Source organism: Cygnus atratus, chromosome 22 (genome assembly GCF_013377495.2).
Source record: "Cygnus atratus isolate AKBS03 ecotype Queensland, Australia chromosome 22, CAtr_DNAZoo_HiC_assembly, whole genome shotgun sequence".
Classification (NCBI taxonomy): Eukaryota; Metazoa; Chordata; class Aves; order Anseriformes; family Anatidae; genus Cygnus; species Cygnus atratus.
In genome coordinates this window covers 2,107,832-2,176,852 of record NC_066383.1, presented here as the reverse complement: position 1 = coordinate 2,176,852, position 69,021 = coordinate 2,107,832, and the positions used below count along the sequence as shown (strand labels likewise).

The window sequence follows — 69,021 nt, the reverse complement described above, 5'->3', positions numbered from 1 at the left end:
GCCCTCCCGAGTGCGTTCCCATGCCCATATAACCCGCTCCCACATCCGTGTAACCCCCTTTACAGCAAAACACCTTTCGGGCAGTCAGAGGAGGCAGGTGGAGGCAGCAGGAAGGGAAACTTCCCCCTGGTCACTGCTCCTGTAATCATTTCTGGCTCCATTTTACCTGGTGGTTCTCATCAAGACCCAGCTGACACGCTGTGGTTTTGCCCTTGGGGGAACCTCAGGTATTCTCCTGTTTCCAAGGAGTGCATTAAACTAGAAGGCCTTACTGGGAATGACATGGCCAAAGCAAGAAACCCAGCCTCGCTTCTTTGTTTCCTGAATGATTTTCATCCCAGCTCATGCTATCGGACTGGCTTTTTTTGTTGTTTTATGAATGAGTGTAATCCGTTTGCAGGAAGGGAGGTGGCAGCTTAGATGCTTTGGTCCTCACGTTTCAGTGGTCATTAATAACACCTCCAGCGCTTTCTGTAAGTGTGAGCCAAGGGTTTGGGATGTAACAGCTTCCTAGTGGAAAAAGTGAGTTTCTTCCAAATCAAAAAGTTTTGCAAAAACAACACCTGGTTTCTGATATCTCCTTTTCACTTCATTTCAAATACTTTGCTCTGCACTTGTAAAAAAAATAACGTGAGTGTAAAGTATTGCTGCTCGTCATGTGCCTTCGCCTAGCTTTAGGTGAGAGTTTATGTTCAGATGTGTGCTGGTAACGGAGATGCCTGCTTTTACCAGGTCATTAGACCCTGAGAGGAAATAGTTCTGCCTAGTTAACGGGGAACAACTGGATGCTTCCCAAGCGGGGCACCGCAGCGATTCATAGCTGAACCAGGGGATGCTGTGAAGTCCCACGGGAGCCAGGCTGTGCCCAAGCAGGGGGAGCACACCTGGGGATTTGCCTCGTCCCCCTCGGCAGGATTTGGGGGTACCCGGGCAGGGCTGGGGGTGGCTGAGGAGGAGGAGCTGAGTTGTGCATTGTGCGCTCGGGAGCAACGCTCCTGCCCCTGAACTTACTGCAGCTGCGTGTCTCTACCTTGTGATGGATCCCAGATGATTTCTCAGCCCGAGCAGTGCAGTCACTCATGTTAGATTATAAACTGGAACTTTTACAGGCTGTATGTGGGGTTTGTGGCTTCCTTTCCCTCGCTCTGTCTCCGAAGTCCATGTTTCTTAATAAATCATCCTCTAGCCTGAGCTGAGGCTTGCTGTTTTAAGTTTAACTAGCTTATTTTTTTGCTGATAAGCTGGACTTTGAATTCTTCCCAAGATCAGGGGTTGGGGCCGGTAATATCACGAAGGAGAGATTGTTAATCATGATACATCACATGCCAATGGGAGCAGCACGGCTCGCTGCGAGCCGCTCGTTTCCCCTGTATCAGCAGTTACAGTCAGAGCACTTGTGTCTCACAGAGGTGGTGGGAGGGAAGTCAGGTCTCCCACCAAATATAAATTATGGTTATCATCAGAGCCAACTCAACAAAATCCCAGGCCAGAGCTCTAAGTGCAAAGGGTAAGGGGAAAATAGACACCAGTGGCAGGAAAGTATTGTAGCATGCACCTATTTCTTACACTGCACCAGTGCAAAGGACTTTGTAAGGCTTTGATCCTGACTTCACTCCAAATTTCTTCTCTTGCACCATCCTCAGTCCAAAGAGACCCAAATCCACCCAAGGTTGGGAACGGAGGGCGGAACAAAGACAGTACATCTGCTACACCCTCCTGCTCTCTCTTATTCTTCTCTGCCACCACCCTGTCAGCAAATAAATTTCTTTTCCTTGACAGCTCCAAGCAAACACATTACATTTGCAGATCCGTCACCATCTGATCCTCGTTCTCCCCACCAGTGTCTGAGCTCCTGTCTCAGTATCACCATCGACCTTGGCCAACTGCTCCCGTGGCCATGCTGCTACACGGATGTGTCTGCCCAGCCCTTCTCCTTGGAGCCCAGAGCAACTCCTGTCACATCCCACAGTCACAAAGGGCTCAAAGCCAAGTTCCTGTAGGATTCATCCTTCAAGGACCAGTGTAGCACATAGCATGGGTCATCCTTATCAGAGGAGGCACCAGCCCAGCCCTAGGTAGAGCAGCTCCCTGGGGGTTTGCACCCAGCTGCCTTCACTGGTATGAAGTGGGAGGTGGAGGAACCCTCCAAAAACAACATCCCTTCGGTCCCAGCATCTCCCAGAGAAGCCCTTTGGTGCCCCCGTGCCGGGCGGTGATGGCACAGCTCTTATCTGGCTCCTGCTCCCTCGCAATGAGGGTGGGTGAGGGAGGGAGCCAGCTTGGGGCTCGCTCCCCCCATGGTGGGAGAATCTTGCTCTGCGCCCCCCCTGCTCCTCCACAGGGATTTTGTCCCATCGGAAAATTCTTCCTGCTCGCCCAGCTGGGGTCTGGAGACCAGCCAGGGTCCCTCCGTGGGAAGGCAAGACATGGAGACGTGGTGAAGATGCACTCATTTGCTCTCTTCATGGGAATCTGTCTCACTTTCCTTTTCCATTTTCTTTTGTCATTTGGGGGATATTTTGAACCAAAAGGATGCTGGCTTTGCTTGTCTACGTTTCAGAAAGGACTGTGGCTGTGAGCCGACAGCATTTTTTTGCAAAAGCCACCAGTGCCAGAGGCATGAACACCCTCCCCTTGTTGGCTTTTGCAGGGTGGGATCACTTTGGCAGGCAAACACCAGGACCCCTCAGGGTGGGCTTTGCATCCCCAACATAAATCATGTTGGCAGTGATGCTGGCAGCATCCTCGGTGGCTGAGGGGGATTTGCAGGGCTGAGGGGCTGGTCGGCGGGTCCTATCCTGCCTTGCTACAGCCTTCACTTTGCACTTGAACTCCCAGGGTGAATCCCTCGAAGAGGGGAGAGCTTCGTCGTGTATCTGCTGATGGATGGATGGGTATTTACCTTGGCTTTCCCCACCTTGTGCCTGTGGATAGCTATCTGAGTGATGAATTCATCCACGCAGAAAGCCTTGAATTGTGGGGGCAAAGGGGACGCATCTATTACAGCAGCTTGGCGCAGGGGAGAAGGAATAACAGAGAGGAGCCGGGTGGTGGTTGCACATCAAAGCCCACTTCCTAGCCTATCTCCTAGATTTCATCTGGCCATGGCAAAACTGCAGGCGCAAGCCAGCGGTCTTGCGCATTCAAGGTTTGTGTCTGTCTGTGGGGGGAGAAAGGAATTTCTTAATTCCCCTTCTTCTGGATGTGCTGCTTTCCTCCTTGCCTACCCTGCCAGGGATGCATTTTTCCAGGGTGAAGAGCCCCGCTGCAATCCCTGAACATGCTCCAGCTCCAGGCCACAGCCCTGCTGCCGGGAAAGGCACTGGGACACGTGGGCATCGCCGCCAGGGCTGCCGCGGGCCTCGGATCCCCTGCAGCACCCAGGAGGGAGCAGCCCTGGTGCCAGGGGATGATTTACATCTTCCCCCATTTGTGGGGTGAACCAGGCTTCGTTCTCTTCATGGCAAGGGAACTCGGACCCTGCTCTCTGAAGGTGTGGCCTGCGCACCCCTGGTGGGAGCGGGGACCCCAGGAGGGGCAGGGAAGGTGGCAGGGGTGAGCCACAGCGCTGTGTTTGCACTGAAAGGGAAAGGCTTCCTTGCAATGCACACCAGGTTAGCCAAGCTCAGGCTGTTCTCCCACTAAACCTGCCTGGCAATTAACACAATTCGCACTAATGAACCCTCCAGCAGAGCCCAGAATCAGCCTGAACTGGGTTCCAGGGCTGCCCCTGCTCCAGAGCGCGAGGTTCAGCTTGGTGTGAAAGCAGGGCCAGCGCTGCTGGAAGGGGACAGGGACAGCTAGCACAGCCCGAGCCAGCTCCTGCCATCCCTCTGGCTGCACAGCACCAGTCAGCAAATCCAGCTTGACCTGCTGGAGGCCATCTAGGTAGGAAAACAGCTGGAAAAGGGGTCGCATTCCTCCTTCCCCACATCCTCAAAGCTTTCAACGTGTTCTCCATGAAAGGGGGACCTTTTGCCAGCATTGTGCAATGCTGGCTCATGTTTTCCTTGAACTTTAGTCATCCTTTAATCTATGCCATGGTAGTCTCCAGGGGAAGGCGTTGCTGGTTCCCGCAAACCGCTATCAAAACCTTTCAGCCCTGTCCCAGGCCATTGTTCTGCGTCCTGTCACCCACCTTGTCCCCAGGGCGAGGGCACCAGGCGGTGGCCCTGCATCTGGGGCAGCGCTCACGTCCCTCTCCTCGTGGCCTCCCGGCTGCCAGCAAAGCTATCTGGCAGATGGGCTGTGAAATGAGCATTGTCCCAATCACTTATAGCCACAAAAAAAAAAAAAAAAAAAAAAAAAAAAAAAAAAAAAAAACATGCTGAGCTTTCACATATTTGTTTGTTTGCTTATTTTGGCAAGAGGAAAAAGGGCAAATTCACGTTTGGGTAAATGTATCCTGCATCCTTCATCTCTCATTGTGGCTACAACTGGAAAAGCTTCTTCCTTCTCTTATCAGCTAACGAGGTGGGTAATGTGGGAAAGGCAGCTGGACGGCAAAAGGCACGGTCCGCGTGTTCAGCATTACTGCTGTTATTAATAGCCTAGTTGTTGGGCAATGTTTCTGGGCAATGCTGGGTCCAGGAACTGCATTTTTTGGGATTACATATTTGCTCGTTGGGCTCATCCCAGCCCCATGGAGCTTGGGGCAGGGGGCACAGGGTCTGCTCCCGGGGGGCTCTCGGTGCCAGCAGCTCGCCGCCTGTCTGTTACTTCGTAGGTGGTGCCCATCTCAGGCAGAATAAGACAGGGACAAGAGAGAGGTGGTTTTCCAAGAGGCTGGGGGTGTCATGGGGACCAGGGCTCAATTCAGAACCTGGGCATCAGGAGCTGAACCATGGCGGCAGGCGGGGTGGGAGCTTTGGGGAATTGGGAGCGGGTTGGGAGCCTTGGGGATTTGGGAGCAGGGTGGGAGCTTTGCACCTCTCCGGAGGGTTGGGAGCAGGAGGAGAAAGCAGAGGGGTTTCACACGGGCAAGGGGAGTCAGCACATATCTGATGGCAGCCTGCCTGACACCCCTCTTTCCAGGAAAGCCATCTCTCACCCCAGCCTTCCCAGGGCCCTTTTCGCTGGAAATGACTGCGCGTGATGCTCTCAGCTGGCTGTTTCCTGGAAGAGCCTTCACCGTCCCTCCCCACCCCGCAGCTCCTTCCAGCGGCTCCCCAGCCCCGCCAGCTTGTCCAAGACCTCAGGAAAATCTGTTCCACACAAGGCCGTTGCTCGGAGCCCGGCATCCATCCCAGCTGGAGCAGGACGGGGTTTTAGCAGCAGAGGATGTGGCAGCAGGCACTGGGGCCGGTTGATTTTTTTTTTTTTTTTGTCCTCTAGCTCTTTTTGCTCAGATCCAGATTTATTAACCCCATAGCATCAAGGCATCTGCACATGCTCATGGGTGTCAGTTGCTTGGAAGGGGACGAGGAGGTGACACATTAGGGACCTTCATTTAGCTGCTGGGTGCAGTTCTGGGGACGGATACAGGATCCCTGTGCTGAGAGCAGCCTCGGGGGAGTAAGGCATTTTCTGCTTTGTCTCCAAAGCTTGGTCTGGTAGCGGCTGGCACCCAAAAGCTTTAAAATGCTTTAAGGGTTCTGCAGATGAGGCAAAGCCATCTAAATTAGGTGAAACCATCTAAATTAGACAAAGCTGTCTAAATCAGAGAGGCGCCCTTCCCAAACTTGCTCCTGGTTGGAGAAACCCTGATTCTTATCACTGGTCTTGAATCCTATAGGAACTCTTGAAGAAACTGGGAAAGTAATCCAGTAAGTCTATAAGTACTCGGTTTTGGTGGATTTACTTACCCAAATTCTGCATGTTACACATTAAACCATGATGTTTGTGTTCCTCAGACTTGACTAGAAAAGAGGGAAATTCCCCGCCAGCCTGGAGGAACCAAACACAAATAAGAGTGGGAACCACCAGACCCCTACGAACCCCCTCGGGTGTGAATTAACGCGTGCATCCCCTCCCTCCCTGCCCCAGGAGCGACCACACTGCCTCCCTTGTCCACAGTGCATGGCCATCCTCACTGAGCGGTCCTGGTGCCACCACCTCGCCCGAGGCCGGGTGCTCGTTGTGGTCGGGACAATGGGCACGAGCATGAATGGAAAATGATCTCCTTTGTGGGGGCTGACAGCAGAGCTCTGTTCCCCAGCAAGTTGTCCTTGGGCTCCTGGGCAAGGGGAGCGCTCCCAGCCCAGGCAGTCATCGCTTTGATCCTCCTGCTGGCTGCGCTGTGTTTTCTTACTGCCCCTCGGTAATGCAGTGCATTAAAAAAAAGTAGAGGAGAGGGAAAATAGTCCTTTTCAGCTTTATTTACTGGTTGAATCTTGCTTATAGAAGCCCAGCAAGGAAACAGAGAGGGGAAAGCTCTCCGGTATCGCCAGGCTGTTGGCCAAAGCTCGCACAAGACCTGAAACCATCTCAGCCACTTCTCACGGAGGACAGAGCACAAATTCACTGTGAATCTTTAGGACACAGGGTTTCATCATTTTCACATGCCACCTTTGCATGTTGTCAAGAAGAAGGAGATTATCTGGGAAATACAAATGGACGTGGGAGTCCACAATGGGATTTTTCCTGGCTGATGCGATCCCAAGCTCGCTGCACACCCTCCCCTCCTTGCCCAGCCTGCGAACCCCTTATCCCAGCCTGCCTCAGCACATCGCATCCCGCAGGGCACAGAGCAGGGAATAACCGTGGGAGAGGAGCTGTAAAGAAAATAATCTGGCCTGTTTCTCTGCAGAAGTGCCAGGAGGAAGGGGCTGGGATGGAGATCTCAGCCTCTCCCACCCGGCCCCTCCACATCCGCGCAGCTCACTGGCTGCGAGTGCCCATCCCCTTTATGGGGTGCTCTGAAATCTGCTAAAAACAGCAGCGTGAGCCAGGTGCTTTCATTAGCTCCTGTCCTCTTCTTCTTCAGCAGTCCAGCTGGGCAGAGCAAGGGGCAGCGAGCTTTGGGGAAAGTGGAGGAAAGACAGGATTTTTGTATGACAAAATATGTGAATCACCAGGGCCCTTTTCTCAGCTTTTCTACTCTTTTTTTTGAATGCAGTTTTGAGGAACGTCCAAACATAGAAAACTTTAGCCCAAAAGGAATTTTATCCAAAAAATTTATGAGCAACTTAAAAAGAGAAGGCAGTGAGAAGAAACTGAAAGCCAGATGTAACTATAACTTTAGATGGTTTTTAGTTTAATTTCAGATTTTGTAGGGGCTCTAACCGGGAACCTTAGGGTTTCTGCAATATCCGTAATAGGGCATTGAGGCAACCATGAACTTTTGATCACTTGGTTCCTGGTCTTCTGCCCATCTCCAGAAGGGAGTTTCTGACCATCTTGTTAAACTTTTGCCATTAGTTGCTGGTATGAGGAAGAGGGCAGCAGGAGCTGGCAGCAATGCTGTGAAATCCTGGGCGCAGGGGCAGTGAAACACCCAAAGCAGCTCAGAAAGCAGCTCCTCCCGAGGGCACATCCCAGGGTCCGGCTCCAGCAGAGCCAGTTCAGGGTGAACAGGTAAGCAATGCCTCAAGTGTTACACCTCGGTGCATACCCACACGTGGCATGAAGCCATCAGGAAGCACAAGGTTTCGCCTTCCTAAGGGAGGAACAACAAGATAGCTGCAGCTCAGGGAGGAAAGGTGCAATACTCACAGCGCGGGCAAGGAGCTTTTGAGGAGGGGGACAAAGCAGAAAAGCACCCAGAGGTGACTGGAGTGGGTTCTTGCAGCACAAGGGAGCTGTGAGGTGCTCCTCTGGGGAGGACATCCTTGGCTAAACCTCTGTTTGCTGTCTCTGGTTATTACCATGAAGGATTTGCCCACTCCCTCTGTATGTTAAAAACGGGATTCCCAGCATTGTGTGCCATTTCCCCAGAACCCAGCTGCTAGGACATGGTGCACCAGGAGGTGTAAGCAGTCTGCAGCAAAAACTTTCCTGAGATGTAGCTCAGTGCTCACTGTCCTGCTGGGCTGGCAGAGGAGCTGCAACCAGGACAGAGGTGAGGAATTAGCCTGAGAGATGCTCAAGGTGTGAGATCTCCACTTGCAAATAAGGGCTCAGATCTTAAATCAGTGCCATTTCTGTCCCTGCAGCTGCTGGAAAAATAAGTAACAGCACTACAGAGGAGTGCTGTACAACTTCCCTTGGAAATGATAAGTGATAATTAGGACAGGACAAGACATTAGCACCTATTTGATTTAATATCTTCTGCTTTTCTTTCCAAAGGACTGTGACACCCTGGCAGTGTCACTGGCCAAAGCTGGGGGTGTCCCCACACAGGCTGGGGGACAGCAGCCTCCATCTCTCCCCCCTGCCCTGTACCCCAAGCAGCATCGAGGCCTGGTGCTCTCCAGTGTGTTTAGCTTTGCTCTGTGTTTTGCCAGAGACTGTTATTAAGAAATAAGGCTCTGCCTTTTTATCATTCCTCTGAGCGTCTGTCTGATGTCATTCTGTCTGGCAACCAAGCGATCAAAAGCAGCTCCCCTGGGAGAAATTTCTCTAACAAACAGCCAGCAAGAAAAAAAATAATACCCCATTAAATATAATAAAATACAAGAAACCACAGCGTCTCCCTGATAAATGAAAAGGTGGTGTAACCCGGACTCCAAACACACCAACTCCCCTCGCCGAGGGCCAGGTCTCCCAGAGCAGGGATGCGGCATGCCCTGTGCCCATTGCCTGTCTGATTATTCCTAATTAAAGCTTTGTCACAGTCTGAGATCACAAGGTTCAGGTCCAGGCTCTCCCAGCACACCCATTTTGGCCAGCAGCCCCCAGTGCCATTGCTCCCACCTGCGCAGAGCCCTCGTGTTTCACACCCGCAGTGCAGATCAAGCAGTTTTAGGTCTTAATGTCTTTCAGCAGATTGGTGGGGTTTTGCCCTTGTATGAGGCATATGTGTGCCTGCAAAGCGAATCCTGGCTCTGCTCCTACATATTCATTATGTCCTGGAGATTGCAGGGGTGACAAGCACCCCGTTGCCAACACCTCCAAACCCCTGGGATGTGTGTAGGCTTCTAGTTTTGGCAGCTTTGCTTTCTCTTCCTCCCTTCTCCCTCTCCACATCGATTTTTGCAGTGCTGGCAGAGCCCTGGGAGACCTGCTCACAGAAATGGGCAAGGCTGAAGGAAGGCAGTGCAATCTGCAAAGCCTCTTTCCCCGCTCCCAGGTGGGGGAAGGAGCGCCCTAAATGCCAAAATATTTCACGGCCACGTTTTCAAAGCGAAAAGGACAAAACAGCGACTTGAATCGGGATGTGGAAAACAAAGATAGGAGGGAAATTTTTATTTTAATGTCAGAACAGAGTGTCTGAAGAGGAGCTGTCATGGAACAGAGCGTGTGCACCGATGAAAAGCCGCCCATTTGAGCTGGATCCCAGCTGAATTATCTTGGACCCGTCGCTCACACATCTGTAGCTGCGATCCTCCTTTCCAAGCTGCTTCTCCTCGGAGCACTTTGCAGAGGTCACTCCTCTTTGCAAGCTTCATTCCCTCTTGCCTTGCAAATTTCCCTGCCATTTTCTTCTCTCCTGCTGGGAGGTTTTTGGGGCCGGTGCTCACACTCAATACCTTCAGCAGAGCCTGTACTCCTTTTCCCTGTGCTCTTTGCTCGGCTTTGCTGGGAAACATCCCCCAGACAGCTCTGCCCAGCAGCAGCCATACAAGCAAGGCCCATTTTTCCCAGCTATTTTCCTTGCAGGGACCGAAGCAGCAGCAGGGCTGCCTCTTGCTGACAGCCCAAGCCCACGGCAAGCATCCCACAGCTCCAAAATGAGGCGTTGGTGGTTTCTCCACCACTTCGCAAGGTCACTGCTGCACAGCTCAGATGAAATCCAAAGAACCTCCATCCCAGCAGGCATTCACCAAATGCAGCCAGATTGTACCCAAACCAACCTGTCTCCCTGCGGGATCCCCACCCCAGTCCAGGGCTTTCACTCTGGGGCTGGGGTCTCCACCTCTTGTGGGATCTTGCAGCACAAGGGGTTGCAGCAGTCACAGGGTGTGTGCGCACACATGCACCGTTTCCATTTCTTTCCCAGGATGGGAAAATTTGGGGAAATTCCTGGGAGATTTCTCTTTCTTCCTGCTGCCTGAGGCCAGCTTCCTTCCTCGCAGATTGCAGGGTCCCAGGCACCAAAACCAGCAGCTTCCCAGCCAGAACAGCCTGCCCTCCTCATCCTTCTGCCATTTCACAGGGGCTCAGCTGCCCCACGCTGCATCACACCAAGGCAGCACCGCGTGCCCCCTGCCATCAGCTCTTCCCTTTGCAGTGCGAGGCACACTTCTGCTGCAGTCTGATCACTTGTATCTGCCTCAGTTTCCCCTTGAATAGAGATTTTTTTCTGTCTTATCCTGTGAGATCCTACACAAATTTCCATGTCCAGCCCTCATAGGTGTGATGCTCACCCCAAGTCCCACAGTCAAACCGTTGTGGGTCTGCAGACTTTGTAGGGTCACAGGTCCCTGCCTCTTCCCCTCCTCACTCTGGATGTGGGATTTGCGGCTCCTGTTGTGAAGGGCTGGTATGGTATATCTCACGGTTGGCTCAGGGAGCTGAAAGGTTTTTCAATCATCTGCTAATGATAGGAAAGCAAACTTTCATTCCCTCTCTCCCCCAGTCTTGGCAGGGAAGGTGGAATGCGGAGCGCGAGAGGAGCAGCCACCTTTCAGGCCAGCAGCTGCTTTGGGGGATGGGGCAGATAAATGTGCAGGATTTCCAATCAGCCCTACACATCCCGGCCAGAAGACTTCACCGGAGCACAGTGTGGGGGAATAGCTGACTGATAACGCCGCGTTCATCTCAGGAGATCCCCAAGAGCCTGGAGGCACCCAGCTCTGCCCGCGCTGATGGAGGGGACGGTGGCGGACCCCGAACCAAGCACAAGGACACCACTGGGCAGGATGCGAAGGAGATGGTAGAGAGAAAACCAGGTCAGCTTGCTTTGGAAAGAGCTGGAAGGCAGAGGGATCTCCCCGTGGGAGGAACCAGCCCTGCTTCGAAGCACTTGCAGGCCAGGCAGCACCGAGGTGTGTTTTTCCCCCGCTTTGTGAAGGGGGCGCGGGGATGCGGCAGGGCTGCGGCCCCAGCTCACGCAGGGAGGATGTGGCAGGCTCAGGAATTAAATTTTCTGAGCACGGGGCAGAGGCTCAGCGTTTTTGCCCTCCCACCAACCCATCGCTGCTACCTGCCTGCTCCTTCCAGAGGTGGCAATGGGATGCAGGGGCAGCCGAGGGGACACCCCACTGTCTGCTGGGCGGCGAGGCGTGGGACGAGCAGGAAAATGCATCGGTGGAAAAGAGATGCCAGATGAGGATTCACAGCTGTCAGCTCGCCGTGGGCAGGCTGGAGAGGAGCCACATCCCTGGACGGGCTGTGGTCCCCATGGGGCCACCTCCGAAGGACTCCCAGCCACCAGCTGTGCCACCGGGGGACCCGCTGAAGCGAGGCGTGACGGCTTGGGGGGCAGACACCCCCCCACAGAGAGGAGGTCGTGTGGGACATTTGGATTTTTTTTCTTCTCCTCTCCCCTCTGGCAACCACCTCCCCAGTTCCCACCCTCCCACCCCAGCCTCACGTGCAGTGAGAAAGCAAAAAACCCCAAAGGGGACTCGCCGGGCCCAATCCCCATCTGGGCACTGTGCAGCACAGCCCTGGGCTGGCCAGGCACGCTCTGATCCCGCAGGCTCCAAAATCAAAGCAAGGCGAAAGCTGTCTCCCCTTCCTCCCAGTTGCCAAGGGATAGAAATCGCATCAGGACCCAAAGTGGATCATTCCACCAGGAGATTTGTACTGGGGGAAGGAGCAGAATCGGTTATTTGATGATTGTTGTGCTTTTTTTTTTTTATTTAATAAGTCCTCAATATCTCCCTTCCCTCCTTCACTGCACAGCACAAATCCCCTTTCCAACACATGCACGAGAGCAGAGCTGAACCGTCCGCACAGAAAACAGGTGATAAATCACGGGGAGATTGATTCAAACCATTCCAGGGAATGGGAAACACATGGACGGGCTTTCTAATTAACTGTTTGATATGGCTGCGGTGAGTTTGGGTGTAGTTTCCAATGTTTTGCATTTGGCTTGTCTCAGACCTCTCCATGGTAACTGCAGTTTACCGGAAAGTGAGAAAATCCTGCATTCAAGAGAGCTAAAGTGACTTGTTACAGTTCAGATCAACCACAATAAAAAAGAAAAAAAAAAAAAGTAAATACAGTGTTTCCTCCACAGGAACATTTCTCTTCTCTTTCTCTTTCCAGCTGGAAAAACAAAACAAAATCAAAGGTCCTTCTGCTTTGCCCGTCCACCTCCCGTGCGCAATTTCTGGTGGGTTGCAGAGCGCTCGGACCCATCGCCCTTGGAGGTGCAGGCTGAGGTTTGCAGGTCAGTGCAAGGGCTGAGGAGTCGGAAGGAGCCTTCCTCACCAACCAGCACACTCATCCTCCCTTCACACCCCTCAGCCAGTTCTCCCACCCATACACAAGTGCCCACCAAGGTACCCAAACACCCCCTTCTTTCTTGTCCATCAACATGCCCACCAAAAAAACCCACAAAGCGTTAGGCTGGGGATGTGCCAAGACCCCTTTCCACACAAACTGCTCAACACATCGGGCTGTGTGTGTGTCTCGAGCAGAACACTTCTGCAGGTTTCTTCTTATTCACAGGGTGGCATCGTGCCCCGAGGTGTCACCATCTGTCCAGGGTTGTGGTGTTACCCCTGCAGGGCAGCAGGGCACAGGGTGCGCATTGCACTGAGCGCAGATTCATGCTGCTGAGTTAATCAGGCCTTTTAATTCATCATTAATTCACAGTAAGCTCGGGAATCAGAAGTGATGCAAGTCCCTGTGAAGAAACCCAAATGCTCCAGATTGCTTCCAAGAGGAGCAAACACAGCCTCCCAAGCTGCACAGAGGCACCGAAGCTGCCTGCTTGTCCCACGGTGGGCAGGTGTCTGCCACCGAGGTGCCTGCGGGGCACAGAGCACCAGGGCTGGATGCTGTGACAGCCAGCAGAAGTGGTCTGCGAGCAGCAGGAGGGCAGGGAAGGGTGGGCAGGGGAGGACAGAGATCTTAGGGTCCTGGTTAGCAAGATGCCCTGGGGATGCTCACCAGAAATCTCTCCGAGTCCTGCTGGCATCTCCCGTTTCCATCAGCCAAGAGTAGCCAGCGCACTAAAATCTAATTTAAAAAGGAATAAAGGTTGGATCCATCTGTGTTTGAAAGCAGCTTTTTCCCATATCCTGCTTTTGGCACGTCCTCCCAGCTGCGGCATCGCACCTCGCACCGTAACACGGGCACAGCTGCTGCGGCCTGGGACAGGAGCGAGGCGCAGCCCCACCATGGGGATCCTGCGCAGTCACCAGGCACCGAGCTCCAAATGAAGCTGGGACACTGATATTTTATTTTTTATTGGCTTTCTTTTTTTTTTTTTTTTCCTTTTTCCCCCCTGTTTTACCCTTTCTGCACCATGGCTCCCTGGGGCCCCAGTGGAACATCTGGCCAAGCCACTTCTGGTTCCATTTATTAGCAGATAATTTATTTGTGGATCAGGAGGGAAAGGTGACCCCACCATTTACTGGAGGTATATTGTTTGACCCCTTGGTGATGCCTCTTGAACACAGGTCCGTTAGGTGTTTGGGGCCTGATCCAGACCCGAGGAAGTCAGACGCAGATCTCCCCTTTAAGATCCAGGGCTGTCAGATCTTGCTCCAAAAACACTGGGGGAAATTAGTCAAATAAATGCTCTGTGAATATTATTACATATTATTCATTCTCTGGGAATATTTTGAAGTATTATTCACTCCTTGTGCATATTATTAGAGCAGCTCCCACTCAGGGAAGGAAATTAAATTTTATAAACCACCGTTTCTCTGTTTTCGGTCCTTTCATCTTTTATGCTCTTTTTGCCCACTGTCCCTTTCTTCCAGCCTTTATTTTCAGCAGTCTGTGAGCTCGGGAAAACAGCAGAAGCACCCCAGACCCCAGGGCATGAAGGCTTTAAATCAGGGAGATGCTCTTCTGGAGCCGTGTTTCGCAGCACCCATCGCTGTCCAAACCTGCCTGTCACCCTCCCCATTGCTTATTTGTATTGCAGCAGTGAGCTCAGCTCATTGCATGTGAAAGGTGTCAACAGGCTAATGCTCCCTTGTCAGCAGGCTCTTCGAAGCTCTCTTAAGCCCGTCCAATGGCCGTGGATCCTATTCAATTTCTGTTCCCCATGTTTAGCTAAAATTATCCAGCTTTCAAAAATAAAAACGATTTTTTTTTTCCTTGCACAATCAAAAACGTGGGTTTACTTTTCTTCACATCCAAATCCAGAGGCATTTTCCAGGGAGGCATTTTGGAAAAAAAAAAAAAAAATGAAAATTTCACAAATTTTGCAGCCAAAGGCAATCGACCCCTCTCCCCGGGGAGGAGTTTCATTCACTTCTGGCACTGCCACGCATACCGGTGGTCAGCCCCACCGTACACGTGGCTGATCGCAGTGCGTAAAATGAAACGGGATTCTTTGTATTGACTTTTGGGAACAACAGCCTGAGCCCGTGCTGTGCAGGGAGCGCTTCTCCGCCAGGCACGCCAGCGCTCGAATGCCTTCATACGTGTACGGTGCGAGGCGGTGCAGCATTGGATGGCTGAGAGGCTTCCCAGCGCTTCCTAAACAACCTGAAAAAAAGCCATTTTCCCCATTTCTGGGGGACTGGTCTTTTTATTTTTATGCCTCAGCCTGTGTGCCTGCCTCCTGGGCAGATTTGTAGAGGCTTTGCCAAATCCAGAGTCACCGAATCATTTAGGTTGGAGGACACCTCCAAGATCACCTAGTCCAACCGCTAAATTGTTAATTGTCCAACCTGCCAAATTGTTAGCAGCCTTCCCGGTGCTCAGTCAGCGTGTCCTCTCCTTTGGGAGCAGGGAACTTTGCTGGCTCGGAGGTGGAAATGCTTTTCCTCCCTGTGCCCCATGCAGATGGGACCATGGTGTTGAGACACCGTGCTCCTCCTGGGAGCTGACATTCAAGGCACAAAGCCAAGGGTGAAGGTTTCCCCCCTCCTTCACTAACAGCCGAGCTGTTTGAAGTCTGTTAAGGCCCTACAGGAAGGCACAGCTGGATTTTAATCCGCCTACCACCACGGACCTGCACCCAGGGGATGCTCAGGCACCCGAGGAGCTGCCCACCTTTTCGGGCTCGCCACGGAGGTTCCCTTCCCACCCGCACCGCCCGACCGTGACATCAGATCTCACGGCTCGGCCTCTCACGGGGCCATTTCAGCTGTAATGAGATCAGCTTTTCCTGCTTGTGACCAAATCCAAACAATTAGAGAAAGAAAGCCAAGCCAGGAACTAAGTCACCAAATGCTCTCATAGCTTGGTAGGGTTTCAGGACGGGTTTCAGTCCTGCCTTCTGCTTTTGACAGCAGAGGAATCAGAGGGACAGTGCAATAAATGGGCTGTTTACAGAAAACAATTTATTTATCAGGCATCTCTCCTTACTGATGGATGTTTCTTTGGAAAAGGGTTAGTCCTAAATGACGGCAGATGCTGACTTCTGCAGTCCCTTTGTGCTGATGAGCTTACTGGTCCCATTAATGACTTATTTATGGTGAAACAGTTGGGATATCTGGGTGACCCCGTGGGCTCTGGGAGCTCCTTCCCAGTGACCTTTCTGTGCTGTCTTTCCTACAAAGAAAAGCAGACACGTGGCACAGGTTTATATGGGAAACTCACTGGCTTTCAGGTCGGGGTGTTGGGACATTTCCTACCCACGGAGCCACCCACAGCTGAGGTCAGGGCAGGCTGCTGCTGGCTTCTGCGTCCCACTGCAGCCTTGGCTTTGTGGGCGACATCGGTCGTGTCATTTCAGCTCCCCTCAATCCATAAAGGACATCCTGTGATGCTCGGCAGGATGCTGAGCCTTGCAACACGACAGCCTGCAGAAAGCCACGGTCAGTTTTGTTACAGACAGTAGCTGCAATGGTGTTTTCTTCACAGGCTCTTTCTGCCTTTTCAAGTCCTTAACCCTTTTTATTTCTTGGGAAAGCATCTGGGTTTCAGCGTTGGGTCTCTCCAGTCTGTCATTTTACACAAACACCCAAACATCCTTTCTTGGGTGATGGATTGGGGCTGCGCTATGGCTGGGATCACACAGCCCAGACTGGCAGAAAGGCTTTGAAGTCATGAAAATTTCACATTCCTGGCCTACCAGCAGAACAGCACATGGGAGAAAAATACACGCTGGGAAACACAGCCCCTGGCTCATTTACCCTGGCCCAACATCATCCCATATAACACTACACACCCCGTTAATGCACCTAAAGGGCATCGTTACCCTCAGCTTCCTCTGCAGTAAGAGGGAGTGGTTCGGATCCCACGTGGATTTACACACCCAGGCCGTGCTCCTGGGCTTTCAGGGAGAGCCACAGCCCTGATGCTTAAATCCCTGCTTTAATATAACTCCACGGCTCCCTGCAAGTCCACCCTGCACTTCCAGAGCAGTGCAACGCCAGCTTAAGGAGGGCACAAATCACCTCCACGGCAGAAAACACTCTTGATTTTTTTTCCCAACCTCTTCATCCCCTGCACCCTGGGGATTTGTTTTGGACCCAGGGCCCAGGCTGCGAGCAGCCCGCAGGTCGCCTCCCAAAAGGAGCATGAGGGCTGTGGCGCTGGGTCCCAGGACCTTTTGCCTTGCATGTGAGAAGGCTCCGCTTGGAATAATATTAGCAAGCACTGCGATGATTTTATGCTGATTTACTAGCTGAAGCCGTAAATCAGCACTTGTCAGAGGCTTGAGTTACTTGCCTGTGCCAGAGATTGATGGAGCCAGCTGCCAGGACAAATTACCAAGCGGCAAACCTGAGCCTGAAATCATTGTTTTAGGCCTCGGAGCGAGCTGAAAGCATCCAGGTGATTTATACAGGAGGAAACGGCTTTATGTCCTGTTCAACTGGAGCCCTGAGTGCTGCCAATAAAGACCTGCAAAATCTCCTGGTTTTAATCTTGCGCTCAGGAAGGACAGCACCAATTTAACGAATTTAGGCTCTGAACATCAGGAACAGGCATCAGGCTCTGAACATCAACAGGCATCGGGATTAGTGATGATGGGTGAAGTCCTGCCCTCAGTGGAGCGAGTGGCATTTTGCCCTCGCCTTCTGCAGAGCAGAACCCAGCATGTTCTGCCCAAAGCTTCTGTCATCCCTCCCAGCCTTTTTCCCCTGGGTTTGGGGCACCACCCTTGTATAATGCCCATGGAAAGCCTCTGTAATGCCTCAACGATGGGTGCTGCACCGATGAGCCGTCCTGGGTGGGCAGGGGTTATCCAGCAGCTCAATAACGCAGAGCTCGCTCAGTTAGCAAACAGTCCCATGCCACACCTCTAGCCACATAAAAATAAATAGCGAGTTAATAAATAAGGTGCCAGCAGATGGTGCTCAATAATTTGCAGCATCCTCCCTGGGTTTTAGGAGCACAACAAAAAGTGGTCAAAGCAAAAACTTCCTCCTGCGTGGTGTGCTTCCCCACTCCAGACCAAGAGAAGGATGACACGCACGCTCACAGGCTATTTATTACAGCACACAAACAGGATTAGCACTTCTTTCGGCTGCTCCGTTGTCAAAACATGAGAAAACTGAAGAGCAGCTTCCCGGGCAGAAAGCTGGTAGTGCCGTGCTGTGGTGGCTGCTTCGCGTTGTTTGGAAAGAGGTTTAAGAAGCATTTGTTGTGCCAAAAGTGGCTCTGCAGATGCAGCAAGCTGCCCCGTGCAAGCTGTATGTCAAACTCCTCCCAGTGTCAGCATTGAAAGCACCTCGGTGCACCTCAGCCCCTGCTCCTGCTGCTTGTTTGCACCGCCAGGGTTTTGTTTGTTCAGAAAACACAGGGGAGGGAAAGCAACAGGAAAAAAGAGAATAGAGTTCAGTTTCAAAAGGGTCTCTCGCACATCAGCAGCTGGATGTCCCGCTGCCTGGGACACCTGCACGCCGCTCCCTGACTCCCCTAACCTCTGCTGCTTGCCCACCACCCCCCAAATCCTAAGATCTATGCCCTAAGATCCTATGGGAGCTGTCCGTAGCACTGAATTTCTTCACTGCTCTGGCCTCAGGTGAGCATTTCACAACCCTCAGGCACTGTAGCAATAACAAATCCTTTTCCTTTAAACCCAGATCCCTGCACAGGGGAGCAGGGACCGGGTACAGGGCATGGGGGCACCCAGCCATTGAAAGATGCTCCAGCCTGCGTGAGATATAAAACACTGCAAACAGCTTGCAGCAGGAATGCACTTTTTGCGCATTAATGCAAAGAGAGGGCAGCATGGGGCCCCGGGGCATCCTGTGGTACCCCATCCCTGGGTTACCGCATCCCTCAGGTGCCACCATCCCTGGGGTGCCACCATCCCTGGGGTGCCACCATCCCCGGCCGTCAGCACGGCACGGGCAGCAGGTGCAGGGATGGAGGCAGGAAACTGTTTATAGGGCTTAGGAAAAGCTGAGGTTTCTGGCAGGTTCCTGAGACATTGGGTTTGGCCCAGGGCTCCGCTGTGTAAATTGTGGGATTAGAGTCAAACATGAAACTGGAGCAAGAGGCCAAAGGCAGCACTGGCAGCTGGCTGGAGGTATTTTTTTCTCCGCGCAAGCATGTCCAAGGCAGGCTTTTGGAGGAGAGAAAGGTGAGGAAGGGGGAAACGAAAGAAAGGGGAGCCCAGCAAAACAGGGGTGAAAGTAACCCCAAAAGTAAGAGGGATGGGGCAACAAGGAGTGGAGAAGGCAATACAGAGACTGCATAGTGGGAAGCATCCCCAAAACAGGCTGTGGAGGGGATGGGAGAAGCCACCACTGCCTCGGGGACCCTGTCCCAAGTGGGTTCCCCCAGACCTGGTGCCCATCCTTGCTGACTCCCGTCCCTTCCCCTCTCGCTCCCGGCTCCTGGCCCCGCTGCCGTGCGGGCAAGAGGGCGTTTGGCCACCTAGGTCCGTGATTATCGTCACCGGTGTTGCTCGAGAGGCAGCACTGCTTTTCAAGATCCCGGCCGTGCACTGGGCTGACCTCCGCCTCTCATTGCCGTTTGGTTTGGATTAGCTGACTCATTGTTTGTGGCGGGGTTTCACAGCTCTTTGGTGGGGCCAAGATAAAAAAAAAATAACATCCATCCATGCTGGGCACGGAGGGAGATTTTGTCCACAAAGCGCCGAGAGCAGGGTTTTCCTGGGGTCTTAGCAAAACCTGTGATTTTTCATAGGGAATTGCCCGTTTTGCTGCAGGTATTGCTTGGGACCAAGGGGATACACAGCACATTTCCAGCATCAGAAAACTTATCTCCATCCTCCCAACTTTTGTTTTCTCTAACCAGCCGTACAGACGTGCTGGGGATAGAAGTCAGATGTGGTCTGAATCGACGTGAGGAATTCAGGCTGGGAAAGCCATACCACGTGCCTGGAGCAGGAATTTGAGCGCAGAGCTGCTCGGTGCCGGTATTGCCTCCCGATTCTTGTGTGCACCCACTGACGATGCCATCCTTTCACCAAACTCCCCTGTACGGTCCCTCAGCCCACCAGGAGATGCATGACCCTCCAAGACGGGTGCCAGAGCCTGGTTTGCTCCATGGCCCCGTCATGCAGGGTTCAGCCAGCTCTCGTCACCTTGGGTTGTGTCACCGGGCTCCCGGACAGGGAGGGCTTTGCTGATTGAGCCACACAGGCAGTCCCTCTCCACGAGGATATTTTAGGTGCATTCTTCTTGCAGAAAACTCAGCCATAGTCCAGGAGGTCAGCTCCTGGCCCAGATGTCCATGGAGCTCGTGGGCATTCAGCTGGCAGATTCCTCCCTGCCCCAATCCTGGCCCCGTTAAAACTCTCGGGAGGTTCCCATTGACCTCACCGGGTTTGCAGAATGCCAAAGGATCCAACAAGCACAGCTGCTGTCACCAGATCCCCCCCCCAAACCTGGCGGGACGAGGCTCTAACCAAGGGCAACTTACCCTGTGCTGCTGCCTCCCTGCCCTTTATCTTTGCTCATGCACAAACCCTATAACATTTGGCGAGTGCAGCCCCTGGAGCCCACGGTGCTGCCCCCAACACCAGACCTGTGCTCGGGATGGGGCGCAGCACGGTCTCCTGCTGTTTTCCCCAGGTCTGGTTTGGACGGGACTTCAGCAGCAATTTCTCCCGCTTCTGTCTATTAAAAGAGCATCCCTGTGTGGTCATTGTCACAGATGAAAACCTGTTCTGTTTACAAGCTCTCTCTCTAACCTCCCAAGCCAGGAGCTGGCTCTGGCTCCTTCAACCCTAGCACTGACCGTTCTGCAAGGGGCTGGGAGGCTCGGATATGCATACAGCCCCAGGTCTCTAAACTTCCTTCTCTTTGTGATTGTTCCAGTCCCAGGTCTGGGTTTATCTCATGTCAGAAACAAGGAAAAAGCAGCAAAATTCAGATCAGACCCAAATGTAGGCTCTGATTTGCAACGTGGTTTTTCCCAGTAATGTTCCTTCTTGCAAACCAGAGTCCTTGTCCACAGCAGACGGGCTGGTAGCACTCCCAGATTCCTTGCGCACCACGTTGTGCTGGCATTTAAGCAAAATGAACAGTTAACGAGCACGAGGGAAGGGCACTCGGACCAGCTTTATGTCCTTGACCTCCATGCCACCGCTCCAAGCTGCTGTACGCCGCACTCTGCTCTCCAGGGACAATGTCCCATTGATTGCCCAAGGAGCTAAGGGCGCTGCAGAGGGCCGTGGGGACACTGCAGCACGGCCGGGTGCTGCCGTGCCCTTGGAAATGCCTCGCACAATGCTCACCCTGTGCGTGCTGGCACATCGCAGCACCAACACGATGTCACTGGGGGCCTGATGCTCAGCAGCACAAAAAGGGGCTTATGGTGCAGGAGCACAGCCGTGCCTCTGTCAGCATGACCAACGTCACTGATGTCTCCCCTTTTCTCTCTGGACACAGAATGCCCTTTAAAAATAAACCAGAAGGGCTGCCCTGGCCGTGCCTTCAGTGTGAGCACCGCCAGTCCCCCTGCACACCCCTCACCCTGTTGCAGACCCAGAGCTTGCCGTGGCACAGCTGGAAAATCTGCGTGCTGCAGACCAGGCGCGAAGTCAGCCTTGGTGTACGTGGACTGCTGCGATGCTCTGCACCCAGAGAGGGGGGTCCTGGCCATGGTGGGGTTGCAGTCCAGCAGTGCTGGCACATCACAGATTTTTGGTTCCAGATTCCAACAGTTTTTGGAAGCACGGGGAAAAGAAAGCCTTTTTTTAGCAGAGCAATAGCCCAGGTGGCAGGGGGTGATGTGCTCGACCCCATCCCGTGGAAACCCCAGCCCCTCGCTCTGAGAGCATCCATCACTCAGGACCGCTTCCCACAGACGTTACCAAATTCTTGTTTTCCAGTCTGGTTTGGGGGAAAAAAGGGTTGAATCAGGAAACTCCTGGCCAGCTGCAATTTTCAGTGCAGGGTAGTGACGAGGCCTTGTGAAAGGCTCTGTGAAATGCTAAGGAGGATTCAAAAACAGCATTGCCTGTCCGTGGGATGTGAAATGGCTCTGAGGAGCCAGCTCTGGCCGGGGTCCCCATCACCAGCACCATCCCTGGGCTTGCAGAGGCTTTGCTCATCCCAGCTGCCCCATTCCACGCAGGGATGCCCTTTGGTTGCTTTTTATTTAACCTTTAATACCATGTTGTTTCTATATAAGCCTCTTTCCAGAACAAAGCCTATAAACTCTTCAAGCGATAACAGATTTCTGTCCCCCTATCTCTCCCCAAGGAAGTATTTTTAGCTCTCATAAACACGAGCCATTAAGGACTCGAGGGGGAACACCAGCACTCTGCATCCTGGGGGAGGCACCACTACAGGGGCAGCCCATCTTCCTTTCCATCCAGCCCAGCCTGCAGCCCAACCCCAAATCACACCCTTGGTTTTGGGCTCGGGCCCCGTCGCACAGCGCAGCTCTGCAAAGCAGGTGCTAAAGTGGGATTTTTTTTTCCAAGGGAAACCCAAAGGAACACGCTGTCCGGAGCTCAACGAGTTGCAGCTGTCTTTCCCCAAATGTCACTTAGCTTTGAAAACTCTCATCCCTGTTGCTCATGCTCCTAAATACTGCTCAGGAAATGCTGCACAGGAGATGCCCAGTGAGCACCAAAACACACCTCTCCACCATCTACTCCCAGCCTTGGTCACAGAATCACTGCAGTCCTCACCAAATTTTCCTAAAATTCATGAAAAATTCATTTTTTTGTGTTTATTTTTCCTTCCTAGTCAAAATTTGGACACTTGGGACAGCGTGAGCAGCTGCAGTGTTTCTCTCTGCTCAGCTGGACACCAGCACACTGGTTTTGTACAAATGACACAAGGGACCACAGAAGAGGTGAAGAACTTGCCTGGGTTGCAAGTCTTCGTGTTCGCCCCAGGTTGTGCAACAAGAGGGGCCAGGGATTAACCCAGTGGGCTGAGACCCTGCATCTGTGCTGCTGAGCACAAGATGTCCCCAGGAATGGGGACAAAAAAAAAAAAAAAAAATAGCTGGAGGAAGCCACTAGTGCTGGGAAAGGAAAGTGAGAAAGTCTTTGATGAGAGCACAAATGGCGCTTGCTTGGATGCAGCAGTCTCCCGAAGAAGGAAGGGGCTGGGGACGTGGTTTGGGGACAGAAAGTGGCTGCTCTGTGGGACTCTGGTGGCTCTGTGGGGCTGGGCTGCCCAGGGAAAGGTCTGGAGATGCAGCATGGGGAAGGGGCTCAGTGGCACTCGGATGGAGCGAGATCAGAGCTGGGCTCGTCTCCAAGGTTCAGGGCAGGGCATAACTCTGAATTTCCCAAGCTACCCAAGCTCCTGGGGCTGCAGCTCCGCAGCCCCCTGGGATCAGATTCCCATCATGGATTCCCAGCTGCAGAGATAGAAAACTTCCCGAAAGGGCCAAAGTACCATCTGCTGAGCAGCCCCGTTCTCAGGCTATTTGGGGTATTTTTATTTCTGAACAAGACAGAAAACCAGGAGGGATTTCTCCCTGCTTTAAGGCTTCTGTTTTCCTTCTCCCTTCCCCTGCAGTGATGCAAGCCCAAGGCCCCCAACAGCAGCAGCTCTTCCCACCATCATCCCCTGACCCAAAAGCCCTCCTGTTGTGAGAGCATCCCATTGCCATCGGGTGCAACAGGGCACAGGTCTTGTCTCTGCTTTCTCCCTCCACCAGGCATGCCGAGGGGTCACTGGGATGTGATTTGAACAGTTTAGGGGTAGACGTATTGCTGGCTGATTTTTTTGAGCTGCCCTGCCTTGCTGAAAGCTCAGGGCCATCCCGATTTGTGGCTGCCTGGCTAGAGGGTCTATCAAAAGATTTAGGGCAGTGTGTGTTAGCATTTCTTCCCCTGCAGCTTCTCACCCACGCCCTCACCTTTAGAGGGGAATAAAGCCATCCAGGAGGATGGATGAGGATGGACTTTGCTTTCCAAAGGGAAAGGGGTCTAAATGGTGGGCCACCAGCTGGGAATGGTGAGCCTCTACCCAGACTGGAGCTCTGGCCCTTCTTTATAAAATGTAGACCATCACCCTCCTGAGCATTGCTTTTCCTCTCGACACCAGCCTGCCCGAGGGAGGCGCGGTGGGAAGCCCTCCTTGCACGGCAGCGGGCTCTGGATCGTATTTTTCCATCCTTGAAAGGAGGCGAAGCCAGGCCCTGGGGAGACATCAGATCTGCCTGAGCCATAACAAAAACTGCACGCATCCATTTTGCTGTCAAACCAGCTTTAAACAAGCCCTGTGTGAGTAAACATGGGAGCACGGGCTGGGAAGGCTGCACACCCGCTGCCGGCTCTGTACACACTCAGCAGATGTTGGCCTCGAGCAGGCGGGGATCCGATGAGCAGCTCCAGCAAGAGGCTTCCCTCTGAGCAGGGAGAGGTGATGTGGCTGCCGGATCCATCCCTTTGGGTGGGCAGGACCCTCGTGCACCCGCACTGCAGCAGGTGCCGGGATGCAGATGGCAGCGGTGCAGCCCGGAGCATCCCCCCAAATCCTCCCACCTGTGCCAGTTAAATAGCAAACCTCCTGTTTGACCCCAATTCATCCTGGCACTTCATTTAAATCACCCCTAGGATGTGCCAGGATCGGTGTCCCTCTGCAGGGCACAGTCCAGGGGTGCAGCAGTTTTCGGTCGGGGCCCCAGGAGCCTTCCGAGCGCTGCCCCCAAGCAGCGGCACGTGTAGCCGAGCAGCCACAATGCTGAACTAATGTTATCTTAGCAAATTGTTTTGTTATGGCTGTTGGATTCCTTGAGGAGCGGTTCTTAACCTGGAAAAGCAGCAGCCCCGGCGCAGCGGGAAGTTTTTCATTATCGGCTCCGAGGAGCTCGGAGATGGGAGATTAGCGGGGAAGGCGCACGAGTCCTCTTCCTACAGAGGGAGAACACAGAGGGGCCTCTTCGGTAAGGTGTGAAAACACCTGGGAAATGCTCACTGCATCCCCAGAAAGTGCCATGGGTGACCCTAACCAGGCTGCGAGCATCTCTCAGTGCTGTTTTCGCAAATAAAATACAGCACAAGGTGTGGAAAGGAGGAGAGCACACCCATGACAACACTGCCGCTCTCTTTTTTTCTTTTTTGTAACGTTCCCTGCATTGTTTTTCACAATGTTTTGAGCAAACCCCAAATATTTCTACTGATGGAGGCACAACACTGGCTCTGTATACGTAATTCAGGACAATTTAGTGCTGGCACAGCCGGGGCCAGTGGAAAGGCTGAAGGTCTGGTGCAGCAAGGCTGAGGAGACTGTCACGGACGGGCATTTGGGCTGCTCCCAAAAACTTCATTTTCTTTTCCTTTTTGGGCCATGTCATTTTTCCCTAATTTTGGTTAAAGTGGGTTCTGTTTTGTTGTTTTTTTTTTAGAGCCATCCACAGAAACTGAAGCTGGTCCTGGGAAAAGACAAAGGGCTGAGCCCAGAGGACGCCGAGTGCTTCACGTACCCTCTGCAGTCAGCCAGCCTCTGGCCCCACAAAGCAGTGTGATTTCTCACAAATTCCCCTTTTACTAGAGCCACCGATTTATCCCCAAAGAGCAGGCCCAGTGTTCCGAATGAGGAGGATTTAGGGCTTTTTCCTATATAACCGTGCTTGCATCTACCACCACATTGACAGCCATCAGTGAAGCCCCATGGCCTCGTCCATCCGTCCGTTCGTCCCACTGTGTAGATTAATTTATCGACGTTCTCAGCTCCGCACCACGAGAGGAATGTCGTCAGGTTTTTATCTCCTTTCCGCTCCAGGTTTATCAGTTATTTATTTATTTGGGTTTTTGGCTTCCCTTGTTCATCCTGACGTTTGGTTTCCTCAATCCCCAAGGCTGCCGGAACAAGACACTGAAATTAAAAAAAAATAAAAAATAAAAAGACAAATAATTTAATGTTCTCTGGAACAAGCCAAGAAAGAATCCCCAGGGAAAGGGCGGGATTCGCCTCTGTTTCTTTTTTTTCAGAGGCAATATTAACAAGACAAAATGAGAAAAAAACGAGTGGAATATTTAACCCTTGCAACTTCACACCGGCAGCTTCTCTGTGAAGTCCTGGCCACAGGGAGAAAAGAGGGCACGATGATGGGGAGGCATCAGAAATGGGTTCTCTGGTGCTTTTTGGCTTTCCCCCAGCACAAATAATGCTGTGCAAAAAAATAACCCTGGAGGAAATCTTCACAGTGAGGAGAGAGAAGCAGTGCAGTGGGATGTGCAGGGCACTGCTTTGGCTGCAAAAGGCAGCACTGTTAGCTTTTTGCCATGTAAAATCACCCCAAAAATAAGGACACCCCCCCATAGCAGTTTTAGGAATTGGTGAATAATTTCCCAGCCGTGCTGGCTGCTCAACACCATGCACGTTCCCCTTGGCTGGTTCAGAGCAAATCCTTTGGATCCCCTTCCCCCTGAGACAACTCGTTGGCTTTGCAACTGAGCTAATTCTGTGCTTTTTTTTTTTTTTTTGGTGTTTTTTTATTTTTTTCTTTCTTCCTAAAAGGAAACAAAAACATTGCCTCCCCCACACACGCACACGCACGCGACACGCTAATTAGAGCAGACATTGCTTTTTTGGGTCCAAATAGGAAACGTCAGCGGCGGCAGCCCTCCCGCCGCGGAGCAGCAAGGCAGCTGTGTGCATCCAGCAGCTTTTCGGCTGCTCCCCCATCCCATGTTGTCCCCCTACAGGAGCTGTGCCCACCCCATTTTTTTCCCACAAACCAAGAGGTTTCAGCATTTTTATCCATTTTTGCCAGCTCTGCTATTTGCACGCACCCCCTGCCAATCAAACATTTTTGCGAGCTTATTCCTGACACCAAAAGGACAACAAAAAAAAGCAAATTTCCCCTTGTTCTTCCAACCTGAGGTGCCTGACATGGATTGATGGGGTTTGTGGTGTCCCAAAGCCAGGATTTCCCCACGTGCTGTGGGATTAAGGATTACCCAGAGCCAAGGCTGTGCTGCCGGCTTGGGAGAGCCAGAGCAAGGCTGCCAACACCCCCCCAAACCACCACTCGCTTCCAAAATGCCTTTGCCCTTTAGCTTTGAAAGCCTTGGCCTTAAACCACAAAGAAAAACCCAAAGCCCCCACCGGGACCAAATGACCAGCTCTGCTTTTCCGTTTAACACGTAATGCATGAAAATATGGAGCCAGCGAGGATGAAAGGAGAGAGAGGTGATGGGTTGGTGGTTTCTGCTGGGCAGCGGGGATGGCACGTGGGGTTTTGCCCAGGAAACCCCCAGTCAGGTGACTTAGCTCAGGGCTGGAGATGCTAAGAGCAGTCAGGGACAGGGCGAGGTGAAAACAAGCTCTGGAAAGAGTGGATTTTGGTGGTTTTGTAGGTCCCAGGTCTGCTGCTTTTCCAAAATGGGGAAAAAAGGAGAAAAAAAATAATAAAACAAGGAACAAAAAATAGACCCCATTAGCAAATAAAATCACTAAAGCCTTTATAATTGCATCTGCACGAGCAATGGGAGGAAGGAAGGAAGGATGCAGAATCATTAATCCTGGAGATTGTCCTTTTATATATATATGTATTGAAAAAAGGCTTTGGCAGCACAAATTTTGTGCTTCACTTTTTCATCAAACTGTCAGATCCTTGTTCCTGGAGACAATGATAGTCCTAAGAGCTGGAAGAAGAACGTTGTCTCTTTTTGTTTCCCTTTCTCCTCCTCAAAAGCATAAAAAAAATGTTGAAAAGGAAATGAGCCAAAAAATTTATTTGCAAGAAGACTTATACTCCCAACAATTCCCCCCCTTCCAAAAAAACACGAGAGAAAACCCTCCCTCTGAACAGCAAAAGAACATTTTCCTTTCTCCCCACCACCTCTGACAGCCATGCATTACCCACACCCTGGGCATGGGCTCATGGAGCATCCCTGGCTGCTGTGCAGTGCTCCAGGGACATGGAAAACCCAAAACCTGGGATCCAGGTGGGATAACAGCTGCCTTGTGTTAGCAGAGCAGGGCAGCAGGGGCCAACAAGCAAGTCTCCCTCTTGAGGTTTCCCTTGTTTTTATTCTTTCTCCTTATTTCCTTTTCTCTCCATTCACTCCCTTTTCTCTTGCCCTTGGGATAAAAAAAAATACCATCCAGGTTCTCCCCGTCTTTCAGTGCCTGTTCTCCTGCATGTTTGTTTTTCCATGTAATACATCCTCACCTCAGAAATGCCGAAGCCAGGGGTTAATGGGCACCTGGGGACAACCCAGATCAAGGCCATGCCCCAGTGCGACCCCAGGCAAGACCCCGAAACCTCTCTCTCCTCCAGATGCTGAAGGTATCTAAAGACAAATGAAGACGTGGCCTTTGGTCTCCCTAATTTCACTTACCATAGAGCATGGGGATGTTGTTTTTTCCCAAATTCCCTGGGCTTTACTAAGATGCCCCAGTAGAGCCGAGCATAATGGTGGCTCTCAGTCTTCCCTCATCTCATCCCCTCACTGCTCCTTTCCCTCCATCCCTGGCCCAGATGTCCTGCCTGTGCTCATGCAGCTTGTGGAGCTGCTTCTGGACAGCACGTGGCATTGGGAACACGGCAAGCTGTAACGATCCCTGCCACTGGGATGTGGTCCCTGTAGTGCCCAGGATTCTGCTAACACCTTTCTGCTGCTCCGAGCCTGCGCGCTGCACTTTGAAGGCATTGCAAGTGCTATAAAAGGCTTGTATAAAAGACTTGTATAAAAGGCCAGAGCAGCATATTAGCAAGGAAAAGAGCCTGCCCAGTGGTGTGGGAAGGGATATATTTAGTATATTCTCTCATCTCCGTAAGCCACAAAGGCTTTGATACAGCCTCCATGCAACCTTGGAGCACATGCGTGAAGCTGAAGGCTGCACCGAGCAGAGAGGTGCTGGAGCGCCTGCTCAAAACAAACTCATGGGCTCAGAAAAATGGGTGGTATTTTAACATTAATAACAATTAGGCACCGAGCCGTGTCCCGAAGTGCCTGGTGGCTAAGGGACAGCATGTATTACCACCGGTGGCCTCAGCCAGCCCCCGCCGTGCCCAACGCTCCCGGCCACCTGCAAGCATCTCAACCACTGCCTAATCCCTGTGGTCTCGCAGCAATATCTATTATTGAATTTGGAGCAAAAAGCAGCTGTTACTGTCGCTGCAAATAAGCGCCTGACGCCTGGATTACATGCGGTGTTGTTACTTACAGGACTCCCAAACATTTTTCCTTCAGGGCTTGTATTTCCAGAGCTGTCAATCCAACACCTCTCCCCAGCGCTAAATTCATTTACAAGGAGGAAAATAAAACCCTTTAAAAAATAAATAATCAAGCCACATTAAATAACCATTTGGGAGACCATCAGCCTCCCAGGCTTGCTTGGCTGAACTTGATATTAATTACACTAAGCCCGAAAGCGGCACCTTCCCCAGGAGTCTGCTGGAAAGCTCCCACCGCTTGCCCTGCGGTGCAATTTCCAAGGGCTTTGCCTAGTTAAGGATTATAATTTTTAACAGCTGCTGGATTGACTCAGCTCATGCCCTCACCTCCATCTGAGATGCTGACACGGTCCTTGGCCAACAAACGCCTCCTCTCTCTTTCTGCCGTCGCTTCTTCGAGGATTATGCATTTGTAGGAGTCGCCATTGACAGCATGGAGACTTCCAAAAAGCCTTTTCTTGATAAATTCTCTCTCCTGCCACCCTTCAGCAAGGAAGTGAGGGTCTGTTTGCCATAAACACACGAGCTCTGCCTGCCAGATTAGAGTTGGCTGGACACGTTTGGCACCGACTGGGTTATATAATTAGAAAAAATACAGAAAAAATAAATGCTTGTGGGAATGTGTCAGCTTGCTGGCCGGGGAGGATGATGTGGGGAAGTTTAGTCTGCTGCAAGTGACTGGCAGTCTATTGTGACAAAGGGGGAAATCAGTTATCCTGGCATAAAAAAAAATATGCTTATTTTTGTGCCCCATCCCTGCTCCACATCAGCATTTCATAGCATGCCCCTTGCCTCACGTGAGCCTCTGTGCTTGCTGTGTGCGGGCGCGCTGGCTACATGTTACCCCTTAGGTCCACTTGTTCAGCCCACGCCTGGTTTTGCTTTTGTCTCCTGGCAAGAAGAAACAACAACAATAGCAGTAATAGGCAGGCAGCATCCCAGCCCCGGGGAGCCGATCCACAGGCATGTGTCCAGCTGAACAAAGCACTCTTGTCCAGAAAAATGCCCTCGCCCTCTGTGGTTTCTCTCCCTGAGCTCACACTTCAGGTAACCCCTTTTTTTTTTCCCTTTCCCTCAAGCTTCTCAGGTTTCAGCTTGGGACAAATTAAAGCAAGCAGATTTCCAGGTGGTCCCAGATGCAGGGTTGGATTTTGGCTTCCAAAAGGCATTTAGTCTGTGCTGCCCAGCCATCCTCAGTGCTTGGGCTCAGCAAGGGACAGGTTTGGAGCAAAACACTTCGTGGTTTCACTGGAGCGCCGTGGGACCCTCCTGCTCAGCAAATACCCTGGAGTATTAAATCGTTTCATTCAGCTCTTGTGGTACGTGCTGCCGTAAGAGCTTGAGAGGCCATGGGGGGTAGATTCAATTTTCATGCTATTTTTATTCTTTAAAGATGTAAGGAAAAGGTAGGCTGGGTGAGCGCAGAAGGCTGCGTAATCCAACTTTTTCCTCCAAAAGTGGGATGCCCAGGGAAGCGCACAGGAACAGAGCAAAAGAAGTGCATGGGGGGAACTGCACTTGCTCCATCGAACTTTGGAAGGTCTTTATTTATTGAATGCTTTTTTTTCCTTTGCACAAAACCCCTCCATGTACCAAAGGCAGGGAACAGAAAATCCAACGCCCGCAGAGGGGCCGTTCCTAAATACTTGCCAGGGGCAAGCGACACCTGGGAACCTGTGGTTTTACCCTTCTGTGGACGGGACATTCCCCTAGCACTTGAAAGGCACCCCTGGGCCTAGCTTTTGGAAAGCAAGCAGGCAAACCAGACCTCAGGCTCAGAAGATCACCTATCACATGAAATATTCATTTTTCAGCCTCTTTTCCTAAGGCATGAGTCCTGTGCTCACTGGTCTGCCAGCCCATACGCCACTCCCCACTCCAGGTAACCTTTGAATCCCTGTTTTTAACCCTGTTTTTAACCATAGGCTGAGGTTTCAAAGAGAGGGGTTTCCTTTTTATTTAGTGGATCTGGAGGAAGCGGGTGAAGATGCATTGGTGTCCCCTGTGTCGCTGCTCCTTCTCCTGCAGTCTGCTCCAGCAGCTCCCAGCCCCTGCTGCCCATCACCTGCGTCCCCCACCCTGTGCCAGGTGTCCCCATGGTCCCAGAGCCGTTAGGTAATTGCAGGTTTTCCAGTAGCAAAGGGCCCTGAACAAACAGACCACGACTTGGCCAAACATGAACTTTCCCTTTGAAGCAGTGGTGCTGGCAACAGCACCCGTTTCCTTCCTTCCCTATTGGGTAAATGTTTCCCTTGTGCCAGTTTTTATCTCTCTGGGGGATTTGTAAGGGTGGCCGGTTACAAGCCTGGCTATCACCTGGCCCCGGAGGAGCGAGCCTCTGTTCCAGTAAAGCTGCGTGCAGCTGGAGCCTTTGCAGCGTGGGATTTGTTGGGACTGAGGCCATCCATCACCGGGCTGGAGAGGGGGACGGTGCTCGCTCGGGTCTGTCCTGTTTGTTTCTTTATGGAAATGCAAAACGTGCACTGCCTTGTGCAAAACAATAAAGCACGCTGAATTTGTCAAATCGTTACAGCACAGCTGCATAGAAAACTGCTTTTTGAGGGGGGGGAATGAAAGAGCAAGAGCTGCGTCCCCGCGGAGCACCAGAGGCGGTGGCATCAGGTGTCCCCCAGCAGACACGTCCCATTAGCAGGAAGGGCCTTATCTCACCTTATCTCACCCTTGGCCATGGCCAAGGGGTAAAAAGGAGGGCTGTGACTCACGGAGGCCATGCTGGGAACTGCTCAGAGCATTTTACAAGCATCCTTGAGCTTCTGCTCCTGAACCAGGTGGAGGTGGTGCAAGGGGGCTGCTGGCTCGTCCCACAAGTGAAGGAGCAAATGAGGAATGGGGAGTCCCGGTAATGGGGACGGTTGTTCCAGGATGTGAGAGCACAGCTCCAGTTTGCATTAATCCATTTAACTCTATGTGGCTGTTGTTCTCACAAAAGAGCATCCCAATTCCAGGCTAAAGCAAAGCAGCCTCGTGCTGCAGCTTTGCTGTAATTGCTTCCAGGTGTGGGCAAGCCTGGACACTTGCATGGACTCACCCAACAAGCTGTTTTGTTTTGTTTTGTTTTGTTTTCCAATAAAAATCCTGCAGCAGAAGCAAGACAAATTGCCATAATATTCAGAATAAACCTGCTGGGCCTTCAAAATTCTTCCATCAATTAATGAGCTGGGACTGCCATAAGACAAGAAATGCCCTGCAAACACCGCCCGAACGGTGTGGGCACAAACACGTCCCCCAAGGAACCAGGTGGATCTTTAAATACGTTTTTATTTCAGGTTTGCTATTGATGCACAAACAGCAGAGATCGATGTTTAGTATACATGGTATACACAAAGCAGCCAGTACAATAGGCATCTCCGTCCTTTTGCTGCACACTTGGCAAAAGAACCACACACAAGAAACCCCTCCCGCCCCGTCCTTCCCCCTTTGGACAAGGACGACGATTTCTCGGTGGCTTGGAAACCATCTGTTTGATGGCAAGACACAAAAGGGCAGCTCCTCGGAGCTCTGTCCCCAGACAAAAGCACTGCAGGCTCGGCTATGCAGGAAAACTGTCCGAAAATGGATGATACGTTCATGGGAATGTAGACCTGGAAGGGATTTCCTAGAACATTAAATCCCGTCCCTGCTGTGCAAAGCAACCACAACATCTGCTCCTGGCTCTATCAAGCACTGTGGAGACCAGAAATACTATTGTGTTCAAAAAGGCATTACATAAATCCAGGGAGGGTGGGTCCACAAACATTATCACGAGAAATGTGCTCAGCTGGTGGGAAAGGTCTCAGCAAGAAAATGTTTGCGCTGTCACGGTCCTGTCTCTTGTGACCTTCCTCACCCTACCCACAGCTGCTGGACGCCTTTTGGAGCACGAGGAGCTTCCACTTTATATCTACAAGGGACAGAACACAAGGTAGGCTTGAAGAAGATGCAAGGTAAGCATCTTCTGCCTTCCCAAAACCTGTGGCTCCTCCCTGGGCTCCCCTCCTGCTGATCCCAATAACAGCAGAGCTCGGCCCTGAGGCTCCGGGTTGCTGTCAGCCAGAGCTAACTCCCTACGAGTCTTTTCCTTCTTCAGTGGAAAAGCAAGACGTAAAAATGATCCCTGATGGTTTGCTCTGAGCAGAAGGCTGGGGGGGGAGATGTGCCACAGGGTTGTTGTGAGGAGGGCGGTGTGTGAGGTAAGGCAGCCTCCGAGCACTACGTAACCCTCAGAGGTACAGAACAAACCCTCGCACAAAACCCTGGGGCGTGAAGCTGGTCACGGATGCTCTGCAAGAGGTTCAGGAAAGCCCAGGACCCAAATTCATCTTCCTCTTCTGCAGCTCAGAACATCTCTGGGGGTTAATGCAGAGCAAAATGACCCAGCCGAGGCTCGGAGGGAAGGGGGCAGGTTGCCTGAGCACGGCGTGCCGGTCCTGCCCGTCAGCGAGCACCATCTCCGGAGCGGAGTCGAGCACCAGCGACGTGCAGGGATGCTTCCAGCCCCGTGGCACCGCGCCCTGACACTACAGTACAGTTGCTTTCTGGAGTTACAGCTCGAATCTCACTTCCACAGTGATCCCTTTTAGCCCTGAAGAGCTTCAGATGGGTACTTTACTCTTTGCCCTGTACCGGGGTGTAAATGAGCACCTGGCCATGCTCTGGGCACCCGGTTAGCCGAGAGCCGGTCTCAGCCTCCCCAAAGCACCGTAGGAAAACCTCAGCCTCAGGAGAGGGATTGCTGGAAGCAACATCGCCCCCTCTGCGCAAGGTTTACAAGAGGGAGGAGGAGGTTAAAAAACAACATGGAGTTAAGCACCATAAAATCTACACTGGTCAGGTCATAAACACGAGGAGAAAACGAAAATGAAGCCACCACCTCCCAGCCTGGCACGGGGATGCTCCTGGGGCTCCCCAGACCATGGCAGCAGCGTGCCCAGATTGCAAAGTCATTGCCAGTGTGCCCCAAAAGTGACAGTCCCTAGGAGACCAGCACCCCATCACGCCGGTGGTTGGACAGAACAATTTGCCATCACTGTGACAGTAAATCCATTTGGTCCCACATAGCACGAGTGCTGGGGGAGACAGGGAAGGGGGGAGGTAGGCTTGGCCCTGGGAAGACGGGGCAGGCATCGGATGTGCAATGAGGGGACATCCCCCACGCGTCCTCAGGTCCTTCCTGGGCAGTGGCATCCGTCCGTCCTCCGGCTCCCAGCCTCCGCCGCGGGTCCCTGTGTGGTGCGGAGGCATCGAGGTAGATGTTGGTTCCTGCTCCGGCTCCGAGCGACCTGCTCGGTGAAAGCCCTCTGGCCTGGGCACACGCCCTTCCCCGCACCCAGGTCCTGTTCTTTGTTCATTTGGTTTTTTTCCCCTTTTTTCTTTTTCCCCCATTTGATATGTGCTATGGACATCTCCCCCTCTCCCAACCCCTGGCTGCTGCTCGCCCACCAGCCCGAGAGACACCATGCCCGTCCTTGCTGGCACCGCTCAGCATGGCCTCAAGGTGCAGAAGTCCAGCTCCTGCGGCTTCCTCCGAAAACTACAGCTCTCCCGGGGCAGGAGGCGCCCAGCCGGGGTCGTGCACTTCAGCATCCTCCTCTTGAAGCCTCGACCACAGCTCTTGGAGCAAGGGGCCCAGGGTCCCACTTCCCACACCGGGCAGGGCTCCCCGCAGGGCCGGACCTCAGCCGGCCTCTGTGCGGCCTCACACTCAGAGGCCGGGTGGCCGTAGGAGTCGCGGCAAGCCACCACTCGCTTCTGCAGCCCGCTGCCGCAGGTGACGGAGCAAGCCTCCCAGCCACCCGCCGCCCACTTGTAGGAGGGCCGCTTGTAGGTCGGCCTGCCCCCGTCCAAGCGGTTGGACAGGCTGAGGACGCTGTTGTTGAGGTCTGGCGGGGTCTTGCCCTCCTTCTTGTAGGAGGACTTGTCCTCCTTGCTCTCCTTGGGGAGGTAGAAGGAGTAGCGCACCCGGGGAGGGGTCATCTTCCCCACGGAGAGCACCTCCAAAGTCAGGGGCTCCTGGATGGGTTTGAAGGCTTGGAGGCTCTCGACAGCGGTGCCGGTGCCGCTGTAGCGCAGCACGCTGCCCTTCACCATCAGGTCTCTCTCCACAGCCGAGACGATGAAATGGCCGTTCAGCAGGTACTTGCCCTGCCCGTTCTTCAGCGCCAGGTAGTTGTCGTCACTGATCAGCCCCTTGTAGCCCCGCTGCCTGATGTCGATGTTGGAGGCGCCCGCGGGGATCACCACCACGAAGTTGTAGCCGTGCCTGGAAGGGAGGAGCAGGCAGGGGGGCGTCAGGCTGGGAGCTGGCGGGGTGTCCCCTGCTGGGTGTCCCCTGCTCCCACCCGCTGCCACTTGGCCTCAGCCCCAAGATCTTCCCACCCCTGAGATTATCTCCTCCATCCCGTGGAGATCACTTTCCCCACGCCAAGTTTTGTTTAGGCTGAGGTCACCCAGATATGGGAAGAGGTTTCAGCTCCTCCAGCTCAACACCATGGAGGATCCAGAGGTGGCTCCACCAGCAGAAGCCATTACCACATTAAATGTGTCCTCACAGCTCAGCTCTCCACACAGAGACATTCATTGACACCTGGAGGTTGCTCCTCACCAGCCCCACAGCCTTCCCCTGTACACCCCAAAAAGCAGAGCTGGGAGAGAGGGAGGCACGTGTAGCCACCCAGTGCTTACATGGGTTTGGTGAACAAGCCTGAAACCTTCTTGCAGCTCTTGTTGTCTCCCCCACACACACTGCATTTGTCGAATTTCTTCTTAGAGCCCAGCTTCCCGTCGCAGCCCGCTTTGATGCATTTGCCCTGGACGCAGACCGAGGTGGAGTCTGGGGAGCAAGGGGTGCCATCCACAACCTGCGGAGGTGAGACAAGCTGCTGTGGCCCCGCATTGCCCCACTGAGGCCAGCCCCACTCCAGCCAGACCTGAGGAGGTGCTGGCAGGCACAGTGTTGCACCTTGTTCATGTTCTGCTTTGCAACTGAGCTCTTCTGGCTCTGACAAAAGCCATACGGCATCACTTCCCCTTTCTGCCATATCTACATCATTTTCTTTGCATCGGTGCGAATGTAAGGGGCTGCATTAGGAAGACAGCCAGCACCAGCCTGCACAGCCCAGCCCGGCAGGTGAATCACTTCCCCAGCACAATAATTATCATTGAATGTCTCAAGTTGGAAGGGACCTTAAAGACCATCTAATTCCAAACCCCCTGCCATAGGCAGGGATGACACCCACTAGATCAGGATGCTCAAGGTCTCATCCAGCCTGGCCTTGAGCACCTCCAGGGATGGGGCATCCCCAGCTTCCCTGGGCAACCTGTGCCAGTGCCTCACCACCTTTACAGGGAAGAATTTCCTCTTAATGTCTAGTCTAAATCTATCCTCTTTTAGTTCAAGACCATTCTCCCTTGTCCTATCATTATCTACCCGAGTAAAGAGCCCTTCTCCATCTCTTTTATAAGACCCCTTTAAGTACTGAAAGTGTGCAATGAGGTCTCCCCAGAGCCTTCTCTTCTCCAGGCTGAGCATCCCCAGCTCTCTCAGCCTTTCTTCAGAGGAGAGGTGCTCCAGTCCTCTGAACATCTTTGTGGTCCTTTGTAGCTCTCCTCTGGACTCATCTGCTACTCCAGCCTCTCATCAGGACTACAAGCATACCCTATAGGCTGCCTTACAAACCCAGAGGAAGACCCTTTGTGGACCAAATGAAGTAAATAAGCAGATGCATACACACAGATTCATCCCAGCCTGGTGGATTCCCCTCCTTTATAATCTCACACAAACCCAGCTGCCCACCAGACACGGACAACTCGTTCATGCCCCCCAGCCCTCACCAACCTTGGGTGCCAGCACGTAGAAGTAGCCCGTGCCATTTGCCCGACAGATGAGCTTGCACTTGTCCCGGGGCGAGACGCCGGAGTACTTGGGGACCCAGGAGACGGAGGCGGTCAGGCGGTTGGTGCTGTGGCTGTAGCCATTGAAAGCCTCACACTGCTCCTCTCGGAAACTCTTCCCTGGCACTGGAAGAAACGGGGAGTGCATTGGGTGGGAGCACAGACCAGTCCCTCAGTGTGTGTTTTACTGGGTTGCTGTGCGTGGTGCAGATCGCGGTGGCCACACACACCCCATGGTGCCCAAGATTGGCACCAGTAGCCTCAGCATGTTGAGCCCAGGACATTCTGCTCCTCACACAGCACAGTGACCCAGGGACACCGGGGCACTGCAAATGTCAAGGTCACCTCTGACATTTGCAGGGGGTGTATCTGGGGGAACGTTCCCACCATGTTTCTAAGCGCTTTGAAACAGATGAAGAATTTGACATTTGGAGACTGGCTCTCCTCCCTCCCCACCCAGAGAGCTGCGGTGAGTTTGGGCTTTTGGCACGCTCAGGGCTCAGCTCTGCTGAAATTCGGCTGCTCCAGAGATGTGAGCAGCACCTCTGCACCTGGGAGGGGTTGAGCAGAGGATTCACAGCTCTGATGAACTTGCCTGGCTCAACAACCAACACATGCAAAAAGCTGGGTTTTCCCCTCGGCTCAGTGCAGGAGCATGCATTAATGACGACAGCCATGAGCAAGCTGAGCTCAGGCCGTCTATTTCAGCAGGATTCGCCTCTCATTCCCTTACCTGCAGTGGAGCAGGGGTCCAGGTTGCAGGAGCGGTACTTGACGCGGACACCCTCGCAGTAGGAGCCCCCATTGGCAGGCACCGGGTTGGTGCACTCGCGCTTGGCCAGCTGCACGCCGCCGCCGCACGTCCGCGAGCACTGCCCGTAGGGTGCCCACTTGGCCCAGCCGCCGTCCACCTGGTGGGACACGGCACGGTGAGACCCGCCGTCCCCTTCCCTGGTGGCTCCATCCCAAACAGGGGCTCTCCGGGCTCAAAGCCATCCCTTTGCTACCTGCCTCTACAAGGGAGACCTGCAGTTTTGCAGGTCCCCAGTCTTCCATAGGGCTGGAGAGAGGAGCACAGCCACATCCAGCCTTGAAAAAGAGTTGTTGACTGCTTGCACCATGCATCCCTGCTCTCCCTTGTCTTCCTTTCACATCAGTGTCCCCATGCAGGGTCCCCAGTGGGGACCGCCCTGCCAGTACCCATGCAAAAGCATCCAGGGGTGATCCTGCAGGGCGCTTTCAGGCACTCACCCTGTACTTGCTGACGTTGTGCCTCTCAACGCAGGCGCCCTTGAGGCAGAAGTGTCCCTCGCCGCAGCCGGTGCCGTCAGCCCAGGGGAAGTGGCGGGTCTGGCAGACGATCTGCCCGCGCGCCTTGCCTGTGCACCAGAGCTTGGCGCAGTGCTGCATGTACGGGCAGGGCTTGGAGCCCACGCCAAAGGCCAGCTCGCACTGCTGGTTCAGGCTGTAGCTCGTCCCCGGCAGGTCCTCGGGCAGCGGGATGGGTTTGGAGGGCTGGTCCAGCAAGCAGTCTCCTGCGGGAGCAGGGAGGGGAAGATCGATCGGGTCCTCGTGGGGAGCCTCGTGGGCTCAGCCACGTCTCAGCCCGCTCATTGCGGATACGAAATCCAGCAACAACAAAGGCAGAGGGAAAAAATGTGACTCCATCTCTTGGTGACGCTGGGTAGAGCCGCACTGGCAGAGCAGATGTCACTGATGGGGACACCCGGCTGATGCAGAAATGCTGCCGAACTCCCCGCTTCCTTCTCATTTTGTTTGGAGAACAGCTGCTGCCCAGCCCAGGAGCCTGTCCCCATCACAGCCACCCTGCACCGCCAGCCCTGGGACAGATCCTGCTCCCCACGGCAGGGACCAGGACAGGATGGGGACGAGGGCAGGAGAGCGAGGGCGCAGCAGGAGGGCTCACCGTGGCCACTGTCGAGGAAGTCGGTGATGATGGCAGCGCTGCAGGCTGACCAGGGGTTGGCGCGGTCGATCTGGATGAGGGTGGGGGACATCATGTGGTTGGTCTTCAGCCGGCCGAAGACCTCCTCGCAGGCCTTGACGTTGTCGTGGGGCATGTTGAAGACGTGGCCTGGGAGATGGAAAGGGGGCGACATGAGGAACCCCGCTCAGCACACAGTGGAGGGCCCCCTCTCTTGTTTGCAGTGGGGGAAACTGAGGCATATAGTGGGGAAAACTCTTGCAAGGATGGCAAAAGGACAGCCCAAGAGGAGAAGGTGATGTCTGGGGATGGATGGAGATTGCATGTAGCCTGGCTCAGGCTGCATGTGGATGTGGGAACAGGCACACGTCATCCTGACAGCAGCATCCCCAAGCCAGCGCCCTTTCCATCACACTTCCCCTCTCCTTCCCGTATGGCCATCAGTTGCAAGAAGGACAAAGGCAATTTCAGAGAAAAGGAGGCAGCAGAGCTAGTGTCTCCGGATGTAGGTGTGCCCTCAGCAACCCCCAGCCTCCGCCTGTTATTTCAGGATTCCCAGATCCTGGAAACCAAGCAACCACAACAGCAAAGCCTTTCACTTTCTCAGCCACTCTTTCCTACCCAGCCTGAGGTGGAGTTTCCCTGCTCCGGATGCCTGTCATTGTCTGGCCTTCCGGAGGCTGGACCAGGGCTATTCTGAACCTTGCCAGTGTCGCTCCACCCCTCCCGATTCCAGAGCCGGGTGGGAGGATGGGATTTGGTGATGCAGAAGCCACGAGGCTGGGAAGAACCACTGACGTGAGCACAGCAGCAAGACCACACGTGTTTTTTTCCTCCAGAAATGCAGGGCTTGCCATGCGCTGCACCGTGGTGGTGTGGTGCCCATGCCTCAGTTTCCCCCTCCACGCTCCAGGACCGGGGGACCCCAGCCTGCACAGAGCCCCCGAAACCATGCCTTACCCAGCTCGTGGGCGGTGGTGAAAGCCGAGGGCAGCCCGTCGTCCTCGATGACGGAGCAGCTGCGCTTGGGGTCGCACATGGTGCCCACGTCGGCCATGCCCAGTGTGTCACAGGTGGTGGCACCGCACAGGTCCTGCAGGGCACAGAGAAAAGGGGTTAGCCAGGGGCTGGCACATGGCCCTGTCCCCACCAATTCCCCTGCATCCCAACAGGATCTGACCCCAGGCTGCTGGGGAGGCATCAGCCCCAGGGGATGGGACCATGCAGCCCTGGTACTGGGGGTGCTTTTTTTATACCTAGCATCCTCCCATGCCTTCAGCGACAGCAATTCCCACACCAGCGGCCCCTCCAGCCAAGGTGGAGCCAGTTTTGGCACAGAGCAGCCAGCCTGGCTCCATCCTTCAGCAAGCTCAAGGTCCCGACCCAGGCGGGTCAGTGGAAAGACCTGGTCTTGACTCACAGCTGACACATTCTCTGCTCCTTCCTAGCAACAAGAAGCTTCTGGAGCGGGCCCAGAGGTCACCACGGCTAGGGGAAATGCTCCAGTGTCCCCAAGACCTTTTGCAGCTGTCTCTCCAGGAGGAACCAAGCCCAGCTGAAGCCAGCCCAAACTTGGGGACCCCAGGTAGATGCCACCAGGACAGGGGACAGGAAGGTGCATGGACAGGGCAGCAGGGTGGCTGCAGAGCTGCTGGGGTCAGGTATCTGCTCCAGAACCTGGCATCTGCTCGTGGAGGAACTTGTCACAGCAGGGGGATCCCGACCTTCGATACACACGTACTGGCACACCTGCCCTTCTCCAGCACCCAAAGGTGCCAGCACGAATCCAAAGCTGCTGTTTGAAGAAGCCCAGCAGCTTGTCCTCAGATGCCCCCACCCCTCCACTCCTCTCCAAGGGACATCACGCCAGCACCGCTGGCAGCACTGCCCATCCTGGGCTGGGCCAAATCCTGCTCTCAGCCACCACCGTGCTTCTCCTGGCTGGGCAGTGCCGCATTTTCTTCCCAATTTGCAATCACCACCTTTGAGCATCACAACCTGCAGGAGTGTGGCTGGGTGATGGGCTCCCTGCAGCTTCCCCAATGTTTTTTTTTTACAGGGCTGGAGCATGCGTCCCCATCCCACAGAGCCCAGAGCTGCAGGGGCAGCCATGCACGGGGCAGGGAGCTGCAGCAGCTTTCCACAAGAAAAGGAAACGTAAGGGACTTGCCAGGCGCTCCCATGCTATAAATAAGAGTGATTCATGCTCAGCTCCTGGCCAGCCAAAGTGCTTGGTTTGCTACAAATCTCGCACGAGTGGCCCTGTCAACATTTCCAGCGAGGTTTCCAAACCGAAGGCATTCCCGCGCAGGCAGGTTGAGCTACCAGTAAATAACAGACCCGACAGCTTCAGAGAGCCCCGGCCACGGCCGAGGTGGCTTTAGCGGGAGGTGCAGGGCTACCGGGCATGGACAAGACCATGCTCTCCAGAGAGGTGTGGGGTGGATGCGGTGTGGTGCCCTTGCTCCTGCAGCACCACAGGTTGGTTTGGTGGCCAGTGCCTCACCAAGCTGAGCACCAGGAGAATGCAGAGCAGGAAAACCCTATCTCATAACCAGCTTTGACTCCGCTTTGCAGCAGGTTTAATCATCATCTGGGATCCCATTGCATCCCAGGCCCTGTCCCGCACACAACATCCCATGGCAGGAGCCAGCATGGGGCATCCACACACTCCCAGCAAGCACAAGGTGACTGAGTGGGGCCAGGAAGCCCAGCTGCCCCAAAACACCACAAAAATGAGCCATCGCCATGCTGAGCTACACCTGGGGGTTAGAGGGATGCAGCGGTGCCAGTGCTGTGGTTTTTGGGACAGTGGTGGGTTTGGGGGTGTCCTGGGGATGCAGGGAGCAGGCAGCCACCCTCCCTGCTCATTGCTCTTTTAAGAGTTCCCATTTCCTCGCTGGCGTGGAGAGCTTTTGGCTCCTGGCCCAACACCTGCACTGACACACTGACCCACTTCTTGCTCCCAACCTCGCCTGCTGGCTGCAGGGCTGCATTAACGAGCAGCTCTTAATGGGGTTTTCCATCACCCCCATGGCCTGGGCTCAGACCCCAGCCACAGCCCCATGGGCAGCAGCTCAGGGCTCTAATGAGGGGGTCCTGAGCCCCCGAAACCACCTCCTGCAGCCTTGCTGGGGGTGCAGCCTGCTGAGGAAGGGCAGCACAAGAGGTAATGTGAGTGGTGGTGCCAAGAAGAGCTGGAGGAACGGGAGGAGAGGCTGGGAAGGAGTTCATGGGGCGATGCCCAAGACAGGGAGAGGGACTGGAGCTACGGAGGGAAGGAGAGGGAAATGCAAGGGGTTTAAGGTGGGAAAGCAGCATGCAAAGGCCCAGCGCTCTCTTTACATGGTGCGCTCACCAGCTCCACTCTCCCCTGCTGCTGCCAGCACAAGCACGGGGAGGAGGCAAGGTGCTCCTGCAGGGACACTCAAGTCCAGGACCTGGGTGCAAAGCTCAGCATGAAGCCTGTGGGGGTGTTGTGTTGTCATTCTGTCATGCATGGACATCGGACATTTGGGTTCTGTCCATTTCGGAGACAGCCCGGAGAGGCAAAGCGAGCGGAGAGCCCCGTGCTGCGAGCAAGGACCCTGGGTACCCAGGCACTGACACCTCACCCATACTCGGAGCTCAGATGGCCAGAAATTAAACCAGAAGCAGGCATGGACACAACTCACAGAACAACAGCCACAACCATCCTGTCCCCGCCGGCCGGGTGCTCCCTGTGCCGCCCTTGCCCCAGCACCGTGCCAAGGGGCTGCAGGCAGCACACGAGCTGCACAACCAGGGCTCCCCTGCCAGCCTTAGCTCCATCTGTGGACATTTCCCAAAGGCTTTTCTTCATCCTCCTGCAAAATTCTGCAGGTCAGCCGAGTATGATCCTTGTGGCTTTTATGTTAATTCACATACTCAGAGGCTAGGTCAGACCACAAGCATTCTCCCGGCTGTTGAGGTTTACCCCGCACGTGTCCAAAGCAGTCCCAAAAATCTGAGCTCCCCAGCCTTGAGGTTCAGAGCGTGGGTTTCCAAACTCCCTCATGATGCTGTGCTACAGCGAGATGTCCTCTGGAGCAACATCCCTTCGGTTTGATGGGAGGCCGAAGGAGTTCAGCAAACCTTTGCTGTTACAGCCAGTGGATGTCAAGGTTCAGGATGGGTGAAAATTTTAGTTGAGCCTTTCCTTGCAATGCGTGATGTTGTTTCCAAGAGGCAGGAGGGCAGCTGGAGGATGGATGATGCTCTGCGGGCCCCTCCGGCAAGCACCGGCTCGGGAAGGAAGGTGAAGACCCTGTGGCCATGCTTGCTGGCACATCCGCACCATCCAGCTGGGCAGGAGCGAGCTCCCCAAAGGCGAATCCTCCGTCCAGCACGACCGGCATCAGGGAGCAAAGCCGGGCAGGAGAGGCCAGCCCCATCCATCAGCAACTTGTTGACACAACTGGAAACTGCCGATCAACTGGGCTCAAAGTGAAATTTAAGTTGGGAGCTTATGTAACAGCTTTTTGGCAGGGAGATAAGCTCTGGGGTGTCAGGGGACCACAGATGGATGCATTCAAGGAAGGCAGATGTCTCCTTGATCGTGTGCCTTTGCACTGAGCTTGCCTTGGGATTTCAGGAATGGACGGTTTAGCAATGTGTAAAAAATGCAGCCCAGCCATGCTGCGCGCTGCAGGACGGCGTGGCTTGCAGATCCCCGGGCCCAACTTTGTCCCACGTGCAGCTCTGGTGACCTCACCGGGTTTCCACCAGAGATGGAGCTGGCTCCTGCCCACAGAGGTGTCAGCAGGCTTCCTCCTCCCCTTTGCAGCCACCCGGCATAGACAGGAGCTGCTCCAGCAGGATTTACCCCTTCCCAGAGGACACAGACCCTGCTTGGGGTGGGGGGACAGGGAGGTGGGGCATTGAGGTGTCTCACATCCCGCACAGCATCGCTCCTGCCTGCACTGAGCACTTGCGAGGGGCAGCCAAGCCGAACTGGCAGCAGCATCCTTCCCACCCTCGAGTGCTTGACCTGGAAAGCAGCTTGGGGATGGCCTCGCTGCTGCTGAGGGGAGTTCCCAAAACATCCCTCATCCAGACAGCTGGGCAGGGAGAAGGCAAAGAGAAAATGCAAGTTGTCTTTGCTGCCACAACCTGCATTGGGGGAAAATGGGACCGTCCCCTTCAACCTGGGCGCATCCTTCTTCCCTCCCACTAGCAGCCTGGGGGCCGATCGAGCACAGTGACACCTCTAGCGAGAAGCAGGGATACAGCCAGACCCTCAACTCCCTGGGGTTGCAAGCACTGCCCGTTTCTCCGGTGCTTTCCTTAGCCCTGAACTGGGTCCACGCGGAGCAGCCGGGATGCAGAGGAGAGCTGCGGGTCCTCAGGAAGACCTCGCGCATGACTCAGAGGAAGCGGGGAGAGGCTTTTTCTTGGCAGGTGCCACCGCAAGCTGCAACGCACAAGTGCTTCCCAGCCGGGGGGAACTGGGGCTGGCCGCCCTCCTCCTCCTCTTCTGGGCTTAGACCCTGCTTTTTGGGGTGGTGGCTGCTTTCTAATGGAGCTAGCTGCCAATGCTGGGGGGGGTTTCCCCTCCTCCGGGAGGGACCGGCAGGTTTCTGTGCATGGGGACAACCTGCCATTGCACACCTCCTGGCCTCACTCACCCCTCAGCAGGGTTTTCTGCAGGCTGCTGGCCAAAACCAGGCTGGCTCAAGCAGGTTCCACACCTCTGCTTCCCTCCCCGCTGCCCCCCTTTGCCATCCAAGCCAGGCAGTGAGGGTGGAGGGCTCCTTGGGAAAGGGCTCTGGGGCTGGGGGGGGGGACACGCACGGTGCAGGGTATGCAGAGGAGGTGGGAGGCGAGGGGCGGCAGGGTGCAGGGCTCCTGGGGGAGAGGGGGGGCAGCCCTGCCGGGTCGTCCCCCCCTCCCCGGGGACCCGCACCCACCTGCTTGGTGAAGAGGATGGCGGTGTCCCAGTACTCGGGGTGCTTGTCGCTGACTTTGTTCCACTTCTTCTGCCAGGCGCAGAAGTTGCGGAGGGTGAGGGCGGCGTTGCCGGTAACTTTGGGCCCCTTGTCGTCCTGCCCAATGAGGAGGAACTTGACGACGGAGATCTGGATGGGGTTGCGGATGCTGGGGTGCTTGTAGAGGCGGGCGGCCGTGGCCATGAGGGTCAGCAGGTAGTGCTGGAGGTCGTCCCCGTGGAACTTCACCATGGACTCGTCGGCCACCACCAAGGTCTCCACATAACGGGGCACAGAGGCGAACCGCTTGGCTCTCCCCCCCGGCGCCCCCCCAGCCCTCCCCCGGTACTTGGCCAACGCCTGCAGGACTCCGGGGGTGAGGCCGGAGCCCACGGCACAACGCGAGGCGGATGCCCCAAGTGGGAGGCCAGCACCGCGGCGCTGCAGGCGGTGGGCTCCGCCAGCCGCCCCCCCGGGCAGCGGGCTGATGGTGTACTCGGCTCCTCGGTAGCCGAAAGCCCCCCGGAGCCCCCCGCAGAGGCTGAGGGCAGCGAAGGACGCGTGGTCGCCGTTGACATCCCCCGAGTAGAAGCAGTGGCGGAGGCCGGGACGGGGGCGTGCGGCACCGGGCGCGGTGCCCAGGTATTGCGCGGCGAAGGCGGGGGCGATGAAGCGGGCGTCGGGGGCGAGGTGCAGGTAGAAATCCTCCCCGAAAGCCGACAGCTGGAAGACCACGGCCTCGGCGGGGCCGCCTCGCCCGAAGTGGGGCCTCCCGTTGATGTCGGGGTCGAGGCGCAGCGGGGTGACCACCGCCGTGTCCCCCTGGGGCGCGCCCAACGCCCGGGCACCCAGCAGCAGCGGCAGCAGCAGCGGCAGCATCGTCCCGGCTCACATGGGGGGGGGAGAAAGCAGGAGCCCCCCTCCTCTTCTATCTTCTTCTTCTTCTTCTTCTTCCTCCCTCCCTCCTCCTCCTCCTCCTCCTCTTCCCAAAACTCGGCGGAGGCCGGAGGGAGCGGAGTGCGAGCCGCCTGCCCCGCCGCTACCTGCCTTGTGGGGCGCAGGGCTTTTATATACGGCTTTTCTCCCGGGGGGAGCGGGGCGCGGCTTGGCCCCGCCGCAGCCACTCCGGGGCCGGGAGAAGCGGAGCGGGGCCGGGAGAGCGGAGAAGGGGAGGGGAGAAAAAAAATAAATAAAAAAATAAAAAGCGAAGCCGGAGCTGCCAGCCCCGCTCCTGGCCCTGCAGCCCGGGGGATGCTCCCGCAGGTTCGGCTCCGAGGAGGAGGGGGAGGGGGAGACCCCCCCCCCAGATCCCCCCGGGGAAGGGGGAGCAAAGCTGGGGTGTGGAGTGGAGGAGGGCTGGGAGGAGAATTGGGGGATGCTCTGCTCGGGACAGGCTGTGTTTGGCAGGACGGAGGGTGTGCTGGTCACTGTAGTGGGGTTGGCTCCATCAACCTGATTTTCAGACCGAGCCCCGCACTGAGCCCGGGGCAGCGTCCCTCCATGAGCCCTCCAGCCCAGCACAACTCCACGTCTTGTGCCTGCAGACCAGGGGGCTCCAGGGGAGCAGCTTTGGGCATGGCACATCCCTCACTGCCCTGCCCCAGCCCCTGCCCGGGGCTCCAACCAGGGGGCAAAGGGGCAATTTCCACTTGTCAGGGGGAGCTTAGCCTCCCCGCATCCCCAGGGCACCCAAAGGGAGAGCTCACCCACTCGGTGAGCGTTCGGACCCAAGTTGTCCCCTCCCCTGAGACCCCAAGGCGCACTATAAGGACTGTAAGGGAAGAGAGGGGTTTCCTCATGCCCACCAAACACACCGTGATTTGGGGGTGGGAAGGATGCTGGGGCTGCTGACGCTAGAAAGATCTCATCACGGGTGGGATTATTTGGAGCAGGCGAGCTAAAAGGAGAGAGATGAGGAGGCCTCGGTGATTGCAGCCAAGGACCAGATTTCCTGATGGCAATGGGCACACCAACACTGGGACACACTGCACAGGGAGCTGCCCAAGAGGGTCTCTCCCCTCATTCCCATTCAAGCTGGTTTTGTGCCCAGAGAAGCACAGACATCTCAGCAGCGCTCCCGAGCTGCCATCGGGCACCCAAGTCACACACATCCTCGCAGCCCACACGCCGTTCCAGCAGCCGGGGTTGGTTTAATGCTGAATTAAGGCCCTTTTGCAAATGCACTGGTTTTGATGTGATTTCAAGCCTCAGCAAAGGCTGTAAGCACAGCCTGAAAATGTGTGTATGTCTGGAACATAAACCAAGGCTGCTGCTTAAGATGCAGAGCCTATAGCCTGCAGCCTGGCTCATTTTGGTGCTAGCACTTCCCCACACGGTGGTTTGTCACCGGGCTGTGCTTCGTTGTGTGCCTTGCAGCTGAACTTGTGACCCAAAAATCCGCAGGCTGTGCTTGGTGAATCAGGGATTTTGTCTGCTGGCCAACGTGCAACGTGTCCAGGGATGTTGAGAGGGCCACAGAGACAAAACTGGCAGCACAGCGGGTGGAGGTGGAAGGGGAAAAGGCCTGGACATGATCTGGGGCATCTCCAGGTGCCAGGAGGGAGCCTTCCTTCCCTCAGCACTGCTCCATCCGATGGGATGGGTTTGTCCCTGAAGGCCAGGAGACAGGAGCAGCATCCCCGGTGGCACATGGTCCTGGCGGTGCCCCTTGCAGCACCATCCTGCTCTGGGCTGAGCCCACTGCTCCCGGGGACATCTCAGGAACAAAGCTGATTTCTGAAGCCGTGCTGGGTTCCTGCGTGGGATGGGGATGCTGGCGTGTTTCCTCTCGTCTCCGCCTCTGCTCTGTTTGCTCTTCGTGGCCTCGTGTTTAGGGACAGTAAATTCTCCTTCCCTTCACACGCGACGGGAGGGCAGCAGGGTTTTCGCCACCTCCAGCAGGGGCTGGTGCTCAGCGCTGGCGGAAAAAAAGCAGCACAGACCTGGCACGTGGAGCCAGGAGCTCAGGGGTCTCTGCCCTGCAGGGATACCGGTGAGGAGCAGATGGAAAAGGGAGCAAAAATGTCCCCATATGCACCGTGAGAGCACCTTGGCTCCAGGTGCTGCAGCCCCATGGCCATCTAGCCAGGGTTAATCGCTGCTGCATCAGGCAGATCTTCTCCAGCAAGAGAGGATGAGTCAAACCGAACTGGCAGGGCTTTATCTCCAGCCTGGAGAACATCTGACTGCCTCCTGATGGGGAAAGCAGGCAGAAAATGTGAGTGTTTTGGATCTGCTGAGCCGGGACCCACTCTATCCCCTGAGACTCTGGCTTTTAGCTCTGCCCCATGACGTTAACACTGTACCAGCGGTTTTGGGGTCGAAGTTAAGTGATGCAGCTCAGCCTGCTACTCTCTCACAGCCTCTCCTGCCCTTGCTCACTCTCTGATCATCAGGAAATCACCTACCCCTAGGCAGAGCTTTGTTTGCAAGCCAAGGTGAAGCCAAAATGAAGCTGCCTTCATTTTTCTGCCTGCGACGAGTTAGAAAGCTGTTGACTGTATGCAGTACATGCTGCCTATGGCTCTTAGGGCTCATCCTTTACAGGCAGCTGGCACGTCTCAGAGCACTCCAGACAAGAGGGGAGGCATTACTTTTTTTATTTTCCCTTATCTCAAGGACATGGCTTGATTTCCCCAGTCCCTGTGACTAGAGAAGACGCGGACAAAATCCCTGAGCAGTCCCACTGGGTTGTGGTGTCTGCTCGGGGTGCTGCTATCTCTGAGGCACATCCCTTTAACCAGGGTGGTCAGGGGGAACATCTCTGTTGTGTCTCCTGCCAACGCGGAGGGGCAGGTTAGAGAAACCAGCCAGGACAGAGAGCGTTGGGCTGGGAGGAGCGGGCAGGGCGCTTCTTGATGTTCAGAGGAGCAGGACAGCGTGGGCATCCCAGCAGCAGTACTGACGCTGGGGTTCTTTGGGGTTCTGTGGAGCTGCCTGCCCAAGATAACAACTTGGGCTCACTCTGTGAATCTTTCCAGGCATTTCAGGCTGCATCTGACTGCTTTTCACCCTTTGATGTTTGCCTGGGTTTAATAGAAACGGACTGGATAGAGATGTCCTAAAGAGAGCGCCTGGTAGTGAAGGAATGGAGATGGAAGATGCCTTTTGACCTTACAGAACAGCTACTGGCAGCGAGATGCAAATACCTGAAATTCAGCTCCTACCTTGATTTTTGCCTAGAGCCCACTTTAAGGTAAATCCCACCTCCCCCAGACCTAACCCACAGCCCACCCTGATCTAGTGTGAGCTGGTCAGCAGTCTGAGCGCTCCTTTCCACCTTCCTCTCTTCTTCTCGAGCACCAGCAAGCACCAACAAGTTATTTTCTTTCATTACTTTTTCATCATCGTCACAATGCCAAGTGTGAGAAGCTAGAAAGAAAAGGCGAGCAAAAAACCTCACGTAGCCCCTGGATGTTCCAGTTCATAAAAGAAATAGTTTAAAATAGATGGGCCGAGAGCTCCACGCCAAAGATAGAGTGGAAAGGTTGTAGCCAGGGAAAGCTGGCGTTGCGAGCAGTTCACTTGTCTTCGGCTGAAAGGTTGGCAGATCGGCAGCCTGGGCTCTCACCCAAAAGTTCAGGCTGTGCTCTCCCAACTCCCCACCACATGGGCAGGAAGGAGGATCCTCTCCAGGGACTGAAGATGAGTCAAAGTGTGTTGTTAGGCAGCTTTCCAGGAAATAAAGGCTTGGACAAAATCTGGCTATGTCTAGATGGGGTCATTGAGGGAGAGAGACACAAGAAACCTGAGCACATGGAGGTCTTTGACACCTAGAACCAGCCCCATCCTTGGTCCAGGAAGACAATGAATTTAACTGGATTTGCCCTGGCATGGGTAACAGTGACTGGGATAGGTAGGATGCTCTGCTTGGGTTTCCCATGCTACAAAATGGGCATGAGAACAGCTCTTTTCCTGCTCCACGAGCAGGGAGGATCCGTGCTTGGGACATCCTCAAGCAGTGCAGCACTGCACACAGAGAGCTTTGCCACCACCCTGCAGGGCCATGCCATGCTGCCTGGCACATCTCAGCTACTCTGAGACACCCCAGGTGCTGCACCTCTTCTTGCAGTGCCAGCTGGGGTTTTCCCAGCTCTCTTCTACTCCTGCATCCTCGTTCTCCTTTTCCTTCCCCACGTCTGTAGCGCTTTGGATGTCCCTTGCAATGTGTAGGAGCAGGATGACAAAAGGCAAACCGACCTGCTCCCACCTCTGTCCACCTGCTGCCCCCTGCTCCTGGAGCAGGGACACTCATCTCTGCTGTCCTCCCGCATGGTCCAGACACACAACGTCACCCCTGGCATCCAGCAGGGCTTCCTGGAATCATAGGGGAATTAGGGGGAATGCCGACGTATGTAGAAAAAATCATAAAGCTTGATTTTGCCTGATTTTGCAGGTCTCTGCTTGGTGATAGCTCCTATCTCTAGAAAGCATCCAAACCTCCCCTCTGTGCTCATCCCCTCCTCTTTAAGGCTCTCTCCTGTTTGAAGGAAGACAGCCATGAGAAAAGCATTTTTTTCCAGGATGCTCTGAAACAGTCAATGGAAATTTAGAGGAGACAGAGGATGGTCCCAAACCAGTGTGACACACTTATTATCACTCATGCACACACACCTGATGGGCCCTACAGCCCAGCCTGAAGGTTTATGAGCCAGGACCGCACAGCTCTGTATTGTACACGCCCGCCTGAAGTGGGGCCAAACCTTAACTAATTAACTTCATGCAACATTTGTGGCATAAATATATAAAGAAAATATGCCTAAATACACCAGGCTTGCAAAACTGTGGAGATCTGGGCAAGCCCCAAAGTTTGTCAGAATTATGCACATCTGGAATAAACGTGGGGCGACAGCGATGCACAATCCAGCTGCCGAGGATGCTCATCACTCAGGCAAACCATTATGAGGCTCATTCATTTTCATCAGCCCATAAACCATGCAAGGGTGGGATAGGGAGGAAGGGGGGTTCCTATGTGCTTTGAGGAGAGCTTTTTTGGTACAACTTGCCATATTTTTTTAGTGCTAAGGCTGGGGACGGAGCGATCCCTGGAGGCTCCTCTCACCGATGCGCTGCTCTCAGGACACCTTGCAAGCCTCAAACCTCGGGTGAGAAGCCTGGCAAGAGGCTGCAGTGCTGGAAAGAGGGTTTACCCTTTTGGAAAGCCCTAATCCTGCTTCCCTGACAGCACATCCCACCACACCTGCCGGCAAGTGGGGCTCCAAAACCACCCCGTGGCAAGGCTGCCCTCTGGTGCCACTTTCTTGCTCTGGCAATCGAGGCATTAAATGTAATTTAATGCAATGCATTGCATTAAAAATCAAAATGCAATTAAAAATTGCGAATAAAAAGGTAAGTGCCTCATAAATCTGAGCCTGCAGCCTTTGAAATGAAATCCCTGGGCCACGACCACAGCCCTTTGCTCTCGGGGTCCCCAGGCGATGCTGGGTCTGCAGCACCAAGAGATTTTGGAGGAGGCAGCCCGGCTGTCCCTGCCCTTTCCATCTGGAGCTTGAAATCGGATTTTCCTACGTTTAGGGGACCCAGTAGGAATTATGGCTTTCCCCAGAGCAAATGCTGCACTGAGGGGAAGGTAAAAACATCTTTTTTACGTGGGAGTGAGGAGGCTGAGGCACTAAACGCAGACTAACCAGCACTTGTAAGCCACGGGAGCCCTCTCGCGGCTGTGTTCGGTGCAGGGATTAATGCATTTCTCCCGGGATGATCGATTTTGCTCCTAATTCACATGCTTCTCACTCCAGACATCCCCTTCTCATGCACAGCCAAGCCCAGCACCAGGCTGCAGCCCTTTCCCTCACCCTCAGTGTCCAACCCTTGCAGCTAGGACATCTCCACCGAAGGCAGCTGGGCAGGACCCAGGGCCCTGATTTAAAGCCCAGATGAACTTTTATGAGCGAGATTTCTTCCAACCTGCTCGTTTTGAGAGCAAAACTAAAGAAATTGCTTATTTTGACCAGAAAGTGAAATGCTCATAAATGCTGGGAGAACTTTTGCTCCTGGCTTCTGGGATTTGTTTCACTGTCAGAGAAGGATTGAACACCTCTGCCCTGGGTTTGTGGCGGTGGGGATGAGCGCACCAGGCACTGCTGGCACCCAGGATGATGCCCAGCTCATCCCCCTAGCAGCAAAAAAAATCCTCCTGGTTCGAGATATTGCCAAGGGACGGGGTGTAGGAAAACCCACGACTGGTTTGGGGCTGGCTGTGGCCCCCTCACCCCCCCGTGCTGCCGCAATCTGTCCCGGGGGGGGACTGCGAAGCCGCAGCGCAGGGCGGCACTGACATCTAGTGGCAAGGTTTTGGAGAGGAGCTGCTTTGTTCCTACCGGGTTTTTTCTCCCAAATAGTTCACCCAAAAGGCAACGTGGGCCTCGTCCTGGCAGGCGAAAGTCCCCCGGAGACGGGTGCCCGGTGGCAGGAGCCCTGGGGAGGGGACAGCCTGGCAGAGCTGGGGACACGGGGAGGGGGAGACGTCTGCAAGCTGTCTGATCAAAAGGGGCTTTAAATCACAGTGACTACGTCCTTAACGGCTTTCGCATGCTCAGGCAGCCCCACAGAAAGCAGAGCCGTGGCAGGCGAGGTTTGTCGGCAACGTGGAGGGGTCCTGCGAGGGGTTAAGCTGCAGGAACCCCAAGAAGCCTTGGGGGTGCTCATCCTCTGCCTGGAGGAGCCTTGGCGGGGCAGCCAGGTGTGGGTTCGCTGTCTCGGAGCGTGCCTTCGAGCTTGCTCGTAACGAGCCCGGCGAGGCTTGTATCGGCCACGAGAAATTCCAGCTACTGTTTGCAGCGAGAGCCGCTAATGAAAACCAGCGGTGCCTTAAAGCTAAGAGGCAGGCATGTCCTCCGAGATCAAAGACGCGGCAAGGAGAGCGGAAAGCCGGGAATAAATTGCATCCTGTTGGAGAGACGTGCCCTGCATCGCCTGCAGCCTTACCTGTCCTAGTTCAGCGCAGGGGCACCCCTCTGCCTCGGAGCCGCGTGCCTGCGCAGGCTCCTTCAGCGGGCTTTGGGGCTAGAGGAGACAGAGTTGAGGCTCACTTTTGGCTGCTAGCCCTGATTTGTGCTTTCCTGCCGATTTTCAAATGCAAATTTGAACTATGAAAAAGCCCCTCCAGCTGCAGCCGGGCGGCCGGGGGAGAGCAGCCAAGGCCGGGTGTCGAGGGAGCGCATTTGATAGGTAGCCCTGGAGAGATGTCCCAGACCGAACCACACCGTGCCTGGGGTTGCTTTTTTTTTTTTTTTCTTTATTTCTTATTTCCTCCCCTCTCCTCCTACAGTCACAGAAAACCGCACTTTAAAAAGACAAGAAGTAATCAGAGCCTTGGCCCCGGGGTAGCACTGCTATTTAGAGCCACTGCTGTGTTTACTATATAGGTAGGGATGTGGCTTTTAAGTGGAGATAAGAATAGAAAGGCAGATGTAAATACATCCTCAGCAAAGGGTGCGCCTTCGCCCTGCACCCAGCTGCCCAGCTGTGGCCGGGACTCTGATTTCCCAGCTACAGGGAAGCAGGAATCCCAAGGTGTCAAATGCTGCTTCACCATTTCAGGTCTTCTTAGGATTAGGCTAAGGGAAAAAAGCCCACAGTTTAGAAGAGCTGATCCTTGGGCTCGTATCCAATGCATGGTTAAGGCACAAGCCCAGCTCTGAGTGTGTGCTACCCCCCGTTAAAGGTTTAGGAAATCAGGACAGGGAGCAGGATGGGACCTGCCACCATCCCAGGATATCTCCGTGCTGCACCAAGCGTGCTCCAAAAGCCAGGAATCTCATGAACTAATGGGGAAGGAGGGCTAAAGAGGAAAGAAGGAGTAATCTATAAGGAGCAATTTCCCTTGCTCCATTACAGCTGGGTTGTTCCTGGTGCTGAACAGGTTCCCAGCCAGGGACAGCGTGCTTCTGCCCATCTCCCAACGTTTGCCACCTCCGTACTCGTGGCAGTGGCCACTGGCTTTTGTGGGCTGAGACCTGTAAGATTTCCACTGACCACAGGGAAATATGGACGGGGAGACAAAATGGATCTGAAAGGGGGAAATCCAGGTGTTTAATGAAGTCACACTCCCCCCTGCCCCCAAAATGGACAGCGGGAGCTGGCTGCGTTATTTTATTCTCGTAGGGATTTCCCACAAGTCTGATTTAGCCCCCAGACCCCATTGCTTTATTCCAGCCTGAGCAAACCCCATGTGGCCCCAGCTGTTCAGGGCACGGAAACCTCCTGGGTTTGTCACTGCTGGAGCTTTCCCTGGGGCCCTAAATCCTCTGTCCCTGGCAAAGTAAAGGATGTGGGAACCACAGAGCCAAACGTCCTGGGGCACCTCCTGCCTTGCAGGCGCAAAGCCCTGGTGCTTTCCAGCCCTGTCCAGAGGAGCGATCAAAGGGACCCCCAGGAAACCAGGGGGAGGATGTGGCCCCCTCTGGCACCCCTCCGGGGCAATTCGCCCCGTGGCGGGGGGAAAAGCGGCTGCAAGACCCCAGCGGGGACAGGACCCTGCACCCCCCTGCTGCCGGCGCTGGCAGGATCAGGCCCCGGCCGCGGGCGGGCAGCGGCTGGGCCGAAGGGGTTAACGCTAGGAGAGTAACAGGCTGGAGTTGACACTTGGAGGCAGGCGGGGCTCCCGGCGCCTGATTGGCCTCAAACCCCATCCAAAAGTGCTTTTTTTTTTTTTTTTCTGCTTCTTCTTCTTTTTTTTTTTTTTTTTTTTCTCTCTTTCACTTCTCCTCCTCCCCCAGCCTCTGGCTGGCAGGGGAGGGGAGCGGGGAACAGCGAGAGATCAAAAATAAACCTCTTATGTCAAAGCCGGGGGGAGAAAGTATAAATACAGCGGGCTCCGCAGCCGGCGCGGAGCAGCCGTCGCGGGGCCGAGCAGCGGGAGCCCGGCGGGGCCGGGCCATGGGGCGGCGGGCGCTGCTGGCCGGCCGGGCCCCGCTCCACCTGCTGCTGCTGTGCCACGCCTGGGCGCTGCCTCCGCCGCCCCGCGAGGCTCAGCCTCCGCCGGCCCGGGAGGCTCAGCCGGTGCTGCCCGCCCGCCTGCCCGCCCCGTCGGGGCAGCTGGCGCTGCGGCTGGCCGCCTTCGGGCGCGCCGTCGTGCTTCGCCTCCGGCCCGACGCCTCCTTCCTCGCCCCTCGCCTGCGCCTGCAGCGTTTGGGAGGAGGCCGGAGGCCGCCGGGCCGGGCCTCGCCCCGCCGGGGCTGCTTCTACGCGGGCACCGTCGAGGGGCGCCCCGATGCCCCCGCCGCGCTCAGCCGCTGCGGGCCGCCCGCCGGGCTCCGCGCCGCCTTCCTGCTCGACGGAGCGGCCTACGAGCTGCTGCCGCTCGGGACGCCCGCTCCCGGCCCTCCCTGGCGCCGCTTGCACCGCCTCCAGCGCCGCGCCGCCCCGACGGCCGCCCCGACGGCGGCCCGGCCCCGGCCCCCGGCAGCCGCCGGCCCCGCGGAGCCGCTCCGGAGGCCCCGGCGCTTCGTCTCCGAGGCGCGCTACGTGGAGACGCTGCTGGTGGCCGACGCCTCCATGGTGCGCTTCTACGGGGAGGACGTGGAGGTAAGGGCTGGAGCTGGCCCCCGTCCCCATCCCCGTCCCCATCCCCGTCCCCATCCCCGTCCCCATCCCCGTCCCCATCCCCGTCCCCATCCCCGTCCCCATCCCCGTCCCCATCCCCGTCCCCATCCCCGTCCCCCCTGCTGCCTCTGTCCCTTCCTTTCTCCATCCCCGCCACTTCTCCGTCCCTCCTGCCCCCATCCCTCTGTGTCCCCCCCCAGCCCCTCCTCGCTCCCCGGTGTCCCTACCCGTGCCGTGTCCCGCTCCCACCCACCCCCCTGTAGCCCCTAAGGCACGGAGGAGCGCCCAGCACGGTGGGGAGCCCATATACCCCCCACCCAATGCTGCACCCCAGGGTCCTCGGGGGGCCTGGAGCCAGCAAGGGGTGGCCCCTTCCCACCCCGGAGCCTGGTGGGGCAGGGACAGGCAGGGACAGCCGGCGGTGGGCTGGGGACCTGCGCCCTGTCCCCACTCTTGCTTACTATGGAGGAGCCAAAAGTCCCTGGGCAAAGGCTGCAGGGGGCTCAGTTGGTGTTGGGGACCCTTTCCAGAGCCGGCACCCACCCCATATATCCGCCTAGGCTGTGTACTGCAGTGTCCCTTGTGTCCGGTGTCCCCATCCCTCTCTGTAGGGACAGAGCCATGCTGCAAAGGGCCAGGCAGCAAACAGCACAGTAACTGCCCCGCTCCCGAGCCACCTGTTAGCAGCCCAGCAGATGCACTGTGCTGCCCTTTCCCCACGCCGCTGCTGCCAGAAACATTCCCTGCGTGGACGCGCTGCCCCCGGCCAGGCACCGCGGAGACCCCCGCAGCGGGACAGGGTGGGGACGTGACCCCCTGGTGCCGGGGAGCTCGAGCCCAGGAAACGCCAGTGCAACTGCAAATGTGATAAGGACAGGGCTAATCCCTTGGGTCTGGTGTGCACTTCTCATCGCGGAGGGGCTCTCGGCAGCACCAGTCGCTGATTTTGGGGACCTCCTCCCAGTGCCTCAGTTTCCCCAGCTCTTGCATGGGGGAATCTCCCCAGCGTTGTCCTGTGCCGTGCCCCGCTTCCCTGCACGTGCTGCCCTGCTCCTGGCAGGGAAGGCTTGTTTGGGTCCCCGGGTCCAAATCCAGGCTGGCACGGTCTGAAATCCCTGGGGCTTTGCAAGTGACAGGCGTGCACCGAAAGTGCTCGTCCTCTGCTGTGGCTGGCGGGGTACAGGGCTGGTGGAGGAGCCCTTGGAGCTTGGTATGGGTGCCTGAAACCTGTGTGGCTTTGCCACTTCTGCCCGCTTTGTCCTTTTTTCTGTCAGCTCCGTCCAGCTTCCCCACTCCTAATAAAGCAGTGATTTAATTCCAGCCCTGCTCAGGCAGTGCCTGACCTTGAGAAATGCTGAGCCCCGGTGCTCCAGCTGATTTCAGCTGTTGTTCCGGGTGTTCAGCATCATTCAGGCTTCGCCCTTTGCTTGCTTTTGCTCGCGTAGCCCCGAGCAGGGCTGGCAGGAGCTCCAGAGGGCTCAGTCTCCAGATAGCAGGGGATCGAGGAGCAATGGGTGCTGCACTTGGAGACAGCCCCCCAGAGCTTTCAGCAGGCAGAACAGTTTTGCAGTGGAGCAACCCAAACCTTTAAGCAACAGGCAAATAAATGGTAGTGCAAATGACTCTTCCAGTAGTGTGAAAGCGGTCCCAGATTCCCCCAAAGGACAGGAAAAATAGCATTTTGCATCTTCCTTCTGCAGCCAGGTGGGCACAGGAAGATTTTAAAGCGGCACCCAGGGGTCTGCAACCTGCTACAGCTAAGCTGATAGATTTTGGGGTGGGAATCCTGATAATGCCCAGCTTGAGATAGAGAAAAAATAACACCCCTGTGGGCACATCAGTGCCGTGGCAGCTCTTGAAGGTCTTGAAGGCAGAAGGCTGCTGAGCTGCAAGGGGCTGAAATGCTGGAACTGTGCCCTTGCTTTGCTGGGAGATCCCTGGAGCATGAGCGATGCTGCAGGGCAGATGCATGGCAGCTCCCCCCTTAATTACCTTAATAATTAGTTTCCAGTCTGCTCGGCTCCTATTTTACTGTCTCCTCTTTGTCCCGAAGAGGAGTATCTTTGCAGCATCTCTCAGGGTGTTTCCTGATGGAAAGGAAGCTTTTAGAGATCTCACTTAGGATGAACAGGGCAATAACATTTAAGTACTTGGGAGAAAACTTCAGCCAGCTCTTGTGGCAGCTTCTGCACTTAGAGCGTTTTCCCCTCCAAGCGTAGCAGTAAAAAGCAGCCAACAAACACCTGCTCTATTTCTGTCTTTTGATCTCAGCAACACAAATACAGGGAGAAACTCCCAACTCGGAGACCAAATAGCCTGCTTGCTTCTCCCTAAGGACCTAGGTTTTGGGAGCCAAAAAAGTGATGGCTCCCTTGTGCCAGTGGGCTCTCACAAGGAGATGCCCGGGCAGCTGCAACGTTGAGTCAGAAGAAGCCATATTTACATAGTGACTTTTCTTCCCGTAACCACACTTTAATTACTAAATATTTATTGAAGGCCACAAGCATTGTTTGTATTTCCAGTTACTTTCTTGCATAAGCTGCAAGAGATCAAGCAGAAGATAGTCACCATGAGATGTATTCAAGCATTGCAAATTATAATCAATGTCATGCTGTTATTAGGGAAATGCTATTAGTGATTTATTTTTAATCAATCTGTGCCATGGATTGAGCCATTATAATTCAGCTGTTAACCCAATTTAGATAACAAGAGCTTAATTCTGCTTCCATCAATGCTCATGTAAACCGGGAGGAAATTATGAAGTGAGAGCGAAACCAGGCCTGGGATTTGGGGATTCAATCCTTCTTCTGGGTTGATGACTGCAGGAGATGGGGGGCTTGGGGGTGCATCAGCAGCAGGGCAGTGCTGGGCTCTACCACCTGTGAGCACCCAGCAGGTCGTGGAAGACTTTATGGGATGTGAGCGGTGGTGAACAGAAAGTGCTCCCCTATATAGAGAAGGGCGCGAGGCCCCAGCATGGATGCAGAAATTATTCTTTGTGTTTTTCCTGCAGAGAACCCAAGATGATTTTTGAAGGGGGGGAGACTATGTATCCCTAGCAGAATTAAGTGGGGTTCTTGATTACGGAAAAATGAGGCAGGAGATGGTGCAGGGCTTAATTCCTCTGATGTGCTGAAGGCTGCGCACCATGCAGGCAGCACTTGGAGCGGTGCTCAGCAATGCCCAGGGTCTGTCTGCGACCCCAAAAGCAGCAGGCAGCCACAGAAACTGGCCACAACATCCCCAGCCAGTTGGCAGCAGAACGAGATCTCTGCAGTGGGATTTCTGTCCCCAAGAGACCAGGGATGAGACGCATTTCTAAGCCTTCCTCAGCAAATGGGTTGGCTGCTGTCCGCTTTTCTTTCCCTCTTCAATGATGCAAGGAGCCTGTATCCCTTGTCTCCAAGAGCTGGCACGTGAAGGCAGTGACCAAGGACCACAGCAAAATGAGGCTGGGCTGATTAAGCCGGGATTCCTCTCCTGACTTTTGTGGTTTTTCCAGGCAGATTTATGAGGTTTTAGGAGTGCTGTTGCAATTCCTCCCCTCTAAGACCTGCTGGGTGCTGGAGTGTGTGGCCCCGTGCATGGCATGGGGCACTGCTGACCTGCACCCAGGCACTGCCAGGGTCCTGCTGCCACCTCTGATGCTCAGGCCAGCTGTCAGAGTGACCTGGAGGTAAAGCCAAAGCCACCCCAAGCCTCAGTTTCCCTTGTGTCCGGCTCTTAGGCTTGCTTATGATACTTTGCAGCTTGAGCCTTGGAGCTCACTTAATCCCTTGACAAAAGGAGCCAACCCCTCCTGAGCCGATCCCAAGGGATGGGATTAACAGGGATTTTTGCAAAGCAAAAGGGAACCTGCACCGATCCTGCCCTCCACCAGCACCGCCTGCGTTTCCCCAGACCTAGGTGCAAAGGGACGGAGGAGCCCCGGCACTCGGCTGCACGGGGCAGGAGGGGCGTGCACCCCCCGAGCATCCCCTTGGCAGATGTGCTGCTCTTCTCCTCTTGCCTCCTCCTCATAATGTTAAACAGCTGCCGAGCCTCAGCCCTGCTGCTGAGTGCTGATTATAAAGGGCTTCGGTATGAAAGGCACAGCACGAGGGGAGTCCTGTTCGGGCTGTCCCCTGCAGCCCCTCGGGGACGCGGTTCGCCCTCCGCTGGCCCATGCAGCAGTGCTGCCATGCCTCCGTATCCCTGGCCTGACAAGGGGCAGCTGCTTCTCTCGTGGGACAGCCCCAAATATCCGGCAAGGAGGGAAAAGAGGGGTGGGAGAGGAGGAAAATCAAGGGAGAAATGGGAAAGGGAGGGGGCAGCCAGGCATGGGTGAGGTGTGGCTGTCCCCCTTGCCCCCAGCTTGTCCCCCTGTTTCCCTTGGCTGCCACCACTGATTTTACAGGGCACCCAGGCAGATGTTTTGGGAGGCAGGCTGAAATGTGTTTTCACCAGTTGTTTTCAAAAGCTGGGCAGCCCTCACATCTGACCCTGTGTTTTCTTCCTTCCATCTGTCCGGTCTCCAGAAATCTCAGCGTTTTTCTTCTCTCCCCCTACAGAAATGCTGGCTTCTAGGGCGAAGGGAGGGGAGGGGAAAAAAAAAAAAGCAACCTTATGAACAAACAAACAAACCTACAGCCCTAGAGCAGGCCAAGCACAGCAGTTAGGCTCCACGGGTGTTTTTCCCCAGTGCAAGCTGGGGAGCGTGTCGGGGGGAGGCGAGCCGTGCCGGGGGCTGCACCCTGCCATCCTCCTGCATTGGGTGGGACCACAACATTAGATCATCATGTGCATACCACAGCAATAGTGTCGGTCTAAGCATGGTTTATCCTCCCCCCACCCCCCCCCCAGGTCCACCCCCCCAAAAAAAATTATAATAATTTTAAAAAACAGTTTGGGGATCTCTGCAGCCTTCAGCTTCCAAGTGCTTCCTTTGAAGATGAACGTAAGTAGAGATTTTGCAAGAGTCTGTATCAGAAAGCGCAATCCTTCAGCATTGGCAAGTTGCAATCACTCCAGTTCTCTGTGCTCCAACTTATTTATTTTTTTCATTGCTGAGCCTCTTTGCCGCACGTACTGCTTGCCGCTGGCAGTCCCGTGACCTGTAACCACGTCAGGCAGCTGCCTGGGTAAGGGCTGCGTTTTCTCCCCCAGGATCGAGTCCCCCGTGGGTCTAGATAAATAGTTTTCTCCTTGCGAAGTGGCTGCTGTGCAGTTTGCCCGAGCAGGGTTCTTCCTCCTCCCCAGGCACAGCAGCAATGCCGGTGGTGCACGTGTGCGGCTCGCTCAGGGCTTGGGTAGGAAATGGCAATGTCAGGGCTGGAGCAGGAAATGGCAGTGCTGCGGCAGGAGGAGTAACAGAGCTGTGGCATGGGCACTTTGGGGGCAAAAATGGTTGAATTTGGTCTTCTGGGGAGCAAAACGAGCCAGGCTGTAGAGACCCTTGTGCCACCTCTGCAGTGCAGGTGGAGCAGAGAAGGGATGCTCCCGCGATCCGTGGGGGCTGGCACCTCGAGGGGCTGGTTTTCCGGCTGTATTTACCAGCTGGACAGAAATCCTGCCAAGATCTCCGAGGGCGCAGGTTGGAAATCACAGCGGCACCTTGCAAGGAGACAGAAATCAGCCCACGAGCCCAAGCGTTCCCTCCTAGGTGGCTCATCCAGCCTCTTTGCAAAGGCATGGGGAGGATGCGAGGAGCGGGATTCAGCTCATCTGCAGTCGGTCGTTGGCCTAAAGAGCAAAGTCGGCCTCTCCTGAGCCCTGGGGACCCCGTAGCTCATTTTTAGCGCCAACTCCAAGCCCTTGGCCAAAGCAAGGAGGGATGCAGGTGGGCTGCTGCTCTCCCCAGAGCAGTTGGGGTCTTGCATTGGGCCACCCGAAACCCAGTGAGCTCCTGCATGGTCCAAGGAAGGGTATAAATAGACACCAGATGGTGGAACAAGTGAATTTGACCTTTTAATCTGTGCTAAATAGCCATTTGTTTGGTTCACTTTACATCTTTCCAGCTCTTTCTGGCGCTTTGTAGATGGAGGGCAGGCAGGCGGATGTTTTTCAAGCCACAGCGTTCCCACTACTGAAATAGTTTCTTGGCTGAGCATAGCCCCACAGTCATATCCTAGGGCTCTGAGAGCTCCCGGGTAAAAAATACAGACTGGTGAGAAACCTGAAAGGGGATGGACAGGGACAGGGCAGGATTTGCTCCAAGGTGCTGGATGATCCCGTGATTTTTAACACCTCTTATAGTGCTTGAGCAGGAATGATGACATTAAGGTTAGCTTCTGTGTCCCAGGCATGTTTTGTGGTGCACGTATTGACCTTAAGACTATTGTAGAGAGGAAAACCTCCCCGCAGTGCAGTTGGGGAAAAAGTTGCCCCTTTTTCTCGCATCGTCCCCTCAATGGCTGGCGATGCCGCGTGGTTTTACACGAGCACTCTGGATGCAAAGGAAATTGGAGGCTGTGGACCTGCAAAGCATCCTTCTAGGTCCTCCCAGGGGTAATTTTAGGAAGGCTTTGTGCTATTTTTAGGTAGGTTCCCAATGGACTTCCCCATGGGATAAACAGTTCCCCTGTCCCCTGGAGCAAGTGGCTGCGCTCGCAGGGACCTCGTCTGCGTTTCTGGCCTCGGCGGTGACTTCTCTGTGACATTCGCTGCGTGTTTTGGCCCGGGACATGAGTCACACATGAGGGGCTCCCGCCGGCTCCGTGGGCTGATGGTGCCATGGCGGGGCGACCCGTCTGAGGCCGGGAGAAGCCACTTTCTCTTTCCCAACACTCGCGTGTTGTGTAATAGCTGCATTTTTTTCCCCTGACTCCGGGTCTGTGAACGGGTGCCAAGCAGAAGAGGAATGTCGATGCTCCGATAAGATGTTTACATCAGCCTAAACGTTGCTGGCGCACTTGACATATGAAGTAACCGCCGGCTGTCCCAGCCGCCGAGCAGAGGATGCTGCTGGGAGAAGCCCTGGGGTGAGAGCGAGCCCCATTCACGAGCAGGGACCGCGGTGGGAAGGAGCCGCACGTGGCTCGGACGCGTGGGCCAAGGCCAGAGAACACGTTCAAGGAGTAATAGTGCCGAGTGTCATGGGCAGAAAGCGTGGTTTGTGGCTGGGGGCGTCGGGTTCGGGCCCCGCTGACCGGCACGGGCAGGAATTTTGCAGCAGCAGGAGGGAAATTTGCAGCAGCAGCAGCGGCTGTGCACGCACGGCGGCCCCTGCCCCGGGGAGACGAGGGCAGGGTTAATGCCCTGGGAATATGCAGGAGCACTGGTGAGGACACGTGAGGCTTTCCCAAAGGGTCCCTGGGTGCAAAGTGTTCATGGCATGTGACAGGCAGAGGCTGGAGAAGGGGACAAGGCAATGACCACAGGGTGGGATCGTCCTGCCCATAACCTGCCGCGTCCTTCCCGCTGGCACAAGGTGCACAGCACCGCGTACCAGGAAGGCAGCACCTCGTCCACCAGCCCAGGTGGTTGCATGACTCCATAGGGACATGGTAGGCTTCATAAACGGGTCTGATTTCTCATTTCCTAGCAAAACCCACAGTTGCCCCGAGCAGATGCGAGGTACATCACACACCCCTGTGGATGAGGTTTCACCAAGGCTTTTCCCATCCCTCTCCCTCCCTGCAGAACCACGTCCTGACCCTCATGTCCATGGCAGCCCGCATCTACAAGCACCCCAGCCTGAAGAACGCCATCAACCTGGTGGTGGTGAAGGTGCTGGTGGTGGACGACGAGGCGGCGGGGCCAGAGGTGTCCGACAACGGCGGCCTCACCCTGCGCAACTTCTGCAGCTGGCAGCAGCAGTTCAATCCCCTGAGCGACCGGCACCCCGAGCACTACGACACCGCCATCCTGCTCACCAGACAGGTCTGCAGGGACCCCTGGCACGGGCTGGGGGAAGATGAGGCATCGAGGTGGCCCTGGAGGGAGAGGAGAGCATGGGATGGAGCTGCCGGTGGGGATGAGCCGAGCAGATTGTGGGTTGGTGCTTTCTGGGCACCAAGTTTTGGGTTTCCCTGTCCTCACCCTCTTGGTGCTGCCTTCTGACAGGATTTCTGCGGGCACCAGAGCTGCGACACGCTGGGGGTGGCGGATATCGGCACCATGTGCGACCGCAACAAAAGCTGCTCGGTGATCGAGGACGAGGGCCTGCAGGCAGCCTACACCCTGGCTCATGAACTGGGTAATGCACGGCCTCTGGTGTTTTTGCTGTTTTGTTTTTTGTGTGTGTTTTATGTTTTTTTCAGCCCAGCACTGGCATCTCCACTCTGGGTACCAGCTGCAAAGCCTGTCGTGGTACTGGGGGGGCTTCAGGCACCAGCAGGGGCTGGTTTATGTGAGCAAACATATTTACAAGTGCCAGAGCTGGTAGAAATGGGTGCCTTATTCTGGTGTAACTAAGCTGTGATGAGCTATGGCATGGGACCAGGAGCTTCTCACCCTTGTTTTGCTCCTAGAGATCTGCTAATTTGGGTTGTTTTCCCCAACATCTCATGCATCATTGCATTACAGCAAGCAAGCATTTTGTTTATTGCTTTGGATTTATGGAAGCAAATAGCATTTGCAGCTGTAGGAAATGGCAGGTAACTCACAGAGACACTCGCTGCTCCCCAGGCCACGTGCTCAGCATGCCCCACGACGACTCCAAGACCTGCGAGCGGCTCTTCGGGCCCCTCGGCAAGCACCACATGATGGCCCCGCTTTTTGTCCACCTGAACAAGAGCCAGCCGTGGTCACCTTGCAGCGCCATGTACCTCACCGAGTTCCTGGACGGCGGGCACGGTAAGGCTCGGCAGCGGTTTCCTTGATTGCTCAGGCTCTTTGCAAGCCCTGGAGAGGTTCGTGGGGTGGAGGGCGCTCAATCAGACCACAGGCTGAAGCTCTGGTCACCTTCTTGGTGCCACCCATGGTGTCAGGATGTCAGCCTAACGCTTGCACCTCCTTGCTGCTTCCAGGCGACTGCCTGCTCGATGCCCCGGCCAAAGCCCTCTCCCTGCCTGCCGAGCTGCCTGGCCGAGGGGCCCTCTACAGCCTGGACCAGCAGTGCCAGCAGATCTTCGGCAAGGACTTCCAGCACTGCCCCAACACCACGGAGGAGGACATCTGTGCCCAGCTGTGGTGCAGGACGGGCACCGGGGAGCCGCTGTGCCACACCAAGAACGGCAGCCTGCCCTGGGCCGACGGTACCCCCTGCAAGGGCAGTGGGCTCTGCTGGGATGGTGCCTGCCTGCCCCAGGACGCGCTCCAGCCCCAGGTACCGGCACAGCTCGGGGGGACGTGGGGCTGCCGGGCTGGGATGTGGATTTCTGGGGTTCCCAAACCCCCGTCCCACAGTCTCCGGGATCATATTGGGGTTTGCTGGGTTTATATTCTGGATATTTCCTCCAACAGCACTGTGCTTTTTTGCTGATTTGTGTTAGATGCGCACTGCTGCGCGTTCACCAGGCTCGTCCTAACCAGAGCGAGCAGCCAGCAGCTCTGCAATTAACTCTGATTAAACTGATGTATTTATTTTTTTTCCGGGGGGTATTAGCAGTGATTTCTGAGCCAGCCAACAAAGCGCAAACTTCCAGCATGCGAACTCGTGGAAGCCGGCAGCAACTTCACGCAAAGCATGTGCTTAAGTGCTTTGCTGGACCAGGGCCCCGCTTAGCAGCACGGGGAGAGGAGCTGGGGGCGGACGAGGGGAATTTTTGTGCCTCTTCCACCCTCTCAGCCCCCTGTGGCCTCTTGCAGCCGGCAGTGGATGGTGACTGGGGCCTGTGGAGCCCCTGGGGCGCCTGCTCGCGGACGTGCGGCGGCGGCGTGCAGTTCTCCCACCGCCACTGCGACCGGCCCCGGCCCCAGCACGGCGGCAGGTACTGCGAGGGGCAGCGCACCCGCTACCAGTCGTGTCACACCGACGAGTGCCCGCAGGATGGTAAGCCACTCATCTGCTCATCCACTCCCCTCTCTGTTTCTCCAGCATCCTGTGATTGCTCTGCAGTCCGTCGGAGGCAGTTTTGGGCAAAAGCCGTCTGCTGGGGGCTGTGATCCCTCCGGTCGGGTGGGAGGCATGCAGCGTCCCTCCTCCGTGTGCTCCCTGAGTGCTCCCCCCATCCTCGGGTCTCTCCTGTGTCTCCGCGATGGCAGAGGAGGATAATGGTTCCTGCCTCCCAGCCCGGGGCTTTGGGGTCACATTTTTGCCTTTCCTTCCAGGCAAGAGCTTTCGTGAGCAGCAGTGCGAGAAGTACAACAGCTACAACTTCACTGACCTGGACGGGAACCGACTGGAGTGGGTCCCCAAGTACGCCGGGGTGTCCCCCCGGGACCGCTGCAAGCTCTTTTGCCGAGCCAGGGGGAGGAGCGAATTTAAAGTCTTTGAGGCCAAAGTAAGGTGTCTCGTGATGGCAATTCCTAACACCCATCCCTACCCTGAGTCAGAGCAAGTCCCTGCAGGCAGCCGTGCCCTGACTGCTCCTCCTCGCCTTCTCCTCCCCAGGTGATCGACGGGACGCTGTGTGGTCCGGAGACCCTCTCCATCTGCGTGCACGGGCAGTGCATCAAGGCCGGCTGCGATCACGTCGTCGGGTCCTCCAAGAAGCTGGACAAATGCGGGGTGTGCGGCGGCAACGGCTCGACTTGCAGGAAAATATCCGGCTCGCTCAACAGATCCAAGTAAGGCTCAGGGGAGAGCGGGTCCGCAGAGAGGGGCTGGGGGAGAAGAGCAGCGCCAGGCTGTCGGAAGGGAGCAGAGATGCGTTTGTTCCTCTCGAGGCTGCGACTGGAAAAGCTGCTCTCGCTCCGCAGAGCTCCTGACCCAGCAACATCTGGCCGGGGAGCTTTGCTCGCTCCGTCCCTCGCAGCCAGCCCCGGAGCGCTGGGCAGATGTTCACAAAAGCCCAGCGTCTGCGTAAGCGCTTCCTACGCTCGCCACAGAGGAAACGAGACCAGGCCCGGGCTTATCAAAGAGCAGAGGCAGCGTTTCCACGGCCGGGCTCCTGCCTGGCTCCCCTGCCCCTACCCCTGGTCCCCACCCCTGGTTCTGGGGTGTCTCTGCATGGAGCAGGGGGTGCTGTGCAGGACCTGGCTTACGGTGCTGGCTCTGGAAGCTGCCGTGATGCAGAAGGGTAAATTGGATATTTGGGGCTTTGTGTGTTTTGCTCTCAAGCAGCAAAACCAGAGTGGGCCTGTTTCTGCTTCTCACTGCTGGGAAACATCATGATGTTTAGGAAATCATTCCCCTTCATTCCATTCTGTTGCTGGACCGGGAATATTGGGAATCCTCCAAAGCTATGTAAAGACGTTTTGCTTTCTGCACCCGAAGCATTGCACCCAGCTGTGGACTGCGTCTGCGGACTCAAAGAGCCACCGGGGTTTGCAGCCCTGCAGATGCAGGCTGAGCTCATCCCCAGACTCCAGGGCTTTGCTGCCTTTACTCTGTGGCAGTGTTCTGCAGGGGGAGCTTATCTCCTAAAACCATAGCTGGTGCTGACACCCCATATGAGAATAAAGCCGTCGCCCTGAGGAGTTTACAATAGGAATTGTTCCGCAGTGCAGGGAGCCTGTTTGAGGCACATTTTGAGGGCTGATTCAGGATATAAATAGCTCAGCTTCTCCCTGGCTTGGGGTGAGGTTTGGTCCCAGGACGTGGGCTTTGAGGCAGCTGCTTCCCTCGCCCAAGATGCTTTGTCAGGAGCCGGAGTTAATGTGTCCCACGGAGGCTTTGCTGAACAGATAGCAACAAAAGCCCAGTACATCCCATTCCATGTGGCGAGGTGACTCACGCAGTCAAATTAGATTTCCTAAATGGTTTCCTTCCAGGGAGCCAGATGAATGGAGCTTCCATTCTCCTATGAATTGTTTGTGGTTGACTAAGGAGAGATTAGCGTGGTAGCTACGGCCAAGAAGAGATCCCATTAAGATCAGGGTTATGGAGGCCAGGGCGACTGAGAGCAGGGTTTGACCCAAAGGCTTTGCTCCAAAATACTCCAACCGTAATTACCGACCGCAGCATCAACCTGGGGAATGCACACGAGACCCCTGCCGGCCCCGTGGCACGGGGTGGCACTTTTGGCATGGCTGCCAGTCGGCGTTACAGCACTGCAGGCGCTGGCGCGGGTATTTTTTGCTGCCCCAGTTCTTGCTGCCTTCTAGAAAAGGCTTTCCAGTTCACACCAAGCCATCTGCAGCCTGCGATGGCTGTGCTGGTAACTGTTTGGCTCCTGATCTGTTTTTGGCAGCGACATCTGGCCCCCGGACCCACCCTGTGATGCGCCCACCTCTCCCCTGCCCCACTGCGCCTTCAGCAGCGACAAAGTCACCAGGCACATCTGGGCTTTTGGTGCCAAATGCTGCGGCCGTTTCAAACGAAAGAGAGTGCGGGCAACATGAAAGTAACCGGAATTTCCTCCTGAGGATGATCACTGTGATAATTCCTTTGATTGCGTTGCTCGTTTTTGCATGTAATTTAGGGATTTCTTCCAGCCTGGTGCACATCTGGCACAGCCGCAGTGCTCTGGGATACTGAGAGACAGCTTCAGAACCGTGATCCCTCTTGGAAAATGTTATCCCCTGCACGGGACTCCTCTCAACAGGCCAAGAAAATAACCGCGTCCCTTTGCCCCACGCAGGTACGGCTACAACGACATCGTCACCATCCCCGCCGGGGCCACCAACATCGACATCAAGCAGCGCAGCCACCGCGGGGTCCGTCACGACGGGAACTACCTGGCCCTGAGGACCCTGGAGGGCAAGTACCTGCTGAACGGCGACTTTGCCATCTCGGCCATGGAGCAGGACATCCTCGTTAAGGGGACCATCCTGAAGTACAGCGGCTCCATGACGACCTTGGAGAGGCTGCAGAGCTTCCGGCAGCTCCCCGAGCCGCTGACCGTCCAGCTGCTGACCATCGCCAGCGAGGTCTTCCCACCCAAGGTCAAGTACACCTTCTTCATCCCCAAGGACGTCCCCTTCAGCAAGCAGAAGGGCAAAGAGAAGAAATCGGCCAACGTCATCCGCCCGATGCTCACCTCCCAGTGGGTCCTGGGCGACTGGTCCGAGTGCTCCAAGACCTGTGGCTCGGGCTGGCAGAGGCGGACGGTGGACTGCCGGGACGTTGAGGGCCAACCTTCCTCCACCTGCGACCGAGCCCTCAAGCCAGAGGACATCAAGCCCTGCGGCGACGTCCCCTGCCCGCTCTGGCGCCTGGGCCCTTGGTCCCCCTGCTCCCAGACGTGCGGCGAGGGCGTGCGGACGCGCAACGCCTCCTGCATCCACTACACCGGCACCATCATCGCCCCGGAGAAATGCGGCTCCCCGGGGCCACCGCCGGCCACCGCCGCCTGCCTGCTGCGGCAGTGCTGAGTGGGGACGGGATGGGATGGGGCGATGCTCCTGACCCCCGGGGATGGGGACACAGATGCCCTCAAGGACGATAGCCGCTGGTACCCCCGTAGTTCATCCCCCCCCATCAGCATCTACCTCAGAGGGGGGAATAACGGCAGCAAAAAGAGGAGGAATTGCTTCTTTTTTCCTTTCTGGCTGGCTGGGGCTGTGGGTTGAGGAGGGCTGGGGTGGGTGGTGCTGGTCTAGGATGTGATAAATTTGGGGTTTCTTTCCAAAAGCGCCGCTGCGCGGGACAGGTCGGGTCGGGTCGCTGTCCCCGCCATGCAGCAGTGTGGGTGTCTGAGCACAAGGAGCGTTTTATCAGCTGTGGTTTCAGCTGGAGATAACTCCCTCGTTTGGCTGGAAGAGGGAATGAGCTGAGGGCTGGGCTAATCAGTTGTGGCAGCTTCTGCTGGATTTATCATCCAGGCGGTGACAAACCTCTGCCTCCAAACATCCCCAGCACCCGCCGTTGTTCCCTGAGCCGCAGCCCCACCAGGAATTCTTGTCTCGACGCCTCCATTTCCCCAGCTCTAAAACCAAGGCTTAATTACACCCGATCCCACTTGCAGGGTTGCCACAAGGATTAATTAAAGCTTCTGCAGTGCTCTGGCTGTGAAATGCCTATTGCTGTACCCCATTCCCCTCTGGAAGGGCCACTTGGCTGTGCCACCA

The 69,021-nt window shown here is 55.3% G+C and overlaps 2 protein-coding genes across 2 annotated transcripts; one reads left to right on the top strand and one right to left on the bottom strand.

The window, feature by feature from the left end:
• Positions 1–34,119: 34,119 nt before the first annotated feature.
• Positions 34,120–45,300, bottom strand: ADAMTS15 (ADAM metallopeptidase with thrombospondin type 1 motif 15). The gene is made up of 8 exons (XM_035555760.1): positions 44,404–45,300; positions 39,437–39,569; positions 38,459–38,626; positions 37,783–38,066; positions 37,265–37,442; positions 36,476–36,657; positions 35,323–35,498; positions 34,120–34,900 (listed from the first exon to the last, which is right to left on the bottom strand). Exons 1-8 carry the CDS (start codon positions 45,298–45,300, stop codon positions 34,120–34,122), a joined length of 2,799 nt encoding a protein of 932 aa, XP_035411653.1.
• Positions 45,301–54,321: 9,021 nt separating this feature from the next.
• On the top strand, positions 54,322–68,360 carry ADAMTS8 (ADAM metallopeptidase with thrombospondin type 1 motif 8). Its single transcript, XM_035555769.1, has 9 exons — positions 54,322–54,969; positions 62,608–62,847; positions 63,031–63,163; positions 63,595–63,762; positions 63,936–64,234; positions 64,717–64,900; positions 65,179–65,351; positions 65,462–65,637; positions 67,593–68,360. The coding sequence occupies exons 1-9, from the start codon at positions 54,322–54,324 to the stop codon at positions 68,323–68,325; spliced, it is 2,754 nt and encodes a 917-aa protein (XP_035411662.1). The 3' UTR covers positions 68,326–68,360.
• Positions 68,361–69,021: the final 661 nt, after the last annotated feature.

Excerpts from the sequence above, each read along its gene's own strand:
- ADAMTS15 (XM_035555760.1), bottom strand. The coding sequence starts at position 45,300 with ATGCTGCCGCTGCTGCTGCCGCTGCTGCTGGGTGCCCGGGCGTTGGGC. Across the intron at positions 37,443-37,782 it reads ACAACGTCAGCAAGTACAGG|GTGGACGGCGGCTGGGCCAA; the intron begins GTGAGTGCCTGA and ends GTGTCCCACCAG. Across the intron at positions 35,499-36,475 it reads TCTACGTGCTGGCACCCAAG|GTTGTGGATGGCACCCCTTG; the intron begins GTTGGTGAGGGC and ends TCACCTCCGCAG.
- ADAMTS8 (XM_035555769.1), top strand. The coding sequence starts at position 54,322 with ATGGGGCGGCGGGCGCTGCTGGCCGGCCGGGCCCCGCTCCACCTGCTG. Across the intron at positions 63,763-63,935 it reads GTTCCTGGACGGCGGGCACG|GCGACTGCCTGCTCGATGCC; the intron begins GTAAGGCTCGGC and ends TGCTGCTTCCAG. Across the intron at positions 65,638-67,592 it reads GGCTCGCTCAACAGATCCAA|GTACGGCTACAACGACATCG; the intron begins GTAAGGCTCAGG and ends TGCCCCACGCAG.